Here is a 70,759-nt window from a genome sequence, read left to right as displayed (position 1 = left end):
CCTATTTCGGTGAATTTGACATCTGCCTTACATGTAACAGATTAGCGATTTAGTTTGAGTGAAGGAATTCATTTTATAGCAAAATCCCAAATCGTGAAGAACTCATGAAAGTAAGCTTATTCTCGGATTCATGAAACTTTAGATTTGCTCTGTCTTTTACTGCAAAGTACAACGTTGTTTTTTTTGTTTAAATCTTTCTAGACATGGTAAATATGAAGGACAAAGCAGTTTTAACATAGTTTGAGTGAAGGAATTCATTTTATAGATAAAATCCCAAGAGTCTGCTGAGAAACAAGAATGAATGAGAAGTAGACTTTAACACGGCTCTAGGAGCGAGCCGAGTGTGGGCTAACCGGGAGAATTGCTTGAAAGAAACGCGACACCGAATGAGCGGTCAGAACAAAGCCTCAATACGGTTTTCCCGTGGTGTTTTTGTTGCTGCCTTGTCTTTTGCACAGAGTAAAAGACAAGGCAGCCATCGAATAGGGCCCGATTGTTCCTACTTGGTCAGCCGAGGAGCAAGGGGGGGAGCAAGCGTCTCAACCAAGCAAAGCTCACCATGGGGAAGGTGGCTATGCCAACTAGCCTGATGCCCTGCTCCCGCAGTGATGGATAATCGTACTCTGGTTTCTCTTCATAACGTACAAGTCTTTCGCCTTTTACTAAAGACTTCCGTGGAAAGCAGCACTAATGAGTTGTTTCTATTTTTGGCAGGCTTTACCTTTGCGGGTGAAGCCCTTTCCGTCTGTGCAAAAGAAATCTTGTTACTGTGCAGAGTGACTTCTCTGAGTAGAGTCGCCTTACTTGTTGCAACTGTGCCGATGTTGCTTGGATGGTGCTTGCTGGAGCGTGCGGGAGTGCAAAGTTATACCATTTAAAAGGGCTGAAGAGTGCTCAGTGCAGCGGGTGGGCGGAGGTGCAAAGTGACACTCTGGCCACCTATGGCCATAAAAAGAACACCGCTACAAGTGCGCATTGTGCCAGGAAGGACCCTTGGACGTGAACCAGTGGACAGATATCACTTCTCGGCCTTTTGGCTAAGATCAAGTGTAGTACCTGTTCTTATCAGTTTAATATCTGATATGGCCTTTGTACGAGGACTACATATTAAATTGATTTTTAGCAATAGGAGTTGAAAAAGGAGCTTGCTCCGTTCACTCCAAGCATTGACTCGGTACTGCAGTGCCGCTGGGAACGGTGCGCTCTTCTCTGCTCTTGTGAAAAAGCAAACAGTGGTGCAGGATGGAAGTTTCAGGGAGCCCAAGATGAAACTTTCTTTTAGTCTACTGAGAAAAGAGAGTGAATGCGAAGTAGACTTTAACACAGCTCTGGGGGCAAGCCGAGTGCGGGCTAACCGGGAGAATTACTTGAAAGAAACGCGACACTGAATGAGCGGTCAGAACAAAGCCTCAATACAGTGTTCCCGTGGTGTTTGTGGCTGCCTTGTCTTTTGCACAGAGTAAAAGACAAGGCAGCCATCGAATAGGGCCCGATTTTTCCTACTTGGTCAGTCGAGGATCATGGAGGGGGAGCAAGCGTCTCAACCAAGCAAAGCTCACCATGGGGAAGGTGGCTATGCCAACTAGCCTGATGCCCTGCTCCCGCAGTGACGGATAATCGTACTCTGGTTTCTCTTCATAACGTACAAGTCTTTCGCCTTTTACTAAAGACTTCCGTGGAAAGCAGCACTAATGAGTTGTTTCTATTTTTGGCAGGCTTTACCTTTGCGGGTGAAGCCCTTTCCGTCTGTGCAAAAGAAATCTTGTTACTGTTCAGAGTGACTTCTCTGAGTAGAGTCGCCTTACTTGTTGCGACTGTGCCGATGTTTGAAGCTGGAGTGCAACGTTGTTGCTTGGATGGTGCTTGCTGGAGCGTGCGGGAGTGCAAAGTTATACCATTTAAAAGGGCTGAAGAGTGCTCAGTGCAGCGGGTGGGCGGAGGTGCAAAGTGACACTCTGGCCACCTATGGCCATAAAAAGAACACCGCTACAAGTGTGCATTGTGCCAGGAAGGGCCCTCGGACGTGAACCAGTGGACAGTTATCGCTTCTCGGCCTTTTGGCTAAGATCAAGTGTAGTACCTGTTCTTATCAGTTTAATATCTGATATGGCCTTTGTACGAGGACTACATATTAAATGGATTTTTAGCAATAGGAGTTGAAAAAGGAGCTTGCTCCGTTCACTCCAAGCATCGACCCGGTACTGCAGTGCCGCTGGGAACGGTGCGCTCTTCTCTGCTCTTGTGAAAAAGCAAACAGTGGTGCAGGATGGAAGTTTCAGGGAGCCCAAGATGAAACTTTCTTTTAGTCTGCTGAGAAAAGAGAGTGAATGCGAAGTAGACTTTAACACAGCTCTGGGGGCGAGCCGAGTGCGGGCTAACCGGGAGAATTGCTTGAAAGAAACGCGACACTGAATGAGCGGTCAGAACAAAGCCTCAATACGGTGTTCCCGTGGTGTTTGTGGCTGCCTTGTCTTTTGCACAGAGTAAAAGACAAGGCAGCCATCGAATAGGGCCCGATTTTTCCTACTTGGTCAGCCGAGGAGCAAGGAGGGGGAGCAAGCGTCTCAACCAAGCAAAGCTCACCATGGGGAAGGTGGCTATGCCAACTAGCCTGATGCCCTGCTCCCGCAGTGACAGATAATCGTACTCTGGTTTCTCTTCATAATGTACAAGTCTTTCGCCTTTTACTAAAGACTTCCGTGGAGAGCAGCACTAATGAGTTGTTGCTATTTTTGGCAGGCTTTACCTTTGCGGGTGAAGCCCTTTCTGTCTGTGCAAAAGAAATCTTGTTACTGTGCAGAGTGACTTCTCTGAGTAGAGTTGCCTTACTTGTTGCGACTGTGCCGACGTTTGAAGCTGGAGTGCAAAGTTGTTGCTTGAATGGTGCTCGCTGGAGCGTGCGGGAGTGCAAAGTTATACCATTTAAAAGGGCTGAAGAGTGCTCAGTGCAGCGGGTGGGCGGAGATGCAAAGTGACACTCTGGCCACTTCGAAAACCGAGGTTACATCCAGTACCAGGGGCAGCCCAAGCTCTGCCGCAAGTGTGGTGAGCATGGGCACCTGGTTGAGGCTTGTACCAAGGTGATATGTGGGAAGTGCAGAGAAATTGGGGACACTTTTGGAGAGTGTCCAAATGGCAGGAAATGTAATCTCTGTGGAGAATTAAATCACCTCTTCTGAGATTGCCCTAAATCTTTTGCCAACAAATTAAAGACGGTAAAGCCACAGTCAAGCCAACAAAGAGAAGGACCAGAGGTGGCAGTTGGTGAACAAAGTGAAGAGGTTGACCCAATAAATTCAAACTTCCCGCTAAAAGCTTGGATTGGAAGTGAGGAGCAAAAAGGAGAGGGGCCTGTAGAGGCCTCACCACTCAGTGCTGAAGTCTGTGAGAATTCACAGGCAGAGGGTGGAGCTAAGCTAAATGAGGAGGAAGAGCAGACAGGTGAGTCTAGTGAAGGTACTCACCTCCCCGAAGGTCAACAGCCGAGGAGGACGGCATCTGAGTTGTCCTCTGATTCCCTTTAGCTCTGCAATCAACCCCCAGGGACTCAAAGTTAAATGCAACATTGCATCAGAGGCCAACACGAGAGTCCGAAAAGGAGAGCTAGTTTCCCAAGAAATAACCTGAGTGTGTAATTTTTTTTGATAACTTAGAAAAACGAAAATGACATACCTACTTTCCTTTATCCTTTTAATGGTTCTCACCTTCTCAACACTAAATGTGAGAAGTGTGAAATCAAAGACAAGAGCCCAGAGTATTATATCCTTCTTAGACTCCATAAAATCAGATGTGTTTTTAATACAAGAATGTGGACTACCTTTTTTGAAAAACCATAGACAATGGGAGGAAATGTGGCCCAATTTATCGATATGGAGTGGCTCAAATCAAATTAAAAATGATGGTGTGGCCATTCTAATTAAAAATCCGCATGTTCTGGTGCGAGACGGACGGGCACTTTTAGCACACTTGAATTTTATGGGGCAAGACTTTAACCTCTTAAATATTTATGGTTTCAATGGAAAAAATGACTGGTATGACCTTTTAGAAGATTACTCACAAACGGGTAAGAAATGGTAGTATTGCCAGACAATACATGATCAAAACAGGGAGCGGAGGTGGTTCAGCTGCAAGGTGTGAATTTCTGACTAAAGTTTGTAAAAAGCGCGTAAGACAAGGTGCGAATGCCCAACAATGTATGATCAAAAGAGGGAGCGGAGGTTTTCGGCTGCAAGGTCTGAATGTCCAACCATAATTTGTAAAAACCGGGGAAGAAAAGGCTCGAAAGCCCGACTATACACCATCAAAAGCGGGAGCGGAGGTGTTCAGCTGCAAGAAGGTGTGAATGTCCGACCATAGTTGGTAAAAAGCGGGTAAGAAAAGGTTAAAATGCCCGACTGTACACCATCAAAAGCGGAAGCGGAGGTGTTCGGCTTCAAGAAGACGTGAACCTCCGAACAAAGTTTGTAAAAAGCAGTTAAGAAAAGGTTCGAATATCCAACCAAACATAATCAAAAGCGGGAGCAGAGCTTTTCGACTGCAAGTAGGTGTGAATGTCAGATCATGATTTGCAAAAAGCTGATGAGAAAGGGTGAGAATGCCCGACTATACACCATCAAATGCGGTAGCGGAGTTGTTTGTCTGTGAGTAGGTGTGAATCTGCGACCATAATTGCTGAAAAATGTGTTAGAAAAGGTAAGAATGCCGGTCCATACATCATCAAAAGCGAGAGAGGTGGTGTTCTGCTGAAAGTAGGTGTGAATGTCCAGCCATAATTACTCACAAACGGGTAAGAAAAGGTAGTATTGCCAGACCATACATGATCAAAACAGCGGAGGTGGTTCAGCTGCAACGTGTGAATGTCTGACTATAGTTTGTAAAAAGCGGGTAAGACAAGGTGCGAATGCCCGACAATGTATAATCAAAAGAGGGAGCGGAGGTGTTCGGCTGCAAGGTCTGAATGTCCAACCATAATTTCTAAAAACCGGGTAAGAAAAGGCTCAAAAGCCCGACTTTACACCATCAAAAGCGGGAGCGGAGGTGTTCAGCTGCAACGTGTGAATGTCTGACTATAGTTTGTAAAAAGCGGGTAAGACAAGGTGCGAATGCCCGACAATGTATAATCAAAAGAGGGAGCGGAGGTGTTCGGCTGCAAGGTCTGAATGTCCAACCATAATTTCTAAAAACCGGGTAAGAAAAGGCTCAAAAGCCCGACTTTACACCATCAAAAGTGGGAGCGGAGGTGTTCAGCTGCAAGAAGGTGTGAATGTTCGACTAAAGTTGGTAAAAATCTGGTAAGACAAGGTATGAATGTCCGACAATGTATGATCAAAAGCGGGAGCGGAGATGTTCAGCTGCAAGAAGGTCTGAATGTCCATCAATAATTGCTAGAAAAAATTAAAGTAAAAATTTCGAAAATCAAACCGCACATGATCATAAGTGGGAGAGGAGGTGTTCAGCTGCAAGAAGGTGTGAATGTCCACCCATAATTCCTTAAAAATGGGTAAAAAAAAAGGTGCGAATACCCAACCATACATCATCAAAAGCAGGTGTTAATGTCAGATCATAATTTGCAAAAAGCTGATGAGAAAGGGTGAGAATGCCCGACTATACACCATCAAATGCGGGAGCGGAGTTGTTTGTCTGTGAGTAGGTGTGAATCTCCGACCATAATTGCTGAAAAATGTGTTAGAAAAGGTAAGAATGCCGGTCCATACATCATCAAAAGCGAGAGAGGTGGTGTTCTGCTGAAAGTAGGTGTGAATGTCCAGCCATAATTACTCACAAACGGGTAAAAAAAAGTAGTATTGCCAGACCATACATGATCAAAACAGGGAGCGGAGGTGGTTCAGCTGCAAGAAGGTGTGAATGTCCGACTAAAGTTCAAATATATTAACAAAAGCGGGAGGAGAGGTCTTCGGATAGATTGGTTGAGAATTCCCAACCATAATCTATAAAATGCGGTGAAAAAAAGGTGTGATAGAACACTAAAAGGTGGAGCGGAAGTGTTCGGCTGCAAGAAGGTGTGAATGTCCGACTATATTTGGTGAAAAGCAGGTGAAGCAAGGTCTGAATGCCCAACCTTACATCATCAAAAGTGAGATCAGAGGTGTTTGGCTGCAAGAAGGCCATAGTTTGCCAAAAGCGGGTAAGGTGCGAATGACCGACTAAATATCAACAAAAGTGGGGGCGGAGGTCTTCGGATGCAAGTGGGTGTGAATATCCCACCATACAAGTATGGTGGAGAGGAAGCTGTGAATTGCTGACCATAGTTTGCAAAAAGCGGGTGAGAAAAGGTGCGAATGTCCAACCATACACCATCAAAACAGGGAGCGGAGGTGTTTGGCTGCGACAAGGTGTGAATGTCCACCCATAATTAATGAAAAGCGGGCAAGAAGTAGGTTCGAATGCCCAACCACTCATCATCAAAAGCAGGAGTGGATGTGTTCGGCTATAAAAAGGTTTGAATGTCCGAGCATAATTTGTAAAAAGCGGGTAAGAAAAGGTTCGAATGCCCGAACATACACCATCAAAAGAGGGAGCGGAGGTGTTCCGCTGTAAGAAGGTGTGAATGTCCGACCAGAGTTGGTAAAAAGCGGGTAAGAAAAGGTTAAAAAACCCGACTGTACACAATCAATAGCGGGAGCAGATGTGTTCGGCTACAAGAAGGTGTGACAGTCCGACCATGGTTTGTAAAAAGCGGGTAAGAAAAGGTGCAAATGCCCGACAATGTATGATCAAAAGAGGGAGCGGAGCTTTTCGGCTACAAGAAGGTTTGAATGTCCGACCATAGTTTGTAAAAAGCGGGTAAGAAAAGGTTCGAATGCCCGACTATACACCATCAAAAGCGGAAGCGGAGGTGTTCCGCTGTAGACGGTGTGAATGTCCGACCATAGTTGTTAAAAAGCGGGTAAGAAAAGGTTAAACTACACGACTGTACACAATCAATAGCGGGAGTGGAGTTGTTCGGCTACAAGAAGGTGTGAAAGTCCGACCATGGTTTGTAAAAAACGGGTAAGAAAAGGTTCGAATTCCCGAATATATACCATCAAAAGCGGAAGCGGAGGTGTTCGGTTGCAAGAAGGTGTGAACGTCCGACCAAAGTTTGTAAAAAGCAGTTAAGAAAAGGTTCGAATATCCAACCAAACAAAATCAAAAGCAGGAGCAGAGCTGTTCGACTGCAAGTAGGTGTGAATGTCCAGCCATAATTACTCACAAACGGGTAAGAAAAGGTAGTATTGCCACTCCATACATGATCAAAACAGGGAGCGGAGGTGGTTCAGCTGCAACGTGTGAATGTCTGACTATAGTTTGTAAAAAGCGGGTAAGACAAGGTGCGAATGCCCGACAATGTATGATCAAAAGTGGGAGCGGAGGTGTTCGGCTGCAAGGTCTGAATATCCAACCATAATTTCTAAAAACCGGGTAAGAAAAGGCTCGAAAGCCCGACTTTACACCATCAAAAGCGGGAGCGGAGGTGTTCAGCTGCAAGAAGGTGTGAATGTTCGACTAAAGTTTGTAAAAATCTGGTAAGACAAGGTATGAATGTCCGACAATGTATGATCAAAAGCGGGAGCGGAGGTGTTCATCTGCAAGCAGGTCTGAATGTCCATCAATAATTGCTAGAAAACATGAAAGTAAAAATTTCTAAAATCAAACCACACATGATCATAAGTGGGAGAGGAGGTGTTCAGCTGCAAGAAGGTGTGAATATCCACCCATAATTCCTGAAAAATGGGTAAAAAAAAGGTGCGAATGCCCAACCATACATCATCAAAAGCAGCTGTGGATGTGTTCGGCTACAAGAAGGTGTGAACGTCCAACCAAAGTTTGTAAAAAGCAGTTAAGAAAAGGTTCGAATATCCAACCAAACATAATCAAAAGCGGGAGCAGAACTCTTCGACTGCAAGTAGGTGTGGATGTCAGATCATGATTTGCAAAAAGCTGATGAGAAAGGGTGAGAATGCCCGACTATACACCATCAAATGCGGGAGCGGAGTTGTTTGTCTGTGAGTAGGTGTGAATCTGCGACCATAATTGCTGAAAAATGTGTTAGAAAAGGTAAGAATGCCGGTCCATACATCATCAAAAGCGAGAGAGGTGGTGTTCTGCTGAAAGTAGGTGTGAATGTCCAGCCATAATTACTCACAATCGGGTAAGAAAAGGTAGTATTGCCAGACCATACATGATCAAAACAGGGAGCGGAGGTGGTTCAGCTGCAACGTGTGAATGTCTGACTATAGTTTGTAAAAAGCGGGTAAGACAAGGTGCGAATGCCCGACAATGTATAATCAAAAGAGGGAGCGGAGGTGTTCAGCTGCAAGAAGGTGTGAATGTTCGACTAAAGTTTGTAAAAATCTGGTAAGACAAGGTGCGAATGCCCGACAATGTATGATCAAAAGCGGGAGCGGAGGTGTTCAGCTGCAAGAAGGTCTGAATGTCCATCAATAATTGCTAGAAAAAAATAAAGTAAAAATTTCGAAAATCAAACCGCACATGATCATAAGTGGGAGAGGAGGTGTTCAGCTGCAAGAAGGTGTGAATGTCCACCCATAATTGCTGAAAAATGGGTAAAAAAAAGGTGCGAATACCCAACCATACATCATCAAAAGCAGGTGTTAATGTCAGATCATAATTTGCAAAAAGCTGATGAGAAAGGGTGAGAATGCCCGACTATACACCATCAAATGCGGGAGCGGAGTTGTTTGTCTGTGAGTAGGTGTGAATCTCCGACCATAATTGCTGAAAAATGTGTTAGAAAAGGTAAGAATGCCGGTCCATACATCATCAAAAGCGAGAGAAGTGGTGTTCTGCTGAAAGTAGGTGTGAATGTCCAGCCATAATTACTCACAAATGGGTAAGAAAAGGTAGTATTGCCAGAACATACATGATCAAAACAGGGAGCGGAGGTGGTTCAGCTGCAAGAAGGTGTGAATGTCCGACTAAAGTTCAAATATATTAACAAAAGCGGGAGGAGAGGTCTTCGGATGAGAGTGGTTGAGAATTTCCAACCATAATCTATAAAATGCGGTGAAAAAAAGTTGTGATAGAACACTAAAAGGTGGAGCGGAAGTGTTCGGCTGCAAGAAGGTGTGAATGTCCGACTATATTTGGTGAAAAGCAGGGGAAGCAAGGTCTGAATGCCCAACCTTACATCATCAAAAGCGAGATCAGAGGTGTTTGGCTGCAAGAAGGCCATAGTTTGCCAAAAGCGGGTAAGGTGCGAATGACCGACTAAATATCAACAAAAGTGGGGGCGGAGGTCTTCGGATGCAAGTGGGTGTGAATATCCCACCATACAAGTATGGTGGAGAGGAAGCTGTGAATTGCTGACCATAGTTTGCAAAAAGCGGGTGAGAAAAGGTGCGAATGTCCAACCATACGTGATCAAAACAGGGAGCGGAGGTGTTTGGCTGCGACAAGGTGTGAATGTCCACCCATAATTAATGAAAAGCGGGCAAGAAGTGGGTTCGAATGCCCAACCACACATCATCAAAAGCAGGAGTGGATGTGTTCGGCTATAAGAAGGTTTGAATGTCCGAGCATAGTTTGTAAAAAGCGGGTAAGAAAAGGTTCGAATGCCCGAACATACACCATCAAAAGAGGGAGCGGAGGTGTTCCGCTGTAAGAAGGTGTGAATGTCCGACCAGAGTTGGTAAAAAGCGGGTAAGAAAAGGTTAAAAAAAACCCGACTGTACACAATCAATAGCGGGAGCAGATGTGTTCGGCTACAAGAAGGTGTGACAGTCCGACCATGGTTTGTAAAAAGCGGGTAAGAAAAGGTGCAAATGCCCGACAATGTATGATCAAAAGAGGGAGCGGAGCTTTTCGGCTACAAGAAGGTTTGAATGTCCGACCATAGTTTGTAAAAAGCGGGTAAGAAAAGGTTCGAATGCCCGACTATACACCATCAAAAGCGGAAGCGGAGGTGTTCCGCTGTAGACGGTGTGAATGTCCGACCATAGTTGGTAAAAAGCGGGTAAGAAAAGGTTAAACTACACGACTGTACACAATCAATAGCGGGAGTGGAGTTGTTCGGCTACAAGAAGGTGTGAAAGTCCGACCATGGTTTGTAAAAAACGGGTAAGATAATGTTCGAATTCCCGAATATATACCATCAAAAGCGGAAGCGGAGGTGTTCGGTTGCAAGAAGGTGTGAACGTCCGACCAAAGTTTGTAAAAAGCAGTTAAGAAAAGGTTCGAATATCCAACCAAACATAATCAAAAGCGGGAGCAGAGCTGTTCGACTGCAAGTAGGTGTGAATGTCCAGCCATAATTACTCACAAACGGGTAAGAAAAGGTAGTATTGCCACTCCATACATGATCAAAACAGGGAGCGGAGGTGGTTCAGCTGCAACGTGTGAATGTCTGACTATAGTTTGTAAAAAGCGGGTAAGACAAGGTGCGAATGCAGGACAATGTATGATCAAAAGTGGGAGCGGAGGTGTTCGGCTGCAAGGTCTGAATATCCAACCATAATTTCTAAAAACCGGGTAAGAAAAGGCTCGAAAGCCCGACTTTACACCATCAAAAGCGGGAGCGGAGGTGTTCAGCTGCAAGAAGGTGTGAATGTTCGACTAAAGTTTGTAAAAATCTGGTAAGACAAGGTATGAATGTCCGACAATGTATGATCAAAAGCGGGAGCGGAGGTGTTCATCTGCAAGCAGGTCTGAATGTCCATCAATAATTGCTAGAAAACATGAAAGTAAAAATTTCTAAAATCAAACCACACATGATCATAAGTGGGAGAGGAGGTGTTCAGCTGCAAGAAGGTGTGAATATCCACCCATAATTCCTGAAAAATGGGTAAAAAAAAGGTGCGAATGCCCAACCATACATCATCAAAAGCAGCTGTGGATGTGTTCGGCTACAAGAAGGTGTGAACGTCCAACCAAAGTTTGTAAAAAGCAGTTAAGAAAAGGTTCGAATATCCAACCAAACATAATCAAAAGCGGGAGCAGAACTCTTCGACTGCAAGTAGGTGTGGATGTCAGATCATGATTTGCAAAAAGCTGATGAGAAAGGGTGAGAATGCCCGACTATACACCATCAAATGCGGGAGCGGAGTTGTTTGTCTGTGAGTAGGTGTGAATCTGCGACCATAATTGCTGAAAAATGTGTTAGAAAAGGTAAGAATGCCGGTCCATACATCATCAAAAGCGAGAGAGGTGGTGTTCTGCTGAAAGTAGGTGTGAATGTCCAGCCATAATTACTCACAATCGGGTAAGAAAAGGTAGTATTGCCAGACCATACATGATCAAAACAGGGAGCGGAGGTGGTTCAGCTGCAACGTGTGAATGTCTGACTATAGTTTGTAAAAAGCGGGTAAGACAAGGTGCGAATGCCCGACAATGTATAATCAAAAGAGGGAGCGGAGGTGTTCAGCTGCAAGAAGGTGTGAATGTTCGACTAAAGTTTGTAAAAATCTGGTAAGACAAGGTGCGAATGCCCGACAATGTATGATCAAAAGCGGGAGCGGAGGTGTTCAGCTGCAAGAAGGTCTGAATGTCCATCAATAATTGCTAGAAAAAAATAAAGTAAAAATTTCGAAAATCAAACCGCACATGATCATAAGTGGGAGAGGAGGTGTTCAGCTGCAAGAAGGTGTGAATGTCCACCCATAATTGCTGAAAAATGGGTAAAAAAAAGGTGCGAATACCCAACCATACATCATCAAAAGCAGGTGTTAATGTCAGATCATAATTTGCAAAAAGCTGATGAGAAAGGGTGAGAATGCCCGACTATACACCATCAAATGCGGGAGCGGAGTTGTTTGTCTGTGAGTAGGTGTGAATCTCCGACCATAATTGCTGAAAAATGTGTTAGAAAAGGTAAGAATGCCGGTCCATACATCATCAAAAGCGAGAGAAGTGATGTTCTGCTGAAAGTAGGTGTGAATGTCCAGCCATAATTACTCACAAACGGGTAAGAAAAGGTAGTATTGCCAGACCATACATGATCAAAACAGGGAGCGGAGGTGGTTCAGCTGCAAGAAGGTGTGAATGTCCGACTAAAGTTCAAATATATTAACAAAAGCGGGAGGAGAGGTCTTCGGATGAGAGTGGTTGAGAATTTCCAACCATAATCTATAAAATGCGGTGAAAAAAAGTTGTGATAGAACACTAAAAGGTGGAGCGGAAGTGTTCGGCTGCAAGAAGGTGTGAATGTCCGACTATATTTGGTGAAAAGCAGGGGAAGCAAGGTCTGAATGCCCAACCTTACATCATCAAAAGCGAGATCAGAGGTGTTTGGCTGCAAGAAGGCCATAGTTTGCCAAAAGCGGGTAAGGTGCGAATGACCGACTAAATATCAACAAAAGTGGGGGCGGAGGTCTTCGGATGCAAGTGGGTGTGAATATCCCACCATACAAGTATGGTGGAGAGGAAGCTGTGAATTGCTGACCATAGTTTGCAAAAAGCGGGTGAGAAAAGGTGCGAATGTCCAACCATACGTGATCAAAACAGGGAGCGGAGGTGTTTGGCTGCGACAAGGTGTGAATGTCCACCCATAATTAATGAAAAGCGGGCAAGAAGTGGGTTCGAATGCCCAACCACACATCATCAAAAGCAGGAGTGGATGTGTTCGGCTATAAGAAGGTTTGAATGTCCGAGCATAGTTTGTAAAAAGCGGGTAAGAAAAGGTTCGAATGCCCGAACATACACCATCAAAAGAGGGAGCGGAGGTGTTCCGCTGTAAGAAGGTGTGAATGTCCGACCAGAGTTGGTAAAAAGCGGGTAAGAAAAGGTTAAAAAAACCCGACTGTACACAATCAATAGCGGGAGCAGATGTGTTCGGCTACAAGAAGGTGTGACAGTCCGACCATGGTTTGTAAAAAGCGGGTAAGAAAAGGTGCAAATGCCCGACAATGTATGATCAAAAGAGGGAGCGGAGCTTTTCGGCTACAAGAAGGTTTGAATGTCCGACCATAGTTTGTAAAAAGCGGGTAAGAAAAGGTTCGAATGCCCGACTATACACCATCAAAAGCGGAAGCGGAGGTGTTCCGCTGTAGACGGTGTGAATGTCCGACCATAGTTGGTAAAAAGCGGGTAAGAAAAGGTTAAACTACACGACTGTACACAATCAATAGCGGGAGTGGAGTTGTTCGGCTACAAGAAGGTGTGAAAGTCCGACCATGGTTTGTAAAAAACGGGTAAGATAATGTTCGAATTCCCGAATATATACCATCAAAAGCGGAAGCAGAGGTGTTCGGTTGCAAGAAGGTGTGAACGTCCGACCAAAGTTTGTAAAAAGCAGTTAAGAAAAGGTTCGAATATCGAGCCAAACAAAATCAAAAGCAGGAGCAGAGCTGTTCGACTGCAAGTAGGTGTGAATGTCCAGCCATAATTACTCACAAATGGGTAAGAAAAGGTAGTATTGCCACTCCATACATGATCAAAACAGGGAGCGGAGGTGGTTCAGCTGCAACGTGTGAATGTCTGACTATAGTTTGTAAAAAGCGGGTAAGACAAGGTGCGAATGCCCGACAATGTATGATCAAAAGAGGGAGCGGAGGTGTTCGGCTGCAAGGTCTGAATATCCAACCATAATTTCTAAAAACCGGGTAAGAAAAGGCTCGAAAGCCCGACTTTACACCATCAAAAGCGGGAGCGGAGGTGTTCAGCTGCAAGAAGGTGTGAATGTTCGACTAAAGTTTGTAAAAATCTGGTAAGACAAGTTATGAATGCCCGACAATGTATGATCAAAAGCGGTAGCGGAGGTGTTCAGCTGCAAAGAAGGTCTGAATGTCCATCAATAATTGCTAGAAAACATGAAAGTAAAAATTTCTAATATCAAACCGCGCATGATCATAAGTGGGAGAGGAGGTGTTCAGCTGCAAGAAGGTGTGAATGTCCATCAATAATTGCTAGAAAACATGAAAGTAAAAATTTCTAAAATCAAACCGCACATGATCATAAGTGGGAGAGGAGGTGTTCAGCTGCAAGAAGGTGTGAATATCCACCCATAATTCCTGAAAAATGGGTAAAAAAAAGGTGCGAATGCCCAACCATACATCATCAAAAGCAGCTGTGGATGTGTTCGGCTACAAGAAGGTGTGAACGTCCAACCAAAGTTTGTAAAAAGCAGTTAAGAAAAGGTTCGAATATCCAACCAAACATAATCAAAAGCGGGAGCAGAACTGTTCGACTGCAAGTAGGTGTGGATGTCAGATCATAATTTGCAAAAAGCTGATGAGAAAGGGTGAGAATGCCCGACTATACACCATCAAATGCGGGAGCGGAGTTGTTCGTCTGTGAGTAGGTGTGAATCTCCGAACATAATTGCTGAAAAATGTGTTAGAAAAGGTAAGAATGCCGGTCCATACATCATCAAAAGCGAGAGAGGTGGTGTTCTGCTGAAAGTAGGTGTGAATGTCCAGCCATAATTACTCACAAACGGGTAAGAAAAGGTAGTATTGCCAGACCATACATGATCAAAACAGTAAGCGGAGGTGGTTCAGCTGCAAGAAGGTGTGGATGTCTGACTATAGTTTGTAAAAAGCGGGTAAGACAAGGTGCGAATGCCCGACAATGTAAGGCAAGGCAAGACAAGGCAAGTATATTTGTATAGCACAATTCAACAACAAGGTGATTCAAAGTGCTTCACAGAGACATTAAAACAGAAGAAATAAAAAGCATGATTTAAAATTTAAACAAAAGAAGGAAATAAGAACAATAGATAAAATCAGAAAAAATTATATATATGAAAGATAAAATCAATAGTTAAAACATGATTCCGTTTTGAAACTCAAGCTTATTCAAATGCAGCTGAAAATAGATGTGTCTTCAACCTGGACTTAAATACACTGAGTGTTTCAGCTGATCTGAGGCTTTCTGGGACTTTGTTCCAGACATGTGGAGCATAGAAGCTGAATGCAGCTTCTCCATGTCTGGTTTTGACTCTGGGAACTGATAAAATACCGGATCCAGATGACCTGAGGGGTCTGGAAGGTTCATAGTGGGTCAGGAGGTCACTGATGTATTTTGGTCCTTGACCATTCAGAGCTTTATAGACCAGCATCAGAACTTTAAAGTCTATCCTCTGATGGACAGGCAGCCAGTGTAAAGACTTGAGAGCTGGACTGTGATGTGCTCCACTTTTTTGGTCTTAGTGAGGACTCGAGCAGCTGAGTTCTGGATGAGCTGCAGTTGTCTAACTGACTTTTTAGGCAGACCTGTAAAGATGCTATTACAATAATCAAGCCTACTAAAGATGAATGCATGGACTAGTTTTTCCAGGTCCTGCTGAGACATCAGATCTTTTAGCCTTGATATATTCTTAAGGTGATAGTAGGCTGACTTTGTTAATGCCTTAATGTGTTTGTCCAAATTTAGGTCTGAGTCCATCACTACACCCAGATTTCTGGCCTGGTTGGTCGTTTTTAGATTTATAGATTGAAGCTCTGTGGTGACTTTCAATCGTTTATCTTTGGCTCCAAAGACAATTACCTCAGTTTTGTTTTTGTTTAGCTGGAGGAAGTTGTGGCACATCCAGTCATTAATCTCCTCAATGCATTTTCCAAGGGCCTGTACAGGCCCTCTGTCTCCTGGTGACATTGTTATATACATCTGTGTGTCATCTGCATAGCTATGGTAGTTTATTTGGTTGTTTTTTATAATCTGTGCCAGTGGGAGCATGTAGATGTTAAACAGAAGAGGTCCCAGGATGGAACCTTGGGGAACTTGTGATTCTTGTCTGCTCAGATGTAAAGTTACCTATTGACACAAAGTACTTCCTGTTCTCTAAGTATGTTTTGAACCAGTTTAGTACAGTTCCGGAAAGACCAGCCCAGTTCTCCAGTTGTTTGAGTAATATATTGTGGTCAACTGTATCAAAGGCAGCACTGAGATCCAGTAAAACTAAGACTGACATTTTTCCACTGTCTGTATTCAGACATATGTCATTAAACACTTTGGTCAGAGCAGTCTCAGTGCTGTGGTGCTGTCTAAAGCCTGACTGGAAGGTATCATAGCAGTTATTTTGTGTTAAAAAGCAATTAAGCTGTTGAAAAACCGCTTTTTCAATGATCTTACTTAAAAATGGGAGATTTGAGATGGGCCTGTAGTTGTTCGTTTGCGTCTTATCAAGATTGTCCTTTTTCAGCAGAGGTTTAATTACAGCTGTTTTTAGTGGCTCTGGAAACACACCTGACGTTAAGGACAGGTTCACAATCAGTAACAGGTCTGACTCCAAAGTCTTTGAGACCCCTTTGAAAAAACCTGTTGGTAGGATGTCTAAACAGCAAGAGGAGGACTTCAGGTGACGTAAGATGTCCTCCAGGTCTTTACTGTTAATGGGTTGAAATAGTGTCATGGTGTTTAAACCGGTTTTCGGTGGACACAGTACATATGCTGAACCTGCTGCTGATGTACCAACTGCTTGTCTAATATTTTGGACTTTGTCTATGAAGAATTTGGCAAAGTCATTGCAGGCCATGGTGGAATGGAGTTCATTTGCCACTGACACAGGAGGGTTTGTTAGCCTGTCAACTGTAGCAAATAAGGCCCGAGCATTATGACTGTTTTTGGTGATGATGTCAGGGAAGTAGGATTTCCTTGCATTCCTCAGTTGTAAATTATAAGAGTGAAGTTTCTCTTTATAGATGTCATAATGAACCTGGAGATTTGTTTTTCTCCATCGGCGCTCAGCTTTCCGACACACTCTTTTCCCATTTTTCACCAGTGTGGAATTTCGCCATGGAGACTTCTTCCTTCCAGAGATAACCTTCACCTTAATGGGAGCAATAGTATCCATAACATTTAACATTTTAGTATTAAAGCTACTGACGAGCTCACTGACTGAACCCCCGGACAGGGCAGGTGCTAAGGAGAAAACCTGGTTAAATAAAAAGCGGGTAAGATCTTACTACTGTTTTCAGTTTTGAGATCACTGCTGTTGAGACATTTGTGTGCACTGAAATCGTACTCTCAAAGAAAACACAGGAATGGTCAGACAGGCCCACATCAGACACAGTAATCTTTGAAATGCTTAGACCCTTGGAGATCACTAAGTCTAGAGTGTGCCCCCTATTGTGCGTAGGCTCTGTTATATGCTGAGTCAGCCCAAAGTTGTCCAGAGTGTTACTCAGGTCTTTAGTCCCTCTGTCCTGAGGATTGTCCATATGGATGTTAAAATCACCAACAATAATTATACAGTCAAAATCAACACAGATCATAGACAGCAGTTCACTGAGGTCTTCAGAAAAATCTGAACAGTATTTAGGGGGCCTGTAAATATTCAGAAACAGGACACTGGGTGAGGCCTTCACCTGTATAGCCATATATTCAAAGGACTGAAAACTTCCAGGAGATAACTGCTTACATTGAAAGGATTCATTGAATAAGACTGCGACCCCTCCTCCTCTCCTGCTCACTCTGGCCTCGCTGATAAAACTGTAACCAGGAGGGGTTGACTCAATAAGAACAGCAGCACTGTTATTTTGTTCCAACCAAGTTTCAGTTAAAAACATAAAATCCAGGGTGTGCTCAGTGATAAAATCATCAATTAAGAATGTTTTCCCAGCTAAAGACCTAACATTTAATAAAGCCAACTTAAGTGTTTTAGAGGTATTATTTGCCCCCTCGTGTTTGGGTGCAGTCTGTGGCACACAAGGTATGTTTACTTTATTTAAAGATCTTTTTGAGTGCAACTCTCTGTGTTTTGACTGGGTCACATTTCTCCTTCTGTCACCTAAAAGTACAGAAATTTTAAGATCTTCTAATAAACAGGGTCCCAGCTTGTCCTGGGAAAAGTCACGACTGTCAGAATTCACACAGCCTGGACCCCTCACACATCACACATCAGACTGCGGAGACAGTACATGGTGGCAGCGTGAAGGGACAGAAGGGGGTGGGGCTGGGCTCCGTCGCTTCGGCTGCTCTAGTAGGGGCGGGGCTCGGCGGGGAACCTTTGACCGCTTTGGTGGGGGGTTTATGGGGGATAAAAAGGGATTGGGCTGGGGGGTAGATCTAAGCCCAGCATTGACCCGTTCCATCATCTCCTCAGTGAATTTCAGGTGAGGGGAGGAGGAGGGAGAAAGGGAGGGTGAGGAGCACAATGACCTGTCAGGGGTTTGGGGGGCTGGGGAAGGTCCTGGTCCTGGTCCCTGGTCCTGGTCATTAGTGCTGTTGAGAGGGTTTGGGGCAAAAAAAGACCTCTCTTCTTGCCTCTGATGTCTCTCCTTTCCAAAGTTCCTCTTGGGTGGGGGCAGATGGAGTTCCTCCTCAAGGTTTCTGCTGGGATTTGTTTGTTCCTCTCTATGAGATAACTCCTTGTTTATCTCAGCCTTGGCCCCGAGCACAGATGGATGACGTAGGAAATAAAATATGTTGGAGGTGAACAGTTTCACCCCTGACTTGTTAAAATTAAATCCATTTGCCATGTATGATCAAAAGAGGGAGAGGAGGTGTTTGGCTGCAAGGTCTGAATGTCCAGCCATAATTTCTAAAAACCGGGTAAGAAAAGGCTCGAAAGCCCGACTTTACACCATCAAAAGCGGGAGCGGAGGTGTTCAGCTGCAAGAAGGTGTGAATGTTCGACTAAAGTTTGTAAAAATCTGGTAAGACAAGGTGCGAATGCCCAACAATGTATGATCAAAAGCGGGAGCGGAGGTGTTCAGCTGCAAGAAGGTCTGAATGTCCATCAATAATTGCTAGAAAACATGAAAGTAAAAATTTCGAAAATCAAACCGCACATGATCATAAGTGGGAGAGGAGGTGTTCCGCTGCAAGAAGATGTGAATATCCACCCATAATTCCTGAAAAAAGGGGAAAAAAATGGTGCGAATGCCCAACCATACATCATCAAAAGCAGCTGTAGATGTGTTCGGCTACAAGAAGGTGTGAACGTCCAACCAAAGTTTGTAAAAAGCAGTTAAGAAAAGGTTCGAATATCCAACCAAACATAATCAAAAGCGGGAGCAGAACTGTTCGACTGCAAGTAGGTGTGGATGTCAGATCCATCCATCCATCCATCATCTGCCGCTTATCCGGGGGTCGGGTCGCGGGGGCAGCAGCTTGAGCAGAGAAACCCAGACGTCTCTGTCCCCGGCCACTTCCTCCAGCTCTTCCGGGGGGACCCCGAGGCGTTCCCAGGCCAGCCGAGAGACATAGTCTCTCCAGCGTGTCCTGGGTCTTCCCCGGGGTCTCCTCCCAGTGGGACGTGCCCGGAACACCTCCCCAGGGAGGCGCCCAGGGGGCATCCTAACCAGATGCCCGAGCCACCTCATCTGACTCCTCTCAATGCGGAGGAGCAGCGGTTCTACTCCGAGCCCCTCCCGGATGACTGAGCTTCTCACCCTATCTCTAAGGGAGAGCCCAGACACCCTGCGGAGGAAACCCATTTCGGCCGCTTGTATTCGCGATCTTGTTCTTTCGGTCACTACCCACAACTCGTGACCATAGGTGAGGATGGGAACGTAGATTGACCAGTAAGTAGAGAGCTTCGCCTTCTGGCTCAGCTCCCTCTTCACAACGACGGGTCGGTGCAGAGCCCACAACACTGCAGACGCCGCACCGATCCGCCCGTCAATCTCCCGCTCCATTCGTCCCTCACTCGTGAACAAGACCCCGAGATACTTGAACTCCTCCACTTGGGGAAGGATCTCATTCCCGACCCGGAGAGAGCATTCCACCCTTTTCCGGCTGAGAACCATAGTCTCGGATTTGGAGGTGCTGATTCTCATCCCAGCCGCTTCACACTCGGCTGCGAATCGCTCCAGTGAGAGCTGAAGGTCACGGCCTGACGACGCTAACAGAACCACATCATCTGCAAAAAGCAGAGACCCGATTCTGAGGTCGCCAAATCGGACACCCTCAACGCCCTGGCTGCGCCTAGAAATTCTGTCCATAAAAGTTAGGAACAGAATCGATGACAAAGGGCAGCCCTGACGGAGTCCAACTCTCACCGGAAACGTATCCGACTTACTGCCGGCAATGCGGACCAAACTCTGGCACCGGTCATACAGAGACCGAACGGACCCTATCAAGGGGTCCGGCACTCCATATTCCCGGAGCACCCCCCACAGGACTCCACGAGGGACACGGTCGAACGCTTTCTCCAAGTCCACAAAACACATGTAGACTGGTTGGGCGAACTCCCATGCACCCTCCAGGATCCTGCCGAGGGTATAGAGCTGGTCCACTGTTCCACGGCCAGGACGAAAGCCACACTGCATCTCCTGAATCCGAGGCTCGATTATCCGACGGATCCTCCTCTCCAATACCCCCGAATAGACCTTACCAGGGAGGCTGAGGAGTGTGATACCCCTATAGTTGGAACACACCCTCCGGTCCCCCTTTTTAAAGAGGGGGACCACCACCCCAATCTGCCAGTCCAGAGGCACTGTCCCCGATGTCCACGCGATGCTGCAGAGGCGTGTCAGCCAAGACAGCCCTACAACATCCAGAGCCTTGAGAAACTCAGGACGGACCTCATCCACCCCCGGGGCCTTGCCACCGAGGAGCTTTTTGACCACCTCGGCAACCTCAGCCCCAGAAATGGGAGGCCCCGTCTCCGAGCTCTCCGACTCTGCCTCTTCCGAGCACGTGTTGGTAGGATTGAGGAGTTCCTCGAAGTACTCCCCCCACCGACTCACAACATCCCTAGTTGAGGTCAGCAAAGCCCCGTCCCCACTGTAAACAGTGTTGACTGTGAGCCGCTTCCCCCCCCTGAGACGCCGGATGGTGGACCAGAATCTCTTCGAGGCCGTCCGGAAATCGTTCTCCATGGTCTCACCGAACTCCTCCCAGGCCCGAGTTTTTTTCTCAGCAACCGCCGAAGCCGCAGCCCGTCTGGCCTGTCGGTACCTATCAGCTGCTTCCAGGGTCCCACTGGCCAAAAAGGCCCGATAGGACTCCTTCTTCAGCTTGACGGCTTCCCTCACCACTGGTGTCCACCAGCAGGTTCGAGGGTTGCCGCCACGACAGGCACCGACCACCTTACGGCCACAACTCCGATCAGCTGCCTCGGCAATGGAGTCACGGAACATGGCCCATTCGGACTCAATGTCCCCCACCTCCCCCGGGATATGGTTGAAGCTCTGCCGGAGGTGGGAGTTAAAGCTCCTTCTGACGGGGGATTCTGACAAACGCTCCCAGCAGACCCTCACAATACGTTTGGGCCTGCCAGGTCTGATCGGCATCCTCCCCCACCAGCGGAGCCAACTCACCACCAGGTGGTGATCAGTTGACAGCTCCGCCCCTCTCTTCACCCGAGTGTCCAGGACATACGGCCGCAAGTCCGATGATACAACCACAAAGTCGATCATCGAACTGCGGCCAAGGGTGTCCTGGTGCCAAGTGCATATATGGACACCCTTATGTCTGAACATGGTGTTCGTTATGGACAGTCCATGACCAGCACAGAAGTCCAACAACATAACACCACTCTGGTTCAGATCGGGGGGGCCGTTCCTCCCAATCACACCCCTCCAGGTCTCACTGTCATTGCCCACGTGAGCATTGAAGTCCCCCAGCAGAAAGAGGGAGTCTCCGGTAGGAGCATTCTCCAGTGCCTCCCCCAGAGACTCCAAAGAGGGTGGGTACTCTGAACTGCTGTTTGGCGCATAGGCACAAACAACAGTCAGGACTCGTCCCCCCACCCGAAGGCGGAGGGAGGCTACCCTCTCGTTCACTGGGGTAAACCCCAATGTACTGGCACACAGCCGGGGGGCAATAAGTATGCCCACACCTGCTCTGCGCCTCTCACCACGGGCAACTCCAGAGTGGAAGAGAGTCCAACCCCTCTCAAGAGGACTGGTTCCAGAGCCCAAGCCGTGCGTCGAGGTGAGTCCGACTATATCTAGCCGGAACCGCTCAGCCTCGCGCACCAGCTCCGGCTCCTTCCCCAACAGAGAGGTGACATTCCACGTCCCAAGAGCTAGCTTCAGTAGCCGAGGATCAGACCGCCAAGGCCTCTGCCTTCGGCCGCTACCCAGCTCACATCGCACCCGACCCCCTTGGCCCCTCCCACGGGTGGTGAGCCCGTCGGAAGGGGGACCCACGTCATCATTTCGGGCTATGCCCGACCGAGCCCCATGGGCACAGACCCGGCCACCAGGCGCCCGCTGCCGGGCCCCACCCCCGGGCCTGGCTCCGGGGGGAGGCCCCGGTGTCCCATATCCGGGCAAGGGATCACGAGGTCCAAATTTTTTGTTCATCATAAGGGGTCTTTTGAGCTGTTCTTTGTCTGGTCCCTCATCTAGGATCTGCTTGCCTTGGGTGACCCTACCAGGGGCTTAAAGCCCCGAGCAACATAGCTCCCGGACTCATTGGGGCACGCAAACTCCCCCACCACGATAAGGTGACAGCTCAGGAGGGAGGGATGTCAGATCATAATTTGCAAAAAGCTGATGAGAAAGGGTGAGAATGCCCAACTATACACCATCAAATGCGGGAGCGGAGTTGTTCGTCTGTGAGTAGGTGTGAATCTCCGACCATAATTGCTGAAAAATGTGTTAGAAAAGGTAAGAATGCCGGTCCATACATCATCAAAAGCGAGAGAAGTGGTGTTCTGCTGAAAGTAGGTGTGAATGTCCAGCCATAATTACTCACAAACGGGTAAGAAAAGGTAGTATTGCCAGACCATACATGATCAAAACAGGGAGCGGAGGTGGTTCAGCTGCAAGAAGGTGTGAATGTCCGACTAAAGTTCAAATATATTAACAAAAGCGAGAGGAGAAGTCTTCGGATGAGAGTGTTTGAGAATTTCCAACCATAATCTATAAAATGCGGTGAAAAAAAGGTGTTATAGAACACTAAAAGGTGGAGCGGAAGTGTTCGGCTGCAAGAAGGTGTGAATGTCCGACTATATTTGGTGAAAAGCATGTGAAGCAAGGTCTGAATGCCCAACCTTACATCATCAAAAGCGAGATCAGAGGTGTTTGGCTGCAAGAAGGCCATAGTTTGCCAAAAGCGGGTAAGGTGCGAATGACCGACTAAATATCAACAAAAGTGGGGGCGGAGGTCTTCGGATGCAAGTGGGTGTGAATATTCCACCATACAAGTATGGTGGAGAGGAAGCTATAAATGGCTGACCATTGTTTGCAAAAAGCGGGTGAGAAAAGTTGCGAATGTCCAACCATACATGATCAAAACAGGGAGCGGACGTGTTTGGCTGCGACAAGGTTTTAATGTCCACCCATAATTAATGAATAGCGGGCAACAAGTAGGTTCCAATGCCCAACCAAACATCATCAAAAGCAGGAGTGGATGTGTTCGGCTACAAGAAGGTTTGAATGTCCGAGCATAGTTTGTAAAAAGCGGGTAAGAAAAGCTTCGAATGCCCGAACATACACCATCAAAAGACAGACCGGACGTGTTCCGCTGTAAGTAGGTGTGAATGCCCAACCATAGTTGGTAAAAAGAAGGTAAGAAAAGGTTCAAATATCCGACTGTACACAATCAATAGCGGGAGCGGATGTGTTCGGCTACAAGAAGGTGTGAAAGTCTCACCATGGTTTGTAAAAAGCGGGTAAGAAAAGGTGCGAATGCCCGACAATGTATGATCAAAAGAGGGAGCGGAGGTTTTCGGCTACAAGAAGGTCTGAATGTCCGACCAAAGTTTGTAAAAAGCGGGTAAGAAAGGTTTGAATGCCTGACTATACACCATCAAAAGCGGGAGCGGAGGTGTTGCACTGTAAGACGGTGTGAATGTCTGACCATAGTTTGTAAAAAGCAGTAGGTGTGAATGTCAGATCATAATTTGCAAAAAGCTGATGAGAAAGGGTGAGAATGCCCTACTATACACCATCAAATGCGAGAGCGGAGGTGTTTGTCTGTGAGTAGGTGTGAATGTCCCACCCTAGTTGCTGAAAAATGTGTTAGAAAAGGTAAGAATGCCAGCCCATACATCATCAAAAGCGGGAGAGGTGGTGTTCGGCTGCAAGAAGGTGTGAATATCCAGCCATAATTACTCACAAACGGGTAAGAAAAGGTAAGAATACCAAACCATAAATTATCAAAAGCGGCAGCAGAGATGTTCGGCTGGTATTTATAAATGTCTAGATAGATTTGAACAAAAAACAACGTAGTATTTTGCAGTAAAAGAAAGAAAGGTTCAGAAATCCGAGAAAAAGCTTTTCATGAGTTCTGCATGATTTGGGATTTTTTCTTATAAAATGCATTCCTTCAATCAAACTATGGTAAAACGGCTTTTACATTCATATTTATCAATGTCTAGATCGACTTCAACAAAGAACAACATTAGATTTTGCAGTAGAAGAAAGAGAGACACTGAAGGATCAGGAATCCGAGAATAAGCTTATTTTCATACGTTCTGCATGATTTGGGATTTTGCTATAAAATGAATTCCTTCACTCAAACTATGTTAAAACTGCTTTTACCTTCATATTTATCAATGTCTAGATCGACTTCAACAAAGAACAACATTGTATATTGCAGTAGAAGAAAGAGCAACACTGAAGGAACAGGAATCCGAGAATAAGCTTACTTTCATACGTTCTGCATGATTTGGGATTTTATGTATAAAATGAATTCCTTCACTCAAACCAAGTGAAAACTACTTTGTCCTTCATATTTATCAATGTCTAGATCGACTTCAACAAAGAACAACATTGTATATTGCAGTAGAAGAAAGAGAGACACTGAAGGAACAGGAATCCGAGAATAAGCTTCTTTTCATACGTTCTGCATGATTTGGGATTTTGCTATAAAATGAATTCCTTCACTCAAACTATGTTAAAACTGCTTTTAACTTCATATTTATCAATGTCTAGATCGACTTCAACAAAGAACAACATTGTATATTGCAGTAGAAGAAAGAGCAACACTGAAGGAACAGGAATCCGAGAATAAGCTTATTTTCATACGTTCTGCATGATTTCGGATTTTCCTATAAAATGAATTGCTTTGCTCAAACCAAGTTAAAATTGCTTTGTCTTCATATTTATCAATGTCAAAGCAGTTTTAACATAGTTTGAGTGAAGGAATTCATTTTAAAACAAAATCTCAAAACATGCACAACACATGAAAAGCTTATTCTCGGATTCCTGATCCTTCAGTGTTGCTATTTGTTATATTGCAAAGTACAACGTGTTTTCTTTGTTTTGTTTAAATCTATCTCGACATTGATAAATATGGAAGGACAAAGCAGGTTTAACTTGGTTTGAGCAAAGCAATTCATTTTGTAGCAAAATCCGAAATCGTGAAGAACTCATGAAAGCAAGCTTATACTCGGATTCCTGAAACTTTTAGATCTTAGATTTGCTCTTTCTTTTACTGCAAAGTACGTTGGGGTTTTTTTTTTGTTTAAATCTTTCTAGACAAGGTAAATATGAAGGACAAATCAGTTTTAACATAGTTTGAGTGAAGGAATGCATTTTATAAGCAAAATCCCAAATCATGCAAAACTAACGAAAAGCTTTTTCTCGCTTTTCACTGCTTTTTACAAACTGGTCGGACGTTCACACCTTCTTGCAGCCGAACAATTCCGCTTCCACTTTTGATGGTGTATATTCGGGCATTCAAACCTTTTCTTACCCGCTTTTTACAAACCATGGTCGGACTTTCACACCTTCTTGCAGCCGAACACCACCTCTCCCGCTTTTGATGATGTATGGTCCAGCATTCTTACCTTTTCTAACACATTTTTAAGCAATTATGGTCGGACATTCACACCTACTCACAGCAAAACACTTCCGCTCCCGCATTTGATGGTGTTTAGTCAGGCATTCTCACCCTTTCTCATCAACTTTTTGCATATGATCTGATATTCACACCTACTTGCAGTCGAACACCTCTGCTTCCGCTTTTGATGGTACATATTTGGGCATTCGAACCTTTTGTTACCCGCTTTTTACATACCATGCGTGGACTTTCACACCTTCTTGTAGCCGAACAACTCTGCTCCCGCTATTGATTGTGTACAGTCGGGTATTTTAACCTTTTCTTACCCGCTTTTTACCAACTATGGTCGGACATTCACACCTTCTTACAGCGGAACACGTCCGCTCCCTCTTTTGATGGTGTATGTTCGGGCATTCGAACCTTTTCTTACCTGCTTTTTACAAACCATGGTCGGACTTTCACACCTTCTTGTAGCCGAACACCTCCGCTCCCTCTTTTGATCATACATTGTTGGGCATTCGCACCTTGTCTTACCCGCTTTTTACAAACTATAGTCAGACATTCACACGTTGCAGCTGAACCACCTCCGCTCCCTGTTTTGATCATGTATGGTCTGGCAATACTAGCTTTTCTTACCCGTTTGTGAGTAATTATGGCTGGACATTCACACCTACTTGCAGTCGAACAGCTCTGCTCCCGCTTTTGATTTTGTTTGGTTGGATATTCGACGCTTTGCTTAACTGCTTTTTACAAACTTTGGTCGGACGTTCAAACCTTCTTGCAACCGAACACCTCCGCTTCCGCTTTTGATGGTATATATTCGGGAATTCGAACCTTTTCTTACCCGCTTTTTACAAACCATGGTCGGACTTTCACACCTTCTTGTAGCCGAACAACTCCACTCACGCTATTGATTGTGTACAGTCGGGTAGTTTAACCTTTTCTTACCCGCTTTTTACCAACTATGGTTGGACATTCACACCGTCTTACAGCGGAACACCTCCGCTTCCGCTTTTGATGGTGTATAGTCGGGCATTCGAACCTTTTCTTACCCGCTTTTTACAAACTATGGTCGGACATTCAATCCTTCTTGTAGCCGAAAAGCTCCGCTCCCTCTTTTGATCATACATTGTCGGGCATTTGCAACTTTTCTTACCCGCTTTTTACAAACCATGGTCGGACTGTCACACCTTCTTGTAGCTGAACACATCCGCTCCCACTATTGATTGTGTACAGTCAGGTTTTTTAACGTTTTCTTACCCGCTTCTTACCAACTCTGGTCGGACATTCACACCTTCTTAAAGCGGAACACGTCCGCTCCCTCTTTTGATGGTGTATGTTTGGGCATTCGAACCTTTTCTTACCCGCTTTTTACAAACTATGCTCGGACATTCAAACCTTCTTGTAGCCGAACACATCCACTCCTGCTTTTGATGATGTGTGGTTGGGCATTCGAACCTACTTCTTGCCCGCTTTTCATTAATTATGGGTGGACATTCACACCTTGTCGCAGCCAAACACCTCCGCTCCCTGTTTTGATCATGTATGGTTGGACATTCGCACCTTTTCTCAACCGCTTTTTGCAAACTATGGTCAGCAATTCACAGCTTCCTCTCCACCATACTTGTATGGTGGAAGATTCACACCCACTTGCATCCGAAGACCTCCGCCCCCACTTTTGTTGATATTTAGTCGGTCATTCGCACCTTACCCGCTTTTGGCAAACTATGGCCTTCTTGCAGCCAAACACCTCTGATCTCGCTTTTGATGATGTAAGGTTGGGCATTCAGACCTTGCTTCCCCTGCTTTTCACCAAATATAGTCGGACATTCACACCTTCTTGCAGCCGAACACTTCCGCTCCACCTTTTAGTGTTCTATAACACCTTTTTTTCACCGCATTTTATAGATTATGGTTGGAAATTCGCACTTTCATGTTTTCTAGCAATTATTGATGGACATTCAGACCTTCTTTGCAGCTGAACACCTCCGCTACCGCTTTTGATCATACATTGTCGGGCATTCATAACTTGTCTTACCAGATTTTTACAAACTTTAGTCGAACATTCACACCTTCTTGCAGCTGAACACCTCCGCTCCCGCTTTTGATGGTGTAAAGTCGGGCTTTCGAGCCTTTTCTTACCCGGTTTTTAGAAATTATGGTTGGATATTCAGACCTTGCAGCCGAACACCTCCGCTCCCTCTTTTGATCATACATTGTCGGGCATTCGCACCTTGTCTTACCCGCTTTTTACAAACTATAGTCAGACATTCACACGTTGCAGCTGAACCACCTCCGCTCCCTGTTTTGATCATGTATGGAGTGGCAATACTACCTTTTCTTACCCATTTGTGAGTAATTATGGCTGGACATTCACACCTACTTGCAGTCGAACAGCTCTGCTCCTGCTTTTGATTTTGTTTGGTTGGATATTCGAACCTTTTCTTAACTGCTTTTTACAAACTTTGGTCGGACGTTCACACCTTCTTGCAACCGAACACCTCCGCTTCCGCTTTTGATGGTATATATTCGGGAATTCGAACATTATCTTACCCGTTTTTTACAAACCATGGTCGGACTTTCACACCTTCTTGTAGCCGAACAACTCCACTCCCGCTATTGATTGTGTACAGTCGTGTAGTTTAACCTTTTCTTACCCGCTTTTTACCAACTATGGTCGGACATTCACACCGTCTACAGCGGAACACCTCCGCTTCCGCTTTTGATGGTGTATAGTCGGGCATTCGAACCTTTTCTTACCCGCTTTTTACAAACTATGGTCGGACATTCAAACCTTCTTGTAGCCGAAAAGCTCCGCTCCCTCTTTTGATCATACATTGTCGGGCATTTGCACCTTTTCTTATCCGCTTTTTACAAACCATGGTCGGACTGTCACACCTTCTTGTAGCCGAACACATCTGCTCCCGCTATTGATTGTGTACAGTCGGGTTTTTTTAACCTTTTCTTACCCGCTTTTTACCAACTCTGGTCGGACATTCACACCTTCTTACAGCGGAACACCTCCGCTCCCTCTTTTGATGGTGTATGTTCGGGCATTCGAACCTTTTCTTACCCGCTTTTTACAAACTATGCTCGGACATTCAAACCTTCTTATAGCCGAACACATCCACTCCTGCTTTTGATGATGTGTGGTTGGGCATTCGAACCCACTTCTTGCCCGCTTTTCATTAATTATGGGTGGACATTCACACCTTGTCGCAGCCAAACACCTCCGCTCCCTGTTTTGATCACGTATGGTTGGACATTCGCACCTTTTCTCATCCGCTTTTTGCAAACTATGGTCAGCAATTCACAGCTTCCTCTCCACCATACTTGTATGGTGGGATATTCACACCCACTTGCATCCGAAGACCTCCGCCCCCACTTTTGTTGATATTTAGTCGGTCATTCGCACCTTACCCGCTTTTGGCAAACTATGGCCTTCTTGCAGCCAAACACCTCTGATCTCGCTTTTGATGATGTAAGGTTGGGCATTCAGACCTTGCTTCCCCTGCTTTTCACCAAATATAGTCGGACATTCACACCTTCTTGCAGCCGAACACTTCCGCTCCACCTTTTAGTGTTCTATCACACCTTTTTTTCACCGCATTTTATAGATTATGGTTGGAAATTCTCAACCACTCTCATCCGAAGACCTCTCCTCCCGGTTTTGTTAATATATTTGAACTTTAGTCGGACATTCACACCTTCTTGCAGCTGAACCACCTCCGCTCCCTGTTTTGATCATGTATGGTCTGGCAATACTACTTTTTCTTACCCGTTTGTGAGTAATTATGGCTGGACATTCACACCTACTTTCAGCAGAACACCACCTCTCTCGCTTTTGATGATGTATGGACCGGCATTCTTACCTTTTCTAACACATTTTTCAGCAATTATGGTCGGAGATTCACACCTACTCAAAGACAAACAACTCCGCTCCCGCATTTGATGGTGTATAGTCGGGCATTCTCACCCTTTCTCATCAGCTTTTTGCAAATTATGATCTGACATTAACACCTGCTTTTGATGATGTATGGTTGGGTATTCGCACCTTTTTTTTACCCATTTTTCAGCAATTATGGGTGGACATTCACACCTTCTTGCAGCTGAACACCTCCTCTCCCACTTATGATCATGTGCGGTTTGATTTTCGAAATTTTTACTTTATTTTTTTCTAGCAATTATTGATGGACATTCAGACCTTCTTGCAGCTGAACACCTCCGCTCCCGCTTTTGATCATACATTGTCGGGCATTCGCACCTTGTCTTACCAGATTTTTACAAACTTTAGTCGAACATTCACACCTTCTTGCAGCTGAACACCTCCGCTCCCTCTTTTGATTATACATTGTCGGGCATTCGCACCTTGTCTTACCCGCTTTTTACAAACTATAGTCAGACATTCACACGTTGCAGCTGAACCACCTCCGCTCCATGTTTTGATCATGTATGGTCTGGCAATACTACCTTTTCTTACCCGTTTGTGAGTAATTATGGCTGGACATTCACACCTACTTTCAGCAGAACACCACCTCTCTCGCTTTTGATGATGTATGGACCGGCATTCTTACCTTTTCTAACACATTTTTCAGCAATTATGGTCGCAGATTCACACCTACTCACAGACAAACAACTCCGCTCCCGCATTTGATGGTGTATAGTCGGGCATTCTCACCCTTTCTCATCAGCTTTTTGCAAATTATGATCTGACATCCACACCTACTTGCAGTCGAAGAGTTCTGCTCCCGCTTTTGATTATGTTTGGTTGGATATTCGAACCTTTTCTTAACTGCTTTTTACAAACTTTGGTTGGACGTTCACACCTTCTTGTAGCCGAACACATCCACAGCTGCTTTTGATGATGTATGGTTGGGCATTCGCACCTTTTTTTTACCCATTTTTCAGGAATTATGGGTGGATATTCACACCTTCTTGCAGCTGAACACCTCCTCTCCCACTTATGATCATGTGTGGTTTGATTTTAGAAATTTTTACTTTCATGTTTTCTAGCAATTATTGATGGACATTCAGACCTGCTTGCAGATGAACACCTCCGCTCCCGCTTTTGATCATACATTGTCGGGCATTCATACCTTGTCTTACCAGATTTTTACAAACTTTAGTCGAACATTCACACCTTCTTGCAGCTGAACACCTCCGCTCCCGCTTTTGATGGTGTAAAGTCGGGCTTTCGAGCCTTTTCTTACCCGGTTTTTAGAAATTATGGTTGGATATTCAGACCTTGCAGCCGAACACCTCCGCTCCCACTTTTGATCATACATTGTCGGGCATTCGCACCTTGTCTTACCCGCTTTTTACAAACTATAGTCAGACATTCACACGTTGCAGCTGAACCACCTCCGCTCCCTGTTTTGATCATGTATGGAGTGGCAATACTACCTTTTCTTACCCGTTTGTGAGTAATTATGGCTGGACATTCACACCTACTTGCAGTCGAACAGCTCTGCTCCTGCTTTTGATTTTGTTTGGTTGGATATTCGAACCTTTTCTTAACTGCTTTTTACAAACTTTGGTCGGACGTTCACACCTTCTTGCAACCGAACACCTCCGCTTCCGCTTTTGATGGTATATATTCGGGAATTCGAACCTTTTCTTACCCGTTTTTTACAAACCATGGTCGGACTTTCACACCTTCTTGTAGCCGAACAACTCCACTCCCGCTATTGATTGTGTACAGTCGTGTAGTTTAACCTTTTCTTACCCGCTTTTTAACAACTATGGTCGGACATTCACACCGTCTACAGCGGAACACCTCCGCTTCCGCTTTTGATGGTGTATAGTCGGGCATTCGAACCTTTTCTTACCCGCTTTTTACAAACTATGGTCGGACATTCAAACCTTCTTGTAGCCGAAAAGCTCCGCTCCCTCTTTTGATCATACATTGTCGGGCATTTGCACCTTTTCTTACCCGCTTTTTACAAACCATGGTCGGACTGTCACACCTTCTTGTAGCCGAACACATCTGCTCCCGCTATTGATTGTGTACAGTCGGGTTTTTTAACCTTTTCTTACCCGCTTTTTACCAACTCTGGTCGGACATTCACACCTTCTTACAGCGGAACACCTCCGCTCCCTCTTTTGATGGTGTATGTTCGGGCATTCGAACCTTTTCTTACCCGCTTTTTACAAATTATGCTCGGACATTCAAACCTTTTTATAGCCGAACACATCCACTCCTGCTTTTGATGATGAGTGGTTGGGCATTCGAACCTACTTCTTGCCCGCTTTTCATTAATTATGGGTGGACATTCACACCTTGTCGCAGCCAAACACCTCCGCTCCCTGTTTTGATGGTGTATGGTTGGACATTCGCACCTTTTCTCACCCGCTTTTTGCAAACTATGGTCAGCAATTCACAGCTTCCTCTCCACCATACTTGTATGGTGGGATATTCACACCCACTTGCATCCGAAGACCTCCGCCCCCACTTTTGTTGATATTTAGTCGGTCATTCGCACCTTACCCGCTTTTGGCAAACTATGGCCTTCTTGCAGCCAAACACCTCTGATCTCACTTTTGATGATGTAAGGTTGGGCATTCAGACCTTGCTTCACCTGCTTTTCACCAAATATAGTCGGACATTCACACCTTCTTGCAGCCGAACACTTCCGCTCCACCTTTTAGTGTTCTATCACACCTTTTTTTCACCGCATTTTATAGATTATGGTTGGAAATTCTCAACCAATCTATCCGAAGACCTCTCCTCCCGCTTTTGTTAATATATTTGAACTTTAGTCAGACATTCACACCTTCTTGCAGCTGAACCACCTCCGCTCCCTGTTTTGATCATGTATGGTCTGGCAATACTACTTTTTTTTACCCGTTTGTGAGTAATTATGGCTGGACATTCACACCTACTTTCAGCAGAACACCACCTCTCTCGCTTTTGATGATGTATGGACCGGCATTCTTACCTTTTCTAACACATTTTTCAGCAATTATGGTCGGAGATTCACACCTACTCACAGACAAACAACTCCGCTCCCGCATTTGATGGTGTATAGTCGGGCATTCTCACCCTTTCTCATCAGCTTTTTGCAAATTATGATCTGACATTAACACCTGCTTTTGATGATGTATGGTTGGGTATTCGCACCTTTTTTTTACCCATTTTTAAGGAATTATGGGTGGACATTCACACCTTCTTGCAGCTGAACACCTCCTCTCCCACTTATGATCATGTGCGGTTTGATTTTCGAAATTTTTACTTTAATTTTTTCTAGCAATTATTGATGGACATTCAGACCTTCTTGCAGCTGAACATCTCCGCTCCCGCTTTTGATCATACATTGTCGGACATTCATACCTTGTCTTACCAGATTTTTACAAACTTTAGTCGAACATTCACACCTTCTTGCAGCTGAACACCTCCGCTCCCGCTTTTGATGGTGTAAAGTCGGGCTTTTGAGCCTTTTCTTACCCGGTTTTTAGAAATTATGGTTGGACATTCAGACCTTGCAGCCGAACACCTCCGCTCCCTCTTTTGATTATACATTGTCGGGCATTCGCACCTTGTCTTACCCGCTTTTTACAAACTATAGTCAGACATTCACACGTTGCAGCTTAACACCTCCGCTCCCGCTTTTGATGGTGTAAAGTCGGGCTTTTGAGCCTTTTCTTACCCGGTTTTTAGAAATTATGGTTGGACATTCAGACCTTGCAGCCGAACACCTCCGCTCCCTCTTTTGATTATACATTGTCGGGCATTCGCACCTTGTCTTACCCGCTTTTTACAAACTATAGTCAGACATTCACACGTTGCAGCTGAACCACCTCCGCTCCCTGTTTTGATCATGTATGGTCTGGCAATACTACCTTTTCTTACCCGTTTGTGAGTAATTATGGCTGGACATTCACACCTACTTTCAGCAGAACACCACCTCTCTCGCTTTTGATGATGTATGGACCGGCATTCTTACCTTTTCTAACACATTTTTCAGCAATTATGGTCGCAGATTCACACCTACTCACAGACAAACAACTCCGCTACCGCATTTGATGGTGTATAGTCGGGCATTCTCACCCTTTCTCATCAGCTTTTTGCAAATCATGATCTGACATTCACACCTACTTGCAGTCGAAAAGCTCTGCTCCCGCTTTTGATTATGTTTGGTTGGATATTCGAACCTTTTCTTAACTGCTTTTTACAAACTTTGTTCGGAGGTTCACGTCTTCTTGAAGCCGAACACCTCCGCTTTTGATGGTGTACAGTCGGGCATTTTAACCTTTTCTTACCCGCTTTTTACCAACTATGGTCGGACATTCACACCTTCTTGCAGCTGAACACCTCCGCTCCCGCTTTTGATGGTGTATAGTCGGGCTTTCGAGCCTTTTCTTCCCCGGTTTTTACAAATTATGGTTGGACATTCAGACCTTGCAGCCGAAAACCTCCGCTCCCTCTTTTGATCATACATTGTTGGGCATTCGCACCTTGTCTTACGCGCTTTTTACAAACTTTAGTCAGAAATTCACACCTTGCAGCTGAACCACCTCCGCTCCCTGTTTTGATCATGTATTGTCTGGCAATACTACCATTTCTTACCCGTTTGTGAGTAATCTTCTAAAAGGTCATACCTGTCATTTTTTCCATTGAAACCATAAATATTTAAGAGGTTAAAGTCTTGCCCCATAAAATTCAAGTGTGCTAAAAGTGCCAGTCCGTCTCGCACCAGAACATGCGGATTTTTAATTAGAATGGCCACACCATCATTTTTAATTTGATTTGAGCCACTCCATATCGATAAATTGGGCCACATTTCCTCCCATTGTCTATGGTTTTTCAAAAAAGGTAGTCCACATTCTTGTATTAAAAACACATCTGATTTTATGGAGTCTAAGAAGGATATAATACTCTGGGCTCTTGTCTTTGATTTCACACTTCTCACATTTAGTGTTGAGAAGGTGAGAACCATTAAAAGGATAAAGGAAAGTAGGTATGTCATTTTCGTTTTTCTAAGTTATCAAAACAAATTACACACTCAGGTTATTTCTTGGGAAACTAGCTCTCCTTTTCGGACTCTCGTGTTGGCCTCTGATGCAATGTTGCATTTAACTTTGAGTCCCTGGGGGTTGATTGCAGAGCTAAAGGGAATCAGAGGACAACTCAGATGCCGTCCTCCTCGGCTGTTGACCTTCGGGGAGGTGAGTACCTTCACTAGACTCACCTGTCTGCTCTTCCTCCTCATTTAGCTTAGCTCCACCCTCTGCCTGTGAATTCTCACAGACTTCAGCACTGAGTGGTGGGGCCTCTACAGGCCCCTCTCCTTTTTGCTCCTCACTTCCAATCCAAGCTTTTAGCGGGAAGTTTGAATTTATTGGGTCAACCTCTTCACTTTGTTCACCAACTGCCACCTCTGGTCCTTCTCTTTGTTGGCTTGACTGTGGCTTTACCGTCTTTAATTTGTTGGCAAAAGATTTAGGGCAATCTCAGAAGAGGTGATTTAATTCTCCACAGAGATTACATTTCCTGCCATTTGGACACTCTCCAAAAGTGTCCCCAATTTCTCTGCACTTCCCACATATCACCTTGGTACAAGCCTCAACCAGGTGCCCATGCTCACCACACTTGCGGCAGAGCTTGGGCTGCCCCTGGTACTGGATGTAACCTCGGTTTTCGAGGTGGCCAGAGTGTCACTTTGCATCTCCGCCCACCCGCTGCACTGAGCACTCTTCAGCCCTTTTAAATGGTATAACTTTGCACTCCCGCACGCTCCAGCGAGCACCATTCAAGCAACAACTTTGAACTCCAGCTTCAAACATCGGCACAGTCGCAACAAGTAAGGCAACTCTACTCAGAGAAGTCACTCTGCACAGTAACAAGATTTCTTTTGCACAGACAGAAAGGGCTTCACCCGCAAAGGTAAAGCCTGCCAAAAATAGCAAGAGTCGGGCATAGTCGGGCATGAGAACCTTTTCTTACCCGCTTTTTACAAATTATGGTTGGACATTCACACCTACTTGCAGCCGAATACTGATACTGATCCTCCCGTAATAAAATGGTCGGATCTTATCAAACACACTTTGTTTCTTGTGACAATCAAGTCAGCGAAACAGCGTATACACGTCAAGACACTGAATCAAGTTTGCCACAAGAACTCATAAGTTTGGCAGTATTGCTCTGCCGTCAGCAATCATACAGCCATTTTATTTTCGTGAGACATGTGCAGGCACCTGTTCATCTACTGTTCTATCACTATGAATTAGTTTATCTATTATCAATAAGGATACTTCTACAACTACTATCAAAGTATGTCCGGACTTCTTATGTTGTCAGTTGCTATATATGAATAAGTGGGTAGCTACTGACAAGCATTAAGCATGTCACACAGCCCAAACATATAACATTTCAGGACACACCACACAGTTAACAACCACAGTGAAGCGTGTCAAAGCCCAAACATGTAACATTCAACGGGACACTTACACAACACATTCAAATCAAACAGTCAGACAACATACAAGAACATATACCCCAGCCGGCATTGCTCCCTGCCTATTTTCCTACAGCTCACTATGTGTGCGCACACCTTTTTTCAACTTATACTCTTTTACCGAAGCTGCTACAGCTCGATTGGCCGAATACCCTTAGATCCTATTTCGGTGAATTTGACATCTGCCTTACATGTAACAGATTAGCGATTTAGTTTGAGTGAAGGAATTCATTTTATAGCAAAATCCCAAATCGTGAAGAACTCATGAAAGTAAGCTTATTCTCGGATTCATGAAACTTTAGATTTGCTCTGTCTTTTACTGCAAAGTACAACGTTGTTTTTTTTGTTTAAATCTTTCTAGACATGGTAAATATGAAGGACAAAGCAGTTTTAACATAGTTTGAGTGAAGGAATTCATTTTATAGATAAAATCCCAAGAGTCTGCTGAGAAACAAGAATGAATGCGAAGTAGACTTTAACACGGCTCTAGGAGCGAGCCGAGTGTGGGCTAACCGGGAGAATTGCTTGAAAGAAACGCGACACCGAATGAGCGGTCAGAACAAAGCCTCAATACGGTTTTCCCGTGGTGTTTTTGTTGCTGCCTTGTCTTTTGCACAGAGTAAAAGACAAGGCAGCCATCGAATAGGGCCCGATTGTTCCTACTTGGTCAGCCGAGGAGCAAGGGGGGGAGCAAGCGTCTCAACCAAGCAAAGCTCACCATGGGGAAGGTGGCTATGCCAACTAGCCTGATGCCCTGCTCCCGCAGTGATGGATAATCGTACTCTGGTTTCTCTTCATAACGTACAAGTCTTTCGCCTTTTACTAAAGACTTCCGTGGAAAGCAGCACTAATGAGTTGTTTCTATTTTTGGCAGGCTTTACCTTTGCGGGTGAAGCCCTTTCCGTCTGTGCAAAAGAAATCTTGTTACTGTGCAGAGTGACTTCTCTGAGTAGAGTCGCCTTACTTGTTGCAACTGTGCCGATGTTGCTTGGATGGTGCTTGCTGGAGCGTGCGGGAGTGCAAAGTTATACCATTTAAAAGGGCTGAAGAGTGCTCAGTGCAGCGGGTGGGCGGAGGTGCAAAGTGACACTCTGGCCACCTATGGCCATAAAAAGAACACCGCTACAAGTGCGCATTGTGCCAGGAAGGGCCCTTGGACGTGAACCAGTGGACAGATATCACTTCTCGGCCTTTTGGCTAAGATCAAGTGTAGTACCTGTTCTTATCAGTTTAATATCTGATATGGCCTTTGTACGAGGACTACATATTAAATTGATTTTTAGCAATAGGAGTTGAAAAAGGAGCTTGCTCCGTTCACTCCAAGCATCGACCCGGTACTGCAGTGCCGCTGGGAACGGTGCGCTCTTCTCTGCTCTTGTGAAAAAGCAAACAGTGGTGCAGGATGGAAGTTTCAGGGAGCCCAAGATGAAACTTTCTTTTAGTCTGCTGAGAAAAGAGAGTGAATGCGAAGTAGACTTTAACACAGCTCTGGGGGCAAGCCGAGTGCGGGCTAACCGGGAGAATTACTTGAAAGAAACGCGACACTGAATGAGCGGTCAGAACAAAGCCTCAATACAGTGTTCCCGTGGTGTTTGTGGCTGCCTTGTCTTTTGCACAGAGTAAAAGACAAGGCAGCCATCGAATAGGGCCCGATTTTTCCTACTTGGTCAGCCGAGGATCATGGAGGGGGAGCAAGCGTCTCAACCAAGCAAAGCTCACCATGGGGAAGGTGGCTATGCCAACTAGCCTGATGCCCTGCTCCCGCAGTGACGGATAATCGTACTCTGGTTTCTCTTCATAACGTACAAGTCTTTCGCCTTTTACTAAAGACTTCCGTGGAAAGCAGCACTAATGAGTTGTTTCTATTTTTGGCAGGCTTTACCTTTGCGGGTGAAGCCCTTTCCGTCTGTGCAAAAGAAATCTTGTTACTGTGCAGAGTGACTTCTCTGAGTAGAGTCGCCTTACTTGTTGCGACTGTGCCGATGTTTGAAGCTGGAGTGCAACGTAGTCCTCGTACAAAGGCCATATCAGATATTAAACTGATAAGAACAGGTACTACACTTGATCTTAGCCAAAAGGCCGAGAAGCGATAACTGTCCACTGGTTCACGTCCGAGGGCCCTTCCTGGCACAATGCGCACTTGTAGCAGTGTTCTTTTTATGGCCATAGGTGGCCAGAGTGTCACTTTGCACCTCCGCCCACCCGCTGCACTGAGCACTCTTCAGCCCTTTTAAATGGTATAACTTTGCACTCCCGCACGCTCCAGCAAGCACCATCCAAGCAACAACGTTGCACTCCAGCTTCAAACATCGGCACAGTTGCAACAAGTAAGGCGACTCTACTCAGAGAAGTCACTCTGCACAGTAACAAGATTTCTTTTGCACAGACGGAAAGGGCTTCACCCGCAAAGGTAATGCCTGCCAAAAATAGAAACAACTCATTAGTGCTGCTTTCCACGGAAGTCTTTAGTAAAAGGCGAAAGACTTGTACGTTATGAAGAGAAACCAGAGTACGATTATCCGTCACTGCGGGAGCAGGGCATCAGGCTAGTTGGCATAGCCACCTTCCCCATGGTGAGCTTTGCTTGGTTGAGACGCTTGCTCCCCCCCTTGCTCCTCGGCTGACCAAGTAGGAACAATCGGGCCCTATTCGATGGCTGCCTTGTCTTTTACTCTGTGCAAAAGACAAGGCAGCAACAAAAACACCACGGGAAAACCGTATTGAGGCTTTGTTCTGACCGCTCATTCGGTGTCGCGTTTCTTTCAAGCAATTCTCCCGGTTAGCCCACACTCGGCTCGCTCCTAGAGCCGTGTTAAAGTCTACTTCGCATTCATTCTTGTTTCTCAGCAGACTCTTGGGATTTTATCTATAAAATGAATTCCTTCACTCAAACTATGTTAAAACTGCTTTGTCCTTCATATTTACCATGTCTAGAAAGATTTAAACAAAAAAAACAACGTTGTACTTTGCAGTAAAAGACAGAGCAAATCTAAAGTTTCATGAATCCGAGAATAAGCTTACTTTCATGAGTTCTTCACGATTTGGGATTTTGCTATAAAATGAATTCCTTCACTCAAACTAAATTAAAACTGCTAAACCGCTAATCTGTTACATGTAAGGCAGATGTCAAATTCACCGAAATAGGATCTAAGGGTATTCGGCCAATCGAGCTGTAGCAGCTTCGGTAAAAGAGTATAAGTTGAAGAGTTTGTGAATAAAGGTGTGCGCACACATAGTGAGCTGTAGGAAAATAGGCAGGGAGCAATGCCGGCTGGGGTATATGTTCTTGTATGTTGTCTGACTGTTTGATTTGAATGTGTTGTGTAAGTGTCCTGTTGAATGTTACATGTTTGGGCTTTGACACGCTTCACTGTGGTTGTTAACTGTGTGGTGTGTCCTGAAATGTTATATGTTTGGGCTGTGTGACATGCTTAATGCTTGTCAGTAGCTACCCACTTATTCATATATAGCAACTGACAACATAAGAAGTCCGGACATACTTTGATAGTAGTTGTAGAAGTATCCTTATTGATAATAGATAAACTAATTCATAGTGATAGAACAGTAGATGAACAGGTGCCTGCACATGTCTCACGAAAATAAAATGGGTGTATGATTGCTGACGGCAGAGCAATACTGCCAAACTTATGAGTTCTTGTGGCAAACTTGATTCAGTGTCTTGACGTGTATACGCTGTTTCGCTGACTTGATTGTCACAAGAAACAAAGTGTGTTTGATAAGATCCGACCATTTTATTACGGGAGGATCAGTATCAGTATTCGGCTGCAAGTAGGTGTGAATGTCCAACCATAATTTGTAAAAAGCGGGTAAGAAAAGGTTCTCATGCCCGACTATACATTAACAAAAGCGGGAGGAGAGGTCTTCGGATGAGAGTGGGTAAGAATTTCCAACCATAATCTATAAAATGCGGTGAAGAAAAAGGTGTGAATGCTACATAGAACACTCAAAAGTGGAGCGGAAGTGTTCGGCTGCAAGAAGGTGTGAATGTCCGACTATATTTGGTGAAAAGTAGGTGAAGCAAGGTCTGAATGCCCAACCTTACATCATCAAAAGCGAGATCAGGTGTTTGGCTGCAAGAAGGCCATAGTTTGCCAAAAGGTGCGAATGACCGACTAAATATCAACAAAAGTGGGGGTGGAGGTCTTCGGATGCAAGTGGGTGTGAATATCCCACCATACAAGTATGGTGGAGAGGAAGCTGTGAATGGCCGACCATAGTAAAAAGCGGGTGAGTAAAGGTGCGAATGTCCACCATTATACACCATCAAAACAGGGAGCGGAGGTGTTTGGCTGCGACAAGGTGTGAATGTCCACCCATAATTAATGAAAAGCGGGCAACAAGTAGGTTTGAATGCCCAACCATACATCATCAAAATAAGGAGCGGAGGTGTTCCGTTGTAAGAAGTTATGAATGTCCGACCATAGTTGGTAAAAAGCGGGTAAGAAAAGGTTAAAATACCCGACTGTACACAATCAATAGCGGGAGCGGAGTTGTTCGGCTACTAAAAGGTGTGAAAGTCCGACCAAGTTTTGTAAAAAGCGGGTAAGAAAAGGTGCGAATGCCCAACAATTTATGATCAAAAGAGGGAGCGGAGTTGTTCAGCTGCAAGAAGGTCTGAATGTCCATCAATAATTGCTAGAAAAAATTAAAGTAAAAATTTTGAAAATCAAACCGCACATGAGAGGAGGTGTTCGGCTGCAACAAGGTGTGAATGTCCACCCATAATTACACCCTCCGGTCCCCCTTTTTAAAGAGGGGGACCACCACCCCAATCTGCCAGTCCAGAGGCACTGTCCCCGATGTCCACGCGATGCTGCAGAGGCGTGTCAGCCAAGACAGCCCTACAACATCCAGAGCCTTGAGAAACTCAGGACGGACCTCATCCACCCCCGGGGCCTTGCCACCGAGGAGCTTTTTGACCACCTCGGCAACCTCAGCCCCAGAAATGGGAGGCCCCGTCTCCGAGCTCTCCGACTCTGCCTCTTCCGAGCACGTGTTGGTAGGATTGAGGAGTTCCTCGAAGTACTCCCCCCACCGACTCACAACATCCCTAGTTGAGGTCAGCAAAGCCCCGTCCCCACTGTAAACAGTGTTGACTGTGAGCCGCTTCCCCCCCCTGAGACGCCGGATGGTGGACCAGAATCTCTTCGAGGCCGTCCGGAAATCGTTCTCCATGGTCTCACCGAACTCCTCCCAGGCCCGAGTTTTTTTCTCAGCAACCGCCGAAGCCGCAGCCCGTCTGGCCTGTCGGTACCTATCAGCTGCTTCCAGGGTCCCACTGGCCAAAAAGGCCCGATAGGACTCCTTCTTCAGCTTGACGGCTTCCCTCACCACTGGTGTCCACCAGCAGGTTCGAGGGTTGCCGCCACGACAGGCACCGACCACCTTACGGCCACAACTCCGATCAGCTGCCTCGGCAATGGAGTCACGGAACATGGCCCATTCGGACTCAATGTCCCCCACCTCCCCCGGGATATGGTTGAAGCTCTGCCGGAGGTGGGAGTTAAAGCTCCTTCTGACGGGGGATTCTGACAAACGCTCCCAGCAGACCCTCACAATACGTTTGGGCCTGCCAGGTCTGATCGGCATCCTCCCCCACCAGCGGAGCCAACTCACCACCAGGTGGTGATCAGTTGACAGCTCCGCCCCTCTCTTCACCCGAGTGTCCAGGACATACGGCCGCAAGTCCGATGATACAACCACAAAGTCGATCATCGAACTGCGGCCAAGGGTGTCCTGGTGCCAAGTGCACATATGGACACCCTTATGTCTGAACATGGTGTTCGTTATGGACAGTCCATGACCAGCACAGAAGTCCAACAACATAACACCACTCTGGTTCAGATCGGGGGGGCCGTTCCTCCCAATCACACCCCTCCAGGTCTCACTGTCATTGCCCACGTGAGCATTGAAGTCCCCCAGCAGAACGAGGGAGTCTCCGGTAGGAGCATTCTCCAGTGCCTCCCCCAGAGACTCCAAAAAGGGTGGGTACTCTGAACTGCTGTTTGGCGCATAGGCACAAACAACAGTCAGGACTCGTCCCCCCACCCGAAGGCGGAGGGAGGCTACCCTCTCGTTCACTGGGGTAAACCCCAATGTACTGGCACACAGCCGGGGGGCAATAAGTATGCCCACACCTGCTCTGCGCCTCTCACCACGGGCAACTCCAGAGTGGAAGAGAGTCCAACCCCTCTCAAGAGGACTGGTTCCAGAGCCCAAGCCGTGCGTCGAGGTGAGTCCGACTATATCTAGCCGGAACCGCTCAGCCTCGCGCACCAGCTCCGGCTCCTTCCCCAACAGAGAGGTGACATTCCACGTCCCAAGAGCTAGCTTCAGTAGCCGAGGATCAGACCGCCAAGGCCTCTGCCTTCGGCCGCTACCCAGCTCACATCGCACCCGACCCCCTTGGCCCCTCCCACGGGTGGTGAGCCCGTCGGAAGGGGGACCCACGTCATCATTTCGGGCTATGCCCGACCGAGCCCCATGGGCACAGACCCGGCCACCAGGCGCCCGCTGCCGGGCCCCACCCCCGGGCCTGGCTCCGGGGGGAGGCCCCGGTGTCCCATATCCGGGCAAGGGATCACGAGGTCCAAATTTTTTGTTCATCATAAGGGGTCTTTTGAGCTGTTCTTTGTCTGGTCCCTCATCTAGGATCTGCTTGCCTTGGGTGACCCTACCAGGGGCTTAAAGCCCCGAGCAACATAGCTCCCGGACTCATTGGGGCACGCAAACTCCCCCACCACGATAAGGTGACAGCTCAGGAGGGAGGGATGTCAGATCATAATTTGCAAAAAGCTGATGAGAAAGGGTGAGAATGCCCAACTATACACCATCAAATGCGGGAGCGGAGTTGTTCGTCTGTGAGTAGGTGTGAATCTCCGACCATAATTGCTGAAAAATGTGTTAGAAAAGGTAAGAATGCCGGTCCATACATCATCAAAAGCGAGAGAAGTGGTGTTCTGCTGAAAGTAGGTGTGAATGTCCAGCCATAATTACTCACAAACGGGTAAGAAAAGGTAGTATTGCCAGACCATACATGATCAAAACAGGGAGCGGAGGTGGTTCAGCTGCAAGAAGGTGTGAATGTCCGACTAAAGTTCAAATATATTAACAAAAGCGAGAGGAGAAGTCTTCGGATGAGAGTGTTTGAGAATTTCCAACCATAATCTATAAAATGCGGTGAAAAAAAGGTGTTATAGAACACTAAAAGGTGGAGCGGAAGTGTTCGGCTTCAAGAAGGTGTGAATGTCCGACTATATTTGGTGAAAAGCATGTGAAGCAAGGTCTGAATGCCCAACCTTACATCATCAAAAGCGAGATCAGAGGTGTTTGGCTGCAAGAAGGCCATAGTTTGCCAAAATATCAACAAAAGTGGGGGCGGAGGTCTTCGGATGCAAGTGGGTGTGAATATTCCACCATACAAGTATGGTGGAGAGGAAGCTATGAATTGCTGACCATTGTTTGCAAAAAGCGGGTGAGAAAAGGTGCGAATGTCCAACCATACATGATCAAAACAGGGAGCGGACGTGTTTGGCTGCGACAAGGTTTTAATGTCCACCCATAATTAATGAATAGCGGGCAACAAGTAGGTTCCAATGCCCAACCATACATCATCAAAAGCAGGAGTGGATGTGTTCGGCTACAAGAAGGTTTGAATGTCCGATTATAGTTTGTAAAAAGCGGGTAAGAAAAGCTTCGAATGCCCGAACATACACCATCAAAAGACAGACCGGACGTGTTCCGCTGTAAGTAGGTGTGAATGCCCAACAATAGTTGGTAAAAAGAAGGTAAGAAAAGGTTCAAATATCCGACTGTACACAATCAATAGCGGGAGCGGATGTGTTCGGCTACAAGAAGGTGTGAAAGTCTCACCATGGTTTGTAAAAAGCGGGTAAGAAAAGGTGCGAATGCCCGACAATGTATGATCAAAAGAGGGAGCGGAGGTTTTCGGCTACAAGAAGGTCTGAATGTCCGACCAAAGTTTGTAAAAAGCGGGTAAGAAAGGTTTGAATGCCCGACTATACACCATCAAAAGCGGGAGCGGAGGTGTTGCACTGTAAGACGGTGTGAATGTCTGACCATAGTTTGTAAAAAGCAGTAGGTGTGAATGTCAGATCATAATTTGCAAAAAGCTGATGAGAAAGGGTGAGAATGCCCTACTATACACCATCAAATGCGAGAGCGGAGGTGTTTGTCTGTGAGTAGGTGTGAATGTCCCACCCTAGTTGCTGAAAAATGTGTTAGAAAAGGTAAGAATGCCAGCCCATACATCATCAAAAGCGGGAGAGGTGGTGTTCGGCTGCAAGAAGGTGTGAATATCCAGCCATAATTACTCACAAACGGGTAAGAAAAGGTAAGAATACCAAACCATAAATTATCAAAAGCGGCAGCAGAGATGTTCGGCTGGTATTTATAAATGTCTAGATAGATTTGAACAAAAAACAACGTAGTATTTTGCAGTAAAAGAAAGAAAGGTTCAGAAATCCGAGAAAAAGCTTTTCATGAGTTCTGCATGATTTGGGATTTTGCTTATAAAATGCATTCCTTCAATCAAACTATGGTAAAACGGCTTTTACCTTCATATTTATCAATGTCTAGATCGACTTCAACAAAGAACAACATTAGATTTTGCAGTAGAAGAAAGAGAGACACTGAAGGATCAGGAATCCGAGAATAAGCTTATTTTCATACGTTCTGCATGATTTGGGATTTTGCTATAAAATGAATTCCTTCACTCAAACTATGTTAAAACTGCTTTTACCTTCATATTTATCAATGTCTAGATCGACTTCAACAAAGAACAACATTGTATATTGCAGTAGTAGAAAGAGCAACACTGAAGGAACAGGAATCCGAGAATAAGCTTACTTTCATACGTTCTGCATGATTTGGGATTTTATGTATAAAATGAATTCCTTCACTCAAACCAAGTGAAAACTTCTTTGTCCTTCATATTTATCAATGTCTAGATCGACTTCAACAAAGAACAACATTGTATATTGCAGTAGAAGAAAGAGAGACACTGAAGGAACAGGAATCCGAGAATAAGCTTCTTTTCATACGTTCTGCATGATTTGGGATTTTGCTATAAAATGAATTCCTTCACTCAAACTATGTTAAAACTGCTTTTAACTTCATATTTATCAATGTCTAGATCGACTTCAACAAAGAACAACATTGTATATTGCAGTAGAAGAAAGAGCAACACTGAAGGAACAGGAATCCGAGAATAAGCTTATTTTCATACGTTCTGCATGATTTCGGATTTTCCTATAAAATGAATTGCTTTGCTCAAACCAAGTTAAAATTGCTTTGTCTTCATATTTATCAATGTCAAAGCAGTTTTAACATAGTTTGAGTGAAGGAATTCCTTTTAAAACAAAATCTCAAAACATGCACAACACATGAAAAGCTTATTCTCGGATTCCTGATCCTTCAGTGTTGCTATTTGTTATATTGCAAAGTACAACGTGTTTTCTTTGTTTTGTTTAAATCTATCTCGACATTGATAAATATGGAAGGACAAAGCAGGTTTAACTTGGTTTGAGCAAAGCAATTCATTTTGTAGCAAAATCCGAAATCGTGAAGAACTCATGAAAGCAAGCTTATACTCGGATTCCTGAAACTTTTAGATCTTAGATTTGCTCTTTCTTTTACTGCAAAGTACGTTGGGGTTTTTTTTTGTTTAAATCTTTCTAGACAAGGTAAATATGAAGGACAAATCAGTTTTAACATAGTTTGAGTGAAGGAATGCATTTTATAAGCAAAATCCCAAATCATGCAAAACTAACGAAAAGCTTTTTCTCGCTTTTCACTGCTTTTTACAAACTGGTCGGACGTTCACACCTTCTTGCAGCCGAACAATTCCGCTTCCACTTTTGATGGTGTATATTCGGGCATTCAAACCTTTTCTTACCCGCTTTTTACAAACCATGGTCGGACTTTCACACCTTCTTGCAGCCGAACACCACCTCTCCCGCTTTTGATGATGTATGGTCCAGCATTCTTACCTTTTCTAACACATTTTTCAGCAATTATGGTCGGACATTCACACCTACTCACAGCCAAACACTTCCGCTCCCGCATTTGATGGTGTTTAGTCAGGCATTCTCACCCTTTCTCATCAACTTTTTGCATATGATCTGATATTCACACCTACTTGCAGTCGAACACCTCTGCTTCCGCTTTTGATGGTACATATTTGGGCATTCCAACCTTTTCTTACCCGCTTTTTACATACCATGGGTGGACTTTCACACCTTCTTGTAGCCGAACAACTCTGCTCCCGCTATTGATTGTGTACAGTCGGGTATTTTAACCTTTTCTTACCCACTTTTTACCAACTATGGTCGGACATTCACACCTTCTTACAGCGGAACACGTCCGCTCCCTCTTTTGATGGTGTATGTTCGGGCATTCGAACCTTTTCTTACCTGCTTTTTACAAACCATGGTCGGACTTTCACACCTTTTTGTAGCCGAACACCTCCGCTCCCTCTTTTGATCATACATTGTTGGGCATTCGCACCTTGTCTTACCCGCTTGTTACAAACTATAGTCAGACATTCACACGTTGCAGCTGAACCACCTCCGCTCCCTGTTTTGATCATGTATGGTCTGGCAATACTAGCTTTTCTTACCCGTTTGTGAGTAATTATGGCTGGACATTCACACCTACTTGCAGTCGAACAGCTCTGCTCCCGCTTTTGATTTTGTTTGGTTGGATATTCGACGCTTTTCTTAACTGCTTTTTACAAACTTTGGTCGGACGTTCAAACCTTCTTGCAACCGAACACCTCCGCTTCCGCTTTTGATGGTATATATTCGGGAATTCGAACATTATCTTACCCGTTTTTTACAAACCATGGTCGGACTTTCACACCTTCTTGTAGCCGAACAACTCCACTCCCGCTATTGATTGTGTACAGTCGTGTAGTTTAACCTTTTCTTACCCGCTTTTTACCAACTATGGTCGGACATTCACACCGTCTACAGCGGAACACCTCCGCTTCCGCTTTTTATGGTGTATAGTCGGGCATTCGAACCTTTTCTTACCCGCTTTTTACAAACTATGGTCGGACATTCAAACCTTCTTGTAGCCGAAAAGCTCCGCTCCCTCTTTTGATCATACATTGTCGGGCATTTGCACCTTTTCTTACCCGCTTTTTACAAACCATGGTCGGACTGTCACACCTTCTTGTAGCCGAACACATCTGCTCCCGCTATTGATTGTGTACAGTCGGGTTTTTTTAACCTTTTCTTACCCGCTTTTTACCAACTCTGGTCGGACATTCACACCTTCTTACAGCGGAACACCTCCGCTCCCTCTTTTGATGGTGTATGTTCGGGCATTCGAACCTTTTCTTACCCGCTTTTTACAAACCATGGTCGGACTGTCACACCTTCTTGTAGCCGAACACATCTGCTCCCGCTATTGATTGTGTACAGTCGGGTTTTTTTAACCTTTTCTTACCCGCTTTTTACCAACTCTGGTCGGACATTCAAACCTTCTTATAGCCGAACACATCCACTCCTGCTTTTGATGATGTGTGGTTGGGCATTCGAACCCACTTCTTGCCCGCTTTTCATTAATTATGGGTGGACATTCACACCTTGTCGCAGCCAAACACCTCCGCTCCCTGTTTTGATCACGTATGGTTGGACATTCGCACCTTTTCTCATCCGCTTTTTGCAAACTATGGTCAGCAATTCACAGCTTCCTCTCCACCATACTTGTATGGTGGGATATTCACACCCACTTGCATCCGAAGACCTCCGCCCCCACTTTTGTTGATATTTAGTCGGTCATTCGCACCTTACCCGCTTTTGGCAAACTATGGCCTTCTTGCAGCCAAACACCTCTGATCTCGCTTTTGATGATGTAAGGTTGGGCATTCAGACCTTGCTTCCCCTGCTTTTCACCAAATATAGTCGGACATTCACACCTTCTTGCAGCCGAACACTTCCGCTCCACCTTTTAGTGTTCTATCACACCTTTTTTTCACCGCATTTTATAGATTATGGTTGGAAATTCTCAACCACTCTCATCCGAAGACCTCTCCTCCCGCTTTTGTTAATATATTTGAACTTTAGTCGGACATTCACACCTTCTTGCAGCTGAACCACCTCCGCTCCCTGTTTTGATCATGTATGGTCTGGCAATACTACTTTTTCTTACCCGTTTGTGAGTAATTATGGCTGGACATTCACACCTACTTTCAGCAGAACACCACCTCTCTCGCTTTTGATGATGTATGGACCGGCATTCTTACCTTTTCTAACACATTTTTCAGCAATTATGGTCGGAGATTCACACCTACTCAAAGACAAACAACTCCGCTCCCGCATTTGATGGTGTATAGTCGGGCATTCTCACCCTTTCTCATCAGCTTTTTGCAAATTATGATCTGACATTAACACCTGCTTTTGATGATGTATGGTTGGGTATTCGCACCTTTTTTTTACCCATTTTTCAGCAATTATGGGTGGACATTCACACCTTCTTGCAGCTGAACACCTCCTCTCCCACTTATGATCATGTGCGGTTTGATTTTCGAAATTTTTACTTTATTTTTTTCTAGCAATTATTGATGGACATTCAGACCTTCTTGCAGCTGAACACCTCCGCTCCCGCTTTTGATCATACATTGTTGGGCATTCGCACCTTGTCTTACCAGATTTTTACAAACTTTAGTCGAACATTCACACCTTCTTGCAGCTGAACACCTCCGCTCCCTCTTTTGATTATACATTGTCGGGCATTCGCACCTTGTCTTACCCGCTTTTTACAAACTATAGTCAGACATTCACACGTTGCAGCTGAACCACCTCCGCTCCCTGTTTTGATCATGTATGGTCTGGCAATACTACCTTTTCTTACCCGTTTGTGAGTAATTATGGCTGGACATTCACACCTACTTTCAGCAGAACACCACCTCTCTCGCTTTTGATGATGTATGGACCGGCATTCTTACCTTTTCTAACACATTTTTCAGCAATTATGGTCGCAGATTCACACCTACTCACAGACAAACAACTCCGCTCCCGCATTTGATGGTGTATAGTCGGGCATTCTCACCCTTTCTCATCAGCTTTTTGCAAATTATGATCTGACATCCACACCTACTTGCAGTCGAAGAGTTCTGCTCCCGCTTTTGATTATGTTTGGTTGGATATTCGAACCTTTTCTTAACTGCTTTTTACAAACTTTGGTTGGACGTTCACACCTTCTTGTAGCCGAACACATCCACAGCTGCTTTTGATGATGTATGGTTGGGCATTCGCACCTTTTTTTTACCCATTTTTCAGGAATTATGGGTGGATATTCACACCTTCTTGCAGCTGAACACCTCCTCTCCCACTTATGATCATGTGTGGTTTGATTTTAGAAATTTTTACTTTCATGTTTTCTAGCAATTATTGATGGACATTCAGACCTGCTTGCAGATGAACACCTCCGCTCCCGCTTTTGATCATACATTGTCGGACATTCATACCTTGTCTTACCAGATTTTTACAAACTTTAGTCGAACATTCACACCTTCTTGCAGCTGAACACCTCCGCTCCCGCTTTTGATGGTGTAAAGTCGGGCTTTCGAGCCTTTTCTTACCCGGTTTTTAGAAATTATGGTTGGATATTCAGACCTTGCAGCCGAACACCTCCGCTCCCACTTTTGATCATACATTGTCGGGCATTCGCACCTTGTCTTACCCGCTTTTTACAAACTATAGTCAGACATTCACACGTTGCAGCTGAACCACCTCCGCTCCCTGTTTTGATCATGTATGGAGTGGCAATACTACCTTTTCTTACCCGTTTGTGAGTAATTATGGCTGGACATTCACACCTACTTGCAGTCGAACAGCTCTGCTCCTGCTTTTGATTTTGTTTGGTTGGATATTCGAACCTTTTCTTAACTGCTTTTTACAAACTTTGGTCGGACGTTCACACCTTCTTGCAACCGAACACCTCCGCTTCCGCTTTTGATGGTATATATTCGGGAATTCGAACCTTTTCTTACCCGTTTTTTACAAACCATGGTCGGACTTTCACACCTTCTTGTAGCCGAACAACTCCACTCCCGCTATTGATTGTGTACAGTCGTGTAGTTTAACCTTTTCTTACCCGCTTTTTAACAACTATGGTCGGACATTCACACCGTCTACAGCGGAACACCTCCGCTTCCGCTTTTGATGGTGTATAGTCGGGCATTCGAACCTTTTCTTACCCGCTTTTTACAAACTATGGTCGGACATTCAAACCTTCTTGTAGCCGAAAAGCTCCGCTCCCTCTTTTGATCATACATTGTCGGGCATTTGCACCTTTTCTTACCCGCTTTTTACAAACCATGGTCGGACTGTCACACCTTCTTGTAGCCGAACACATCTGCTCCCGCTATTGATTGTGTACAGTCGGGTTTTTTAACCTTTTCTTACCCGCTTTTTACCAACTCTGGTCGGACATTCACACCTTCTTACAGCGGAACACCTCCGCTCCCTCTTTTGATGGTGTATGTTCGGGCATTCGAACCTTTTCTTACCCGCTTTTTACAAATTATGCTCGGACATTCAAACCTTTTTATAGCCGAACACATCCACTCCTGCTTTTGATGATGAGTGGTTGGGCATTCGAACCTACTTCTTGCCCGCTTTTCATTAATTATGGGTGGACATTCACACCTTGTCGCAGCCAAACACCTCCGCTCCCTGTTTTGATGGTGTATGGTTGGACATTCGCACCTTTTCTCACCCGCTTTTTGCAAACTATGGTCAGCAATTCACAGCTTCCTCTCCACCATACTTGTATGGTGGGATATTCACACCCACTTGCATCCGAAGACCTCCGCCCCCACTTTTGTTGATATTTAGTCGGTCATTCGCACCTTACCCGCTTTTGGCAAACTATGGCCTTCTTGCAGCCAAACACCTCTGATCTCACTTTTGATGATGTAAGGTTGGGCATTCAGACCTTGCTTCACCTGCTTTTCACCAAATATAGTCGGACATTCACACCTTCTTGCAGCCGAACACTTCCGCTCCACCTTTTAGTGTTCTATCACACCTTTTTTTCACCGCATTTTATAGATTATGGTTGGAAATTCTCAACCAATCTATCCGAAGACCTCTCCTCCCGCTTTTGTTAATATATTTGAACTTTAGTCAGACATTCACACCTTCTTGCAGCTGAACCACCTCCGCTCCCTGTTTTGATCATGTATGGTCTGGCAATACTACTTTTTTTTACCCGTTTGTGAGTAATTATGGCTGGACATTCACACCTACTTTCAGCAGAACACCACCTCTCTCGCTTTTGATGATGTATGGACCGGCATTCTTACCTTTTCTAACACATTTTTCAGCAATTATGGTCGGAGATTCACACCTACTCACAGACAAACAACTCCGCTCCCGCATTTGATGGTGTATAGTCGGGCATTCTCACCCTTTCTCATCAGCTTTTTGCAAATTATGATCTGACATTAACACCTGCTTTTGATGATGTATGGTTGGGTATTCGCACCTTTTTTTTACCCATTTTTAAGGAATTATGGGTGGACATTCACACCTTCTTGCAGCTGAACACCTCCTCTCCCACTTATGATCATGTGCGGTTTGATTTTCGAAATTTTTACTTTAATTTTTTCTAGCAATTATTGATGGACATTCAGACCTTCTTGCAGCTGAACATCTCCGCTCCCGCTTTTGATCATACATTGTCGGACATTCATACCTTGTCTTACCAGATTTTTACAAACTTTAGTCGAACATTCACACCTTCTTGCAGCTGAACACCTCCGCTCCCGCTTTTGATGGTGTAAAGTCGGGCTTTCGAGCCTTTTCTTACCCGGTTTTTAGAAATTATGGTTGGACATTCAGACCTTGCAGCCGAACACCTCCGCTCCCTCTTTTGATTATACATTGTCGGGCATTCGCACCTTGTCTTACCCGCTTTTTACAAACTATAGTCAGACATTCACACGTTGCAGCTGAACACCTCCGCTCCCGCTTTTGATGGTGTAAAGTCGGGCTTTTGAGCCTTTTCTTACCCGGTTTTTAGAAATTATGGTTGGACATTCAGACCTTGCAGCCGAACACCTCCGCTCCCTCTTTTGATTATACATTGTCGGGCATTCGCACCTTGTCTTACCCGCTTTTTACAAACTATAGTCAGACATTCACACGTTACAGCTGAACCACCTCCGCTCCCTGTTTTGATCATGTATGGTCTGGCAATACTACCTTTTCTTACCCGTTTGTGAGTAATTATGGCTGGACATTCACACCTACTTTCAGCAGAACACCACCTCTCTCGCTTTTGATGATGTATGGACCGGCATTCTTACCTTTTCTAACACATTTTTCAGCAATTATGGTCGCAGATTCACACCTACTCACAGACAAACAACTCCGCTACCGCATTTGATGGTGTATAGTCGGGCATTCTCACCCTTTCTCATCAGCTTTTTGCAAATCATGATCTGACATTCACACCTACTTGCAGTCGAAAAGCTCTGCTCCCGCTTTTGATTATGTTTGGTTGGATATTCGAACCTTTTCTTAACTGCTTTTTACAAACTTTGTTCGGAGGTTCACGTCTTCTTGAAGCCGAACACCTCCGCTTCCGCTTTTGATGGTGTACAGTCGGGCATTTTAACCTTTTCTTACCCGCTTTTTACCAACTATGGTCGGACATTCACACCTTCTTGCAGCTGAACACCTCCGCTCCCGCTTTTGATGGTGTATAGTCGGGCTTTCGAGCCTTTTCTTCCCCGGTTTTTACAAATTATGGTTGGACATTCAGACCTTGCAGCCGAAAACCTCCGCTCCCTCTTTTGATCATACATTGTTGGGCATTCGCACCTTGTCTTACGCGCTTTTTACAAACTTTAGTCAGAAATTCACACCTTGCAGCTGAACCACCTCCGCTCCCTGTTTTGATCATGTATTGTCTGGCAATACTACCATTTCTTACCCGTTTGTGAGTAATCTTCTAAAAGGTCATACCTGTCATTTTTTCCATTGAAACCATAAATATTTAAGAGGTTAAAGTCTTGCCCCATAAAATTCAAGTGTGCTAAAAGTGCCCGTCCGTCTCGCACCAGAACATGCGGATTTTTAATTAGAATGGCCACACCATCATTTTTAATTTGATTTGAGCCACTCCATATCGATAAATTGGGCCACATTTCCTCCCATTGTCTATGGTTTTTCAAAAAAGGTAGTCCACATTCTTGTATTAAAAACACATCTGATTTTATGGAGTCTAAGAAGGATATAATACTCTGGGCTCTTGTCTTTGATTTCACACTTCTCACATTTAGTGTTGAGAAGGTGAGAACCATTAAAAGGATAAAGGAAAGTAGGTATGTCATTTTCGTTTTTCTAAGTTATCAAAACAAATTACACACTCAGGTTATTTCTTGGGAAACTAGCTCTCCTTTTCGGACTCTCGTGTTGGCCTCTGATGCAATGTTGCATTTAACTTTGAGTCCCTGGGGGTTGATTGCAGAGCTAAAGGGAATCAGAGGACAACTCAGATGCCGTCCTCCTCGGCTGTTGACCTTCGGGGAGGTGAGTACCTTCACTAGACTCACCTGTCTGCTCTTCCTCCTCATTTAGCTTAGCTCCACCCTCTGCCTGTGAATTCTCACAGACTTCAGCACTGAGTGGTGAGGCCTCTACAGGCCCCTCTCCTTTTTGCTCCTCACTTCCAATCCAAGCTTTTAGCGGGAAGTTTGAATTTATTGGGTCAACCTCTTCACTTTGTTCACCAACTGCCACCTCTGGTCCTTCTCTTTGTTGGCTTGACTGTGGCTTTACCGTCTTTAATTTGTTGGCAAAAGATTTAGGGCAATCTCAGAAGAGGTGATTTAATTCTCCACAGAGATTACATTTCCTGCCATTTGGACACTCTCCAAAAGTGTCCCCAATTTCTCTGCACTTCCCACATATCACCTTGGTACAAGCCTCAACCAGGTGCCCATGCTCACCACACTTGCGGCAGAGCTTGGGCTGCCCCTGGTACTGGATGTAACCTTGGTTTTCGAGGTGGCCAGAGTGTCACTTTGCATCTCCGCCCACCCGCTGCACTGAGCACTCTTCAGCCCTTTTAAATGGTATAACTTTGCACTCCCGCACGCTCCAGCGAGCACCATTCAAGCAACAACTTTGCACTCCAGCTTCAAACATCGGCACAGTCGCAACAAGTAAGGCAACTCTACTCAGAGAAGTCACTCTGCACAGTAACAAGATTTCTTTTGCACAGACAGAAAGGGCTTCACCCGCAAAGGTAAAGCCTGCCAAAAATAGCAACAACTCATTAGTGCTGCTCTCCACGGAAGTCTTTAGTAAAAGGCGAAAGACTTGTACATTATGAAGAGAAACCAGAGTACGATTATCTGTCACTGCGGGAGCAGGGCATCAGGCTAGTTGGCATAGCCACCTTCCCCATGGTGAGCTTTGCTTGGTTGAGACGCTTGCTGCCCCTCCTTGCTCCTCGGCTGACCAAGTAGGAAAAATCGGGCCCTATTCGATGGCTGCCTTGTCTTTTACTCTGTGCAAAAGACAAGGCAGCCACAAACACCACGGGAACACCGTATTGAGGCTTTGTTCTGACCGCTCATTCAGTGTCGCGTTTCTTTCAAGCAATTCTCCCGGTTAGCCCGCACTCGGCTCGCCCCCAGAGCTGTGTTAAAGTCTACTTCGCATTCACTCTCTTTTCTCAGCAGACTAAAAGAAAGTTTCATCTTGGGCTCCCTGAAACTTCCATCCTGCACCACTGTTTGCTTTTTCACAAGAGCAGAGAAGAGCGCACCGTTCCCAGCGGCACTGCAGTACCGGGTCGATGCTTGGAGTGAACGGAGCAAGCTCCTTTTTCAACTCCTATTGCTAAAAATCCATTTAATATGTAGTCCTCGTACAAAGGCCATATCAGATATTAAACTGATAAGAACAGGTACTACACTTGATCTTAGCCAAAAGGCCGAGAAGCGATAACTGTCCACTGGTTCACGTCCGAGGGCCCTTCCTGGCACAATGCACACTTGTAGCGGTGTTCTTTTTATGGCCATAGGTGGCCAGAGTGTCACTTTGCACCTCCGCCCACCCGCTGCACTGAGCACTCTTCAGCCCTTTTAAATGGTATAACTTTGCACTCCCGCACGCTCCAGCAAGCACCATCCAAGCAACAACGTTGCACTCCAGCTTCAAACATCGGCACAGTCGCAACAAGTAAGGCGACTCTACTCAGAGAAGTCACTCTGCACAGTAACAAGATTTCTTTTGCACAGACGGAAAGGGCTTCACCCGCAAAGGTAAAGCCTGCCAAAAATAGAAACAACTCATTAGTGCTGCTTTCCACGGAAGTCTTTAGTAAAAGGCGAAAGACTTGTACGTTATGAAGAGAAACCAGAGTACGATTATCCGTCACTGCGGGAGCAGGGCATCAGGCTAGTTGGCATAGCCACCTTCCCCATGGTGAGCTTTGCTTGGTTGAGACGCTTGCTCCCCCTCCATGCTCCTCGGCTGACCAAGTAGGAAAAATCGGGCCCTATTCGATGGCTGCCTTGTCTTTTACTCTGTGCAAAAGACAAGGCAGCCACAAACACCACGGGAACACTGTATTGAGGCTTTGTTCTGACCGCTCATTCAGTGTCGCGTTTCTTTCAAGTAATTCTCCCGGTTAGCCCGCACTCGGCTTGCCCCCAGAGCTGTGTTAAAGTCTACTTCGCATTCACTCTCTTTTCTCAGCAGACTAAAAGAAAGTTTCATCTTGGGCTCCCTGAAACTTCCATCCTGCACCACTGTTTGCTTTTTCACAAGAGCAGAGAAGAGCGCACCGTTCCCAGCAGCACTGCAGTACCGGGTCGATGCTTGGAGTGAACGGAGCAAGCTCCTTTTTCAACTCCTATTGCTAAAAATCAATTTAATATGTAGTCCTCGTACAAAGGCCATATCAGATATTAAACTGATAAGAACAGGTACTACACTTGATCTTAGCCAAAAGGCCGAGAAGTGATATCTGTCCACTGGTTCACGTCCAAGGGCCCTTCCTGGCACAATGCGCACTTGTAGCGGTGTTCTTTTTATGGCCATAGGTGGCCAGAGTGTCACTTTGCACCTCCGCCCACCCGCTGCACTGAGCACTCTTCAGCCCTTTTAAATGGTATAACTTTGCACTCCCGCACGCTCCAGCAAGCACCATCCAAGCAACATCGGCACAGTTGCAACAAGTAAGGCGACTCTACTCAGAGAAGTCACTCTGCACAGTAACAAGATTTCTTTTGCACAGACGGAAAGGGCTTCACCCGCAAAGGTAAAGCCTGCCAAAAATAGAAACAACTCATTAGTGCTGCTTTCCACGGAAGTCTTTAGTAAAAGGCGAAAGACTTGTACGTTATGAAGAGAAACCAGAGTACGATTATCCATCACTGCGGGAGCAGGGCATCAGGCTAGTTGGCATAGCCACCTTCCCCATGGTGAGCTTTGCTTGGTTGAGACGCTTGCTCCCCCCCTTGCTCCTCGGCTGACCAAGTAGGAACAATCGGGCCCTATTCGATGGCTGCCTTGTCTTTTACTCTGTGCAAAAGACAAGGCAGCAACAAAAACACCACGGGAAAACCGTATTGAGGCTTTGTTCTGACCGCTCATTCGGTGTCGCGTTTCTTTCAAGCAATTCTCCCGGTTAGCCCACACTCGGCTCGCTCCTAGAGCCGTGTTAAAGTCTACTTCGCATTCATTCTTGTTTCTCAGCAGACTCTTGGGATTTTATCTATAAAATGAATTCCTTCACTCAAACTATGTTAAAACTGCTTTGTCCTTCATATTTACCATGTCTAGAAAGATTTAAACAAAAAAAACAACGTTGTACTTTGCAGTAAAAGACAGAGCAAATCTAAAGTTTCATGAATCCGAGAATAAGCTTACTTTCATGAGTTCTTCACGATTTGGGATTTTGCTATAAAATGAATTCCTTCACTCAAACTAAATCGCTAATCTGTTACATGTAAGGCAGATGTCAAATTCACCGAAATAGGATCTAAGGGTATTCGGCCAATCGAGCTGTAGCAGCTTCGGTAAAAGAGTATAAGTTGAAGAGTTTGTGAATAAAGGTGTGCGCACACATAGTGAGCTGTAGGAAAATAGGCAGGGAGCAATGCCGGCTGGGGTATATGTTCTTGTATGTTGTCTGACTGTTTGATTTGAATGTGTTGTGTAAGTGTCCCGTTGAATGTTACATGTTTGGGCTTTGACACGCTTCACTGTGGTTGTTAACTGTGTGGTGTGTCCTGAAATGTTATATGTTTGGGCTGTGTGACATGCTTAATGCTTGTCAGTAGCTACCCACTTATTCATATATAGCAACTGACAACATAAGAAGTCCGGACATACTTTGATAGTAGTTGTAGAAGTATCCTTATTGATAATAGATAAACTAATTCATAGTGATAGAACAGTAGATGAACAGGTGCCTGCACATGTCTCACGAAAATAAAATGGGTGTATGATTGCTGACGGCAGAGCAATACTGCCAAACTTATGAGTTCTTGTGGCAAACTTGATTCAGTGTCTTGACGTGTATACGCTGTTTCGCTGACTTGATTGTCACAAGAAACAAAGTGTGTTTGATAAGATCCGACCATTTTATTACGGGAGGATCAGTATCAGTATTCGGCTGCAAGTAGGTGTGAATGTCCAACCATAATTTGTAAAAAGCGGGTAAGAAAAGGTTCTCATGCCCGACTATACATTAACAAAAGCGGGAGGAGAGGTCTTCGGATGAGAGTGGGTGAGAATTTCCAACCATAATCTATAAAATGCGGTGAAGAAAAAGGTGTGAATGCTACATAGAACACTCAAAAGTGGAGCGGAAGTGTTCGGCTGCAAGAAGGTGTGAATGTCCGACTATATTTGGTGAAAAGTAGGTGAAGCAAGGTCTGAATGCCCAACCTTACATCATCAAAAGCGAGATCAGGTGTTTGGCTGCAAGAAGGCCATAGTTTGCCAAAAGCGGGTAAGGTGCGAATGACCGACTAAATATCAACAAAAGTGGGGGCGGAGGTCTTCGGATGCAAGTGGGTGTGAATATCCCACCATACAAGTATGGTGGAGAGGAAGCTGTGAATGGCCGACCATAGTAAAAAGCGGGTGAGAAAAGGTGCGAATGTCCACCATTATACACCATCAAAACAGGGAGCGGAGGTGTTTGGCTGCGACAAGGTGTGAATGTCCACCCATAATTAATGAAAAGCGGGCAACAAGTAGGTTTGAATGCCCAACCATACATCATCAAAATAAGGAGCGGAGGTGTTCCGTTGTAAGAAGTTATGAATGTCCGACCATAGTTGGTAAAAAGCGGGTAAGAAAAGGTTAAAATACCCGACTGTACACAATCAATAGCGGGAGCGGAGTTGTTCGGCTACTAAAAGGTGTGAAAGTCCGACCAAGTTTTGTAAAAAGCGGGTAAGAAAAGGTTCGAATGCCCGACAATTTATGATCAAAAGAGGGAGCGGAGTTGTTCAGCTGCAAGAAGGTCTGAATGTCCATCAATAATTGCTAGAAAAAATTAAAGTAAAAATTTTGAAAATCAAACCGCACATGATCATAAGTGGGAGAGGAGGTGTTCAGCTGCAAGAAGGTGTGAATGTCCACCCATAATTACTGAAAAATGGGTAAAAAAAAGGTGCGAATACCCAACCATACATCATCAAAAGCAGCTGTGGATGTGTTCGGCTACAAGAAGGTTTGAACGTCCAACCAAAGTTTGTAAAAAGCAGTTAAGAAAAGTTTCGAATATCCAACCAAACATAATCAAAAGCGGGAGCAGAACTGTTCGACTGCAAGTAAGTGTGAATGTCAGATCATAATTTGCAAAACAACAACTATACACCATCAAATGCGGGAGCGGAGTTGTTCGTCTGTTAGTAGGTGTGAATCTCCGACCATAATTGCTGAAAAATGTGTTAGAAAAGGTAAGAATGCCGGTCCATACATCATCAAAAGCGAGAGAGGTGGTGTTCTGCTGAAAGTAGGTGTGAATGTCCAGCCATAATTACTCACAAACAGGTAAGAAAATGTAGTATTGCCAGATCATACATGATCAAAACAGGGAGCGGAGGTGGTTCAGCTGCAAGAAGGTGTGAATGTCCGACTAAAGTTCAAATATATTCACAAAAGCGGGAGGAGAGGTCTTCGAATGAGAGTGGTTGAGAATTTCCAACCATAATCCATAAAATGCGGTGAAAAAAAGGTGTGATAGAACACTAAAAGGTGGAGCAGACGTGTTCCGCTGTAAGAAGGTGTGAATGTCCGACCATAGTTTGTAAAAAGCGGGTAAGAAAAGGTTAAAATACCCGACTGTACACCACCAATAGCGGGAGCAGGGTTGTTCGGGTACAAGAAGGTGTGAAAGTCCACCCATGGTTTGTAAAAAGCGGGTAACAAAAGGTTCGAATGCCCGAATATATACTATCAAAAGCGGAAGCGGAGGTGTTCGGCTGCAAGAAGGTGTGAACGTCCGACCAAAGTTTGTAAAAAGCAGTTAAGAAAAGGTTCGAATATCCAACCAAACAAAATCAAAAGCGGGAGCAGAGCTGTTCGACTGCAAGTAGGTGTGAATGTCCAGCCATAATTACTCACAACCGGGTAAGAAAAGGTAGTATTGCCAGACCATACATAATCAAAACAGGGAGCAGAGGTGGTTCAGCTGCAACGTGTGAATGTCTGACTATAGTTTGCAAAAAGCGGGTAAGACAAGGTGCGAATAACCGACAATGTATGATCAAAAGAGGGAGCGGAGGTGTTCGGCTGCAAGGTCTGAATGTCCAACCATAATTTCTAAAAACCAGGTAAGAAAAGGCTCGAAAGCCCGACTATACACCATCAAAAGCGGAAGCGGAGGTGTTCGGCTTCAAGAAGATGTGTACCTCCGAACAAAGTTTGTAAAAAGCAGTTAAGAAAAGGTTCGAATATCCAACCAAACATAATCAAAAGCGGGAGCAGAGCTGTTCGACTGCAAGTAGGTGTGAATGTCAGATCATAATTTGCAAAAAGCTGATGAGAAAGGGTGAGAATGCCCGACTATACACCATCAAATGCGGTAGCGGAGTTGTTCGGCTTTGAGTAGGTGTGAATGTCCAGCCAAAATTACTCACAAACGGGTAAGAAAAGGTAGTATTGCCAGACCATACATGATCAAAACAGGGAGCGGAGGTGGTTCAGCTGCAAGAAGGTCTGAATGTCCGACTAAAGTTTGTAAAAAGCGCGTAAGACAAGGTGCGATTGCCAGACAATGTATGATCAAAAGAGGGAGCGGAGGTGTTAGGTTGCAAGAAGGTCTGAATGTCCAACCATAATTTGTAAAAACCGGGAAGAAAAGGCTCGAAAGCCCTACTATACACCATCAAAAGCGCGAGCAGAGGGGTTCAGCTGCAAGAAGGTCTGAATGTCCATCAATAATTTCTTTAAAACATGAAAGAAAATTTTCGAATATCAAACCGCACATGATCATAAGCGGGAGAGGATGTTTTCAGCTGCAAGACGGTGTGAATGTCCACCCATAATTCCTGAAAAATGGGTAAAAAAAGGTGCGAATGCCCAACCATACATTATCAAAAGCAGCTGTGAATATCAGATCATAATTTGCAAAAAGCTGATGAGAAAGAGTGAGAATGCCTGACTATACACCATCAAATGCGGGAACGGAGGTGTTCGGCTCTGAGTAGGTGGGAATGTCCGACCATAATTGCTGAAAAATGTGTTAGAAAAGGTAAGAATGCCGGTCCATACATCATCAAAAGCGAGAGAGGTGGTGTTCTGCTGAAAGTAGGTGTGAATGTCCAGCCATAATTACTCACAAACGGGTAAGAAAAGGTAGTATTGCCAGACCATACATAATCAAAACAGGGAGCGGAGGTGATTCAGCTGCAAGAAGGTCTGAATGTCCGAGCATAGTTTGTAAAAAGCGGGTAAGAAAAGGTTTGAATGCCCGAAAATACACCATCAAAAGAGGGAGCGGACGTGTTCCGCTGTAAGAAGGTGTGAATGTCCGACCAGAGCTGGTAAAAAGCGGGTAAGAAAAGGTTAAAAAACCCAACTGTACACAATCGATAGCGGGAGCAGATGTGTTCGGCTACAAGAAGTTGTGACAGTCCGACCATGGTTTTATAAAAAGCGGGTAAGAAAGGGTGCGAATGCCCGACAATGTATGATCAAAAGAGGCAGCGGAGGCTTTCGGCTACAAGAAGGTTTGAATGTCCGACCATAGTTTGTAAAAAGCGGGTAAGAAAAGGTTCGAATGCCCGACTATACACCATCAAAAGCGGAAGCGGAGGTGTTCCGCTGTAAGACGGTGTGAATGTCCGACCATAGTTGGTAAAAAGCGGGTAAGAAAAGGTTAAACTACCCGACTGTACACAATAAATAGCGGGAGTGGAGTTGTTCGGCTGCAAGAAGGTGTGAACGTCCGACCAAAGTTTGTAAAAAGCAGTTAAGAAAAGGTTCGAATATCCAACCAAACAAAATCAAAAGCGGGAGCAGAGCTGTTCGACTGCAAGTAGGTGTGAATGTCCAGCCATAATTACTCACAACCGGGTAAGAAAAGGTAGTATTGCCAGACCATACATAATCAAAACAGGGAGCAGAGGTGGTTCAGCTGCAACGTGTGAATGTCTGACTATAGTTTGTAAAAAGCGGGTAAGACAAGGTGCGAATAACCGACAATGTATGATCAAAAGAGGGAGCGGAGGTGTTCGGCTGCGAGGTCTGAATGTCCAACCATAATTTCTAAAAACCAGGTAAGAAAAGGCTCGAAAGCCCGACTATACACCATCAAAAGCGGAAGCGGAGGTGTTCGGCTTCAAGAAGACGTGTACCTCCGAACAAAGTTTGTAAAAAGCAGTGAAGAAAAGGTTCGAATATCCAATCAAACATAATCAAAAGCGGGAGCAGAGCTGTTCGACTGCAAGTAGGTGTGAATGTCAGATCATAATTTGCAAAAAGCTGATGAGAAAGGGTGAGAATGCCCGACTATACACCATCAAATGCGGTAGCGGAGTTGTTCGGCTTTGAGTAGGTGTGAATGTCCAGCCAAAATTACTCACAAACGGGTAAGAAAAGGTAGTATTGCCAGACCATACATGATCAAAACAGGGAGCGGAGGTGGTTCAGCTGCAAGAAGGTCTGAATGTCCGACTAAAGTTCAAATATATTAACAAAAGCGGGAGGAGAGGTCTTCGGATGACAATGGTTGAGAATTTCCAACCATAATCTATAAAATGCGGTGAAAAAAAGGTGTTATAGAACACTAAAAGGTGGAGCGGAAGTGTTCGGCTGCAAGAAGGTGTGAATGTCCGACTATATTTGGTGAAAAGAAGGGGAAGCAAGGTCTGAATGCCCAACCTTACATCATCAAAAGCGAGATCAGAGGTGTTTGGCTGCAAGAAGGCCATAGTTTGCCAAAAGCGGGTAAGGTGCGAATGACCGACTAAATATCAACAAAAGTGGGGGCGGAGGTCTTCGGATGCAAGTGGGTGTGAATCTTCCACCATACAAGTATGGTGGAGAGGAAGCTGTGAATCGCTGACCATTGTTTGCAAAAAGCGGTTGAGAAAAGGTGCGAATGTCCAACCATACATGATCAAAACAGGGAGCGGAGGTGTTTGGCTGCGACAAGGTGTGAATGTCCAACCATAATTAATGAAAAGCGGGCAAGAAGTAGGTTCGAATGCCCAACCACACATCATCAAAAGCAGGAGTGGATGTGTTCGGCTACAAGAAGGTTTGAATGTCCGAGCATAGTTTGTAAAAAGCGGGTAAGAAAAGGTTCGAATGCCCAAACATACACCATCAAAAGAGGGAGCGGACGTGTTCCGCTTTAAGAAGGTGTGAATGTCCGACCAGAGTTGGTAAGAAGCGGGTAAGAAAACGTTAAAAAACCTGACTGTACACAATCAATAGTGGGAGCGGATGTGTTCAGCTACAAGAAGGTGTGAAAGTCCGACCATGGTTTGTAAAAAGCGGGTAAGAAAAGTTGCAAATGCCCGACAATGTATGATCAAAAGAGGGAGCGGAGCTTTTCGGCTACAAGAAGGATTGAATGTCCGACCATAGTTTGTAAAAAGCGGGTAAGAAAAGGTTCGAATGCCCGACTATACACCATCAAAAGCGGAAGCGGAGGTGTTCCGCTGTAAGACGGTGTGAATGTCCAACCATAGTTGGTAAAAAGCGGGTAAGAAAAGGTTAAACTACCCGACTGTACACAATCAATAGCGTGAGTGGAGTTGTTCGGCTACAAGAAGGTGTGAAAGTCCGACCATGGTTTGTAAAAAGCGGGTAAGAAAAGGTTCGAATTCCCGAATATATACCATCAAAAGCGGAAGCGGAGGTGTTCGGTTGCAAGAAGGTTTGAACGTCCGACCAAAGTTTGTAAAAAGCAGTTAAGAAAAGCGTCGAATATCCAACCAAACAAAATCAAAAGCGGGAGCAGAGCTGTTCGACCGCAAGTAGGTGTGAATGTCCAGCCATAATTACTCACAAACGGGTAAGAAAAGCTAGTATTGCCAGACCATACATGATCAAAACAGGGAGCGGAGGTGGTTCAGCTGCAACGTGTGAATGTCTGACTATAGTTTGTAAAAAGCGGGTAAGACAAGGTGCGAATGCCCAACAATGTATGATCAAAAGAGGGAGCGGAGGTGTTCGGCTACAAGAAGGTGTGAAAGTCCGACCATGGTTTGTAAAAAGCAGGTAAGAAAAGGTTCGAATGCCCGAACATACACCATCAAAAGAGGGAGCGGACGTGTTCCGCTGTAAGAAGGTGTGAATGTCCGACCATAGTTGGTAAAAAGCGGGTAAGAAAAGGTTAAAATACCCGACTGTACACAATCAATAGCGGGAGCAGAGTTGTTCGGCTACAAGAAGGTGTGAAAGTCCACCCATGGTATGTAAAAAGCGGGTAACAAAAGGTTCGAATGCCCAAATATGTACCATCAAAAGCGGAAGCAGAGGTGTTCGACTGCAAGTAGGTGTGAATATCAGATCATATGCAAAAAGTTGATGAGAAAGGGTGAGAATGCCTGACTAAACACCATCAAATGCGGGAGCGGAAGTGTTTGGCTGTGAGTAGGTGTGAATGTCCGACCATAATTGCTTAAAAATGTGTTAGAAAAGGTAAGAATGCTGGACCATACATCATCAAAAGCGGGAGAGGTGGTGTTCGGCTGCAAGAAGGTGTGAAAGTCCGACCATGGTTTGTAAAAAGCGGGTAAGAAAAGGTTTGAATGCCCGAATATACACCATCAAAAGTGGAAGCGGAATTGTTCGGATCAAGAAGGTGTGAACGTCCGACCAGTTTGTAAAAAGCAGTGAAAAGCGAGAAAAAGCTTTTCGTTAGTTTTGCATGATTTGGGATTTTGCTTATAAAATGCATTCCTTCACTCAAACTATGTTAAAACTGATTTGTCCTTCATATTTACCTTGTCTAGAAAGATTTAAACAAAAAAAACCCCAACGTACTTTGCAGTAAAAGAAAGAGCAAATCTAAGATCTAAAAGTTTCAGGAATCCGAGTATAAGCTTGCTTTCATGAGTTCTTCACGATTTCGGATTTTGCTACAAAATGAATTGCTTTGCTCAAACCAAGTTAAACCTGCTTTGTCCTTCCATATTTATCAATGTCGAGATAGATTTAAACAAAACAAAGAAAACACGTTGTACTTTGCAATATAACAAATAGCAACACTGAAGGATCAGGAATCCGAGAATAAGCTTTTCATGTGTTGTGCATGTTTTGAGATTTTGTTTTAAAATGAATTCCTTCACTCAAACTATGTTAAAACTGCTTTGACATTGATAAATATGAAGACAAAGCAATTTTAACTTGGTTTGAGCAAAGCAATTCATTTTATAGGAAAATCCGAAATCATGCAGAACGTATGAAAATAAGCTTATTCTCGGATTCCTGTTCCTTCAGTGTTGCTCTTTCTTCTACTGCAATATACAATGTTGTTCTTTGTTGAAGTCGATCTAGACATTGATAAATATGAAGTTAAAAGCAGTTTTAACATAGTTTGAGTGAAGGAATTCATTTTATAGCAAAATCCCAAATCATGCAGAACGTATGAAAAGAAGCTTATTCTCGGATTCCTGTTCCTTCAGTGTCTCTCTTTCTTCTACTGCAATATACAATGTTGTTCTTTGTTGAAGTCGATCTAGACATTGATAAATATGAAGGACAAAGTAGTTTTCACTTGGTTTGAGTGAAGGAATTCATTTTATACATAAAATCCCAAATCATGCAGAACGTATGAAAGTAAGCTTATTCTCGGATTCCTGTTCCTTCAGTGTTGCTCTTTCTTCTACTGCAATATACAATGTTGTTCTTTGTTGAAGTCGATCTAGACATTGATAAATATGAAGGTAAAAGCAGTTTTAACATAGTTTGAGTGAAGGAATTCATTTTATAGCAAAATCCCAAATCATGCAGAACGTATGAAAATAAGCTTATTCTCGGATTCCTGATCCTTCAGTGTCTCTCTTTCTTCTACTGCAAAATCTAATGTTGTTCTTTGTTGAAGTCGATCTAGACATTGATAAATATGAAGGTAAAAGCCGTTTTACCATAGTTTGATTGAAGGAATGCATTTTATAAGCAAAATCCAAAATCATGCAGAACTCATGAAAAGCTTTTTCTCGGATTTCTGAACCTTTCTTTCTTTTACTGCAAAATACTACGTTGTTTTTTGTTCAAATCTATCTAGACATTTATAAATACCAGCCGAACATCTCTGCTGCCGCTTTTGATAATTTATGGTTTGGTATTCTTACCTTTTCTTACCCGTTTGTGAGTAATTATGGCTGGATATTCACACCTTCTTGCAGCCGAACACCACCTCTCCCGCTTTTGATGATGTATTCTTACCTTTTCTAACACATTTTTCAGCAACTAGGGTGGGACATTCACACCTACTCACAGACAAACACCTCCGCTCTCGCATTTGATGGTGTATAGTAGGGCATTCTCACCCTTTCTCATCAGCTTTTTGCAAATTATGATCTGACATTCACACCTACTGCTTTTTACAAACTATGGTCAGACATTCACACCGTCTTACAGTGCAACACCTCCGCTCCCGCTTTTGATGGTGTATAGTCGGGCATTCAAACCTTTCTTACCCGCTTTTTACAAACTTTGGTCGGACATTCAGACCTTCTTGTAGCCGAAAACCTCCGCTCCCTCTTTTGATCATACATTGTCGGGCATTCGCACCTTTTCTTACCCGCTTTTTACAAACCATGGTGAGACTTTCACACCTTCTTGTAGCCGAACACATCCGCTCCCGCTATTGATTGTGTACAGTCGGATATTTGAACCTTTTCTTACCTTCTTTTTACCAACTATGGTTGGGCATTCACACCTACTTACAGCGGAACACGTCCGGTCTGTCTTTTGATGGTGTATGTTCGGGCATTCGAAGCTTTTCTTACCCGCTTTTTACAAACTATGCTCGGACATTCAAACCTTCTTGTAGCCGAACACATCCACTCCTGCTTTTGATGATGTTTGGTTGGGCATTGGAACCTACTTGTTGCCCGCTATTCATTAATTATGGGTGGACATTAAAACCTTGTCGCAGCCAAACACGTCCGCTCCCTGTTTTGATCATGTATGGTTGGACATTCGCACCTTTTCTCACCCGCTTTTTGCAAACAATGGTCAGCAATTTATAGCTTCCTCTCCACCATACTTGTATGGTGGAATATTCACACCCACTTGCATCCGAAGACCTCCGCCCCCACTTTTGTTGATATTTAGTCGGTCATTCGCACCTTACCCGCTTTTGGCAAACTATGGCCTTCTTGCAGCCAAACACCTCTGATCTCGCTTTTGATGATGTAAGGTTGGGCATTCAGACCTTGCTTCACATGCTTTTCACCAAATATAGTCGGACATTCACACCTTCTTGCAGCCGAACACTTCCGCTCCACCTTTTAGTGTTCTATAATACCTTTTTTTCACCGCATTTTATAGATTATGGTTGGAAATTCTCAAACACTCTCATCCGAAGACTTCTCCTCTCGCTTTTGTTAATATATTTGAACTTTAGTCGGACATTCACACCTTCTTGCAGCTGAACCACCTCCGCTCCCTGTTTTGATCATGTATGGTCTGGCAATACTACCTTTTCTTACCCGTTTGTGAGTAATTATGGCTGGACATTCACACCTACTTTCAGCAGAACACCACTTCTCTCGCTTTTGATGATGTATGGACCGGCATTCTTACCTTTTCTAACACATTTTTCAGCAATTATGGTCGGAGATTCACACCTACTCACAGACGAACAACTCCGCTCCCGCATTTGATGGTGTATAGTTGGGCATTCTCACCCTTTCTCATCAGCTTTTTGCAAATTATGATCTGACATCCCTCCCTCCTGAGCTGTCACCTTATCGTGGTGGGGGAGTTTGCGTGCCCCAATGAGTCCGGGAGCTATGTTGCTCGGGGCTTTAAGCCCCTGGTAGGGTCACCCAAGGCAAGCAGATCCTAGATGAGGGACCAGACAAAGAACAGCTCAAAAGACCCCTTATGATGAACAAAAAATTTGGACCTCGTGATCCCTTGCCCGGATATGGGACACCGGGGCCTCCCCCCGGAGCCAGGCCCGGGGGTGGGGCCCGGCAGCGGGCGCCTGGTGGCCGGGTCTGTGCCCATGGGGCTCGGTCGGGCATAGCCCGAAATGATGACGTGGGTCCCCCTTCCGACGGGCTCACCACCCGTGGGAGGGGCCAAGGGGGTCGGGTGCGATGTGAGCTGGGTAGCGGCCGAAGGCAGAGGCCTTGGCGGTCTGATCCTCGGCTACTGAAGCTAGCTCTTGGGACGTGGAATGTCACCTCTCTGTTGGGGAAGGAGCCGGAGCTGGTGCGCGAGGCTGAGCGGTTCCGGCTAGATATAGTCGGACTCACCTCGACGCACGGCTTGGGCTCTGGAACCAGTCCTCTTGAGAGGGGTTGGACTCTCTTCCACTCTGGAGTTGCCCGTGGTGAGAGGCGCAGAGCAGGTGTGGGCATACTTATTGCCCCCCGGCTGTGTGCCAGTACATTGGGGTTTACCCCAGTGAACGAGAGGGTAGCCTCCCTCCACCTTCGGGTGGGGGGACGAGTCCTGACTGTTGTTTGTGCCTATGCGCCAAACAGCAGTTCAGAGTACCCACCCTTTTTGGAGTCTCTGGGGGAGGCACTGGAGAATGCTCCTACCGGAGACTCCCTCGTTCTGCTGGGGGACTTCAATGCTCACGTGGGCAATGACAGTGAGACCTGGAGGGGTGTGATTGGGAGGAACGGCCCCCCCGATCTGAACCAGAGTGGTGTTATGTTGTTGGACTTCTGTGCTGGTCATGGACTGTCCATAACGAACACCATGTTCAGACATAAGGGTGTCCATATGTGCACTTGGCACCAGGACACCCTTGGCCGCAGTTCGATGATCGACTTTGTGGTTGTATCATCGGACTTGCGGCCGTATGTCCTGGACACTCGGGTGAAGAGAGGGGCGGAGCTGTCAACTGATCACCACCTGGTGGTGAGTTGGCTCCGCTGGTGGGGGAGGATGCCGATCAGACCTGGCAGGCCCAAACGTATTGTGAGGGTCTGCTGGGAGCGTTTGTCAGAATCCCCCGTCAGAAGGAGCTTTAACTCCCACCTCCGGCAGAGCTTCAACCATATCCCGGGGGAGGTGGGGGACATTGAGTCCGAATGGGCCATGTTCCGTGACTCCATTGCCGAGGCAGCTGATCGGAGTTGTGGCCGTAAGGTGGTCGGTGCCTGTCGTGGCGGCAACCCTCGAACCTGCTGGTGGACACCAGTGGTGAGGGAAGCCGTCAAGCTGAAGAAGGAGTCCTATCGGGCCTTTTTGGCCAGTGGGACCCTGGAAGCAGCTGATAGGTACCGACAGGCCAGACGGGCTGCGGCTTCGGCGGTTGCTGAGAAAAAAACTCGGGCCTGGGAGGAGTTCGGTGAGACCATGGAGAACGATTTCCGGACGGCCTCGAAGAGATTCTGGTCCACCATCCGGCGTCTCAGGGGGGGGAAGCGGCTCACAGTCAACACTGTTTACAGTGGGGACGGGGCTTTGCTGACCTCAACTAGGGATGTTGTGAGTCGGTGGGGGGAGTACTTCGAGGAACTCCTCAATCCTACCAACACGTGCTCGGAAGAGGCAGAGTCGGAGAGCTCGGAGACGGGGCCTCCCATTTCTGGGGCTGAGGTTGCCGAGGTGGTCAAAAAGCTCCTCGGTGGCAAGGCCCCGGGGGTGGATGAGGTCCGTCCTGAGTTTCTCAAGGCTCTGGATGTTGTAGGGCTGTCTTGGCTGACACGCCTCTGCAGCATCGCGTGGACATCGGGGACAGTGCCTCTGGACTGGCAGATTGGGGTGGTGGTCCCCCTCTTTAAAAAGGGGGACCGGAGGGTGTGTTCCAACTATAGGGGTATCACACTCCTCAGCCTCCCTGGTAAGGTCTATTCGGGGGTATTGGAGAGGAGGATCCGTCGGATAATCGAGCCTCGGATTCAGGAGATGCAGTGTGGCTTTCGTCCTGGCCGTGGAACAGTGGACCAGCTCTATACCCTCGGCAGGATCCTGGAGGGTGCATGGGAGTTCGCCCAACCAGTCTACATGTGTTTTGTGGACTTGGAGAAAGCGTTCGACCGTGTCCCTCGTGGAGTCCTGTGGGGGGTGCTCCGGGAATATGGAGTGCCGGACCCCTTGATAGGGTCCGTTCGGTCTCTGTATGACCGGTGCCAGAGTTTGGTCCGCATTGCCGGCAGTAAGTCGGATACGTTTCCGGTGAGAGTTGGACTCCGTCAGGGCTGCCCTTTGTCACCGATTCTGTTCCTAACTTTTATGGACAGAATTTCTAGGCGCAGCCAGGGCGTTGAGGGTGTCCGATTTGGCGACCTCAGAATCGGGTCTCTGCTTTTTGCAGATGATGTGGTTCTGTTAGCGTCGTCAGGCCGTGACCTTCAGCTCTCACTGGAGCGATTCGCAGCCGAGTGTGAAGCGGCTGGGATGAGAATCAGCACCTCCAAATCCGAGACTCTGGTTCTCAGCCGGAAAAGGGTGGAATGCTCTCTCCGGGTCGGGAATGAGATCCTTCCCCAAGTGGAGGAGTTCAAGTATCTCGGGGTCTTGTTCACGAGTGAGGGACGAATGGAGCGGGAGATTGACGGGCGGATCGGTGCGGCGTCTGCAGTGTTGCGGGCTCTGCACCGACCCGTCGTTGTGAAGAGGGAGCTGAGCCAGAAGGCGAAGCTCTCTACTTACTGGTCAATCTACGTTCCCATCCTCACCTATGGTCACGAGTTGTGGGTAGTGACCGAAAGAACAAGATCGCGAATACAAGCGGCCGAAATGGGTTTCCTCCGCAGGGTGTCTGGGCTCTCCCTTAGAGATAGGGTGAGAAGCTCAGTCATCCGGGAGGGGCTCGGAGTAGAACCGCTGCTCCTCCGCATTGAGAGGAGTCAGATGAGGTGGCTCGGGCATCTGGTTAGGATGCCCCCTGGGCGCCTCCCTGGGGAGGTGTTCCGGGCACGTCCCACTGGGAGGAGACCCCGGGGAAGACCCAGGACACGCTGGAGAGACTATGTCTCTCGGCTGGCCTGGGAACGCCTCGGGGTCCCCCCGGAAGAGCTGGAGGAAGTGGCCGGGGAC

General features: G+C 45.5%; 14 non-coding genes and 1 pseudogene across 14 annotated transcripts; 8 read left to right on the top strand and 7 right to left on the bottom strand.

Moving 5' to 3' along the window:
• Positions 1-618: 618 nt before the first annotated feature.
• Positions 619-732, top strand: LOC140308137 (U5 spliceosomal RNA). The gene has a single exon (XR_011916110.1). It is a non-coding gene; the product is annotated as a U5 spliceosomal RNA (small nuclear RNA).
• Positions 733-1,017: 285 nt separating this feature from the next.
• LOC140307979 (U2 spliceosomal RNA) lies at positions 1,018-1,208 on the top strand. Its single transcript, XR_011915995.1, has one exon. It is a non-coding gene; the product is annotated as a U2 spliceosomal RNA (small nuclear RNA).
• A 411-nt stretch (positions 1,209-1,619) lies between these two features.
• On the top strand, positions 1,620-1,733 carry LOC140308136 (U5 spliceosomal RNA). The gene has a single exon (XR_011916109.1). It is a non-coding gene; the product is annotated as a U5 spliceosomal RNA (small nuclear RNA).
• A 308-nt stretch (positions 1,734-2,041) lies between these two features.
• Positions 2,042-2,232, top strand: LOC140307900 (U2 spliceosomal RNA). Its single transcript, XR_011915923.1, has one exon. It is a non-coding gene; the product is annotated as a U2 spliceosomal RNA (small nuclear RNA).
• A 411-nt stretch (positions 2,233-2,643) lies between these two features.
• Positions 2,644-2,757, top strand: LOC140308280 (U5 spliceosomal RNA). Its single transcript, XR_011916241.1, has one exon. It is a non-coding gene; the product is annotated as a U5 spliceosomal RNA (small nuclear RNA).
• Positions 2,758-36,813: 34,056 nt separating this feature from the next.
• On the top strand, positions 36,814-36,927 carry LOC140308135 (U5 spliceosomal RNA). Its single transcript, XR_011916108.1, has one exon. It is a non-coding gene; the product is annotated as a U5 spliceosomal RNA (small nuclear RNA).
• A 285-nt stretch (positions 36,928-37,212) lies between these two features.
• LOC140308264 (U2 spliceosomal RNA) lies at positions 37,213-37,403 on the top strand. The gene has a single exon (XR_011916227.1). It is a non-coding gene; the product is annotated as a U2 spliceosomal RNA (small nuclear RNA).
• Positions 37,404-37,814: 411 nt separating this feature from the next.
• On the top strand, positions 37,815-37,928 carry LOC140308134 (U5 spliceosomal RNA). The gene has a single exon (XR_011916107.1). It is a non-coding gene; the product is annotated as a U5 spliceosomal RNA (small nuclear RNA).
• Positions 37,929-38,022: 94 nt separating this feature from the next.
• LOC140308042 (U2 spliceosomal RNA) lies at positions 38,023-38,126 on the bottom strand (annotated as a pseudogene).
• Positions 38,127-38,432: 306 nt separating this feature from the next.
• On the bottom strand, positions 38,433-38,548 carry LOC140308367 (U5 spliceosomal RNA). The gene has a single exon (XR_011916320.1). It is a non-coding gene; the product is annotated as a U5 spliceosomal RNA (small nuclear RNA).
• Positions 38,549-54,333: 15,785 nt separating this feature from the next.
• Positions 54,334-54,447, bottom strand: LOC140308279 (U5 spliceosomal RNA). Its single transcript, XR_011916240.1, has one exon. It is a non-coding gene; the product is annotated as a U5 spliceosomal RNA (small nuclear RNA).
• A 411-nt stretch (positions 54,448-54,858) lies between these two features.
• LOC140307899 (U2 spliceosomal RNA) lies at positions 54,859-55,049 on the bottom strand. The gene has a single exon (XR_011915922.1). It is a non-coding gene; the product is annotated as a U2 spliceosomal RNA (small nuclear RNA).
• A 308-nt stretch (positions 55,050-55,357) lies between these two features.
• On the bottom strand, positions 55,358-55,471 carry LOC140308132 (U5 spliceosomal RNA). Its single transcript, XR_011916106.1, has one exon. It is a non-coding gene; the product is annotated as a U5 spliceosomal RNA (small nuclear RNA).
• A 411-nt stretch (positions 55,472-55,882) lies between these two features.
• Positions 55,883-56,073, bottom strand: LOC140307871 (U2 spliceosomal RNA). The gene has a single exon (XR_011915896.1). It is a non-coding gene; the product is annotated as a U2 spliceosomal RNA (small nuclear RNA).
• A 285-nt stretch (positions 56,074-56,358) lies between these two features.
• Positions 56,359-56,472, bottom strand: LOC140308131 (U5 spliceosomal RNA). The gene has a single exon (XR_011916105.1). It is a non-coding gene; the product is annotated as a U5 spliceosomal RNA (small nuclear RNA).
• Between the last annotated feature and the right edge of the window lie 14,287 nt (positions 56,473-70,759).

Source organism: Leuresthes tenuis, unplaced genomic scaffold (assembly GCF_036924035.1).
Source record: "Leuresthes tenuis unplaced genomic scaffold, fLeuTen1.0.hap1 SCAF_5, whole genome shotgun sequence".
NCBI lineage: Eukaryota > Metazoa > Chordata > Actinopteri > Atheriniformes > Atherinopsidae > Leuresthes > Leuresthes tenuis.
The sequence above is the reverse complement of the archived record's forward strand: the minus strand, read 5'-3'. Positions and strand labels throughout refer to the sequence as shown.